Source organism: Arachis stenosperma, chromosome 5 (genome assembly GCF_014773155.1).
Source record: "Arachis stenosperma cultivar V10309 chromosome 5, arast.V10309.gnm1.PFL2, whole genome shotgun sequence".
Taxonomy (NCBI): Eukaryota; Viridiplantae; Streptophyta; class Magnoliopsida; order Fabales; family Fabaceae; genus Arachis; species Arachis stenosperma.
Window position 1 is genome coordinate 119804755 of NC_080381.1, and position 72089 is coordinate 119876843.

The 72089-nt window shown below is 32.6% G+C and overlaps 5 protein-coding genes and 1 non-coding gene across 9 annotated transcripts in view; 2 read left to right on the plus strand and 4 right to left on the minus strand.

Annotated features, from left to right (window-relative positions):
- Nucleotides 1-5932: 5932 nt before the first annotated feature.
- Nucleotides 5933-8146, minus strand: LOC130981245 (uncharacterized). The gene is made up of 3 exons (XM_057904849.1): nt 8058-8146; nt 6620-7085; nt 5933-6367 (listed from the first exon to the last, which is right to left on the minus strand). The coding sequence occupies exons 1-3, from the start codon at nt 8144-8146 to the stop codon at nt 5933-5935; spliced, it is 990 nt and encodes a 329-aa protein (XP_057760832.1).
- A 5069-nt stretch (nt 8147-13215) lies between these two features.
- On the plus strand, nt 13216-26440 carry LOC130981983 (lupeol synthase-like). 2 transcript variants are annotated; one of them, XM_057905772.1, is made up of 18 exons: nt 13216-13421; nt 13566-13751; nt 17278-17367; nt 17530-17727; nt 18945-19029; nt 19157-19323; nt 21080-21268; nt 21393-21506; nt 22482-22601; nt 22714-22836; nt 23740-23838; nt 24320-24376; nt 24469-24515; nt 24902-25045; nt 25245-25422; nt 25526-25606; nt 26030-26113; nt 26213-26440. In XM_057905772.1, the coding sequence occupies exons 1-18, from the start codon at nt 13227-13229 to the stop codon at nt 26321-26323; spliced, it is 2268 nt and encodes a 755-aa protein (XP_057761755.1). In that variant the 5' UTR covers nt 13216-13226; the 3' UTR covers nt 26324-26440. The 2 variants fall into 2 exon arrangements, with proteins under 2 accessions (XP_057761755.1, XP_057761754.1); XM_057905771.1 differs by lacking the exons at nt 13216-13421; nt 13566-13751 and having other exon boundaries at nt 17139-17367; nt 25967-26113.
- Nucleotides 26441-26575: 135 nt separating this feature from the next.
- Nucleotides 26576-30523, minus strand: LOC130981246 (TORTIFOLIA1-like protein 2). Its single transcript, XM_057904850.1, has 6 exons — nt 29882-30523; nt 29313-29507; nt 29108-29210; nt 28072-28736; nt 27079-27789; nt 26576-26961 (listed from the first exon to the last, which is right to left on the minus strand). Exons 1-6 carry the CDS (start codon nt 30521-30523, stop codon nt 26773-26775), a joined length of 2505 nt encoding a protein of 834 aa, XP_057760833.1. The 3' UTR covers nt 26576-26772.
- Nucleotides 30524-39853: 9330 nt separating this feature from the next.
- Nucleotides 39854-39961, minus strand: LOC130983920 (small nucleolar RNA R71). The gene has a single exon (XR_009087888.1). It is a non-coding gene; the product is annotated as a small nucleolar RNA R71 (small nucleolar RNA).
- Nucleotides 39962-47241: 7280 nt separating this feature from the next.
- Nucleotides 47242-55077, minus strand: LOC130981918 (cycloartenol synthase). Of its 2 annotated transcripts, none has more exons than XM_057905679.1 (18): nt 54880-55077; nt 53482-53667; nt 53052-53141; nt 52777-52971; nt 52557-52641; nt 51683-51849; nt 50806-50994; nt 50304-50417; nt 49928-50050; nt 49728-49850; nt 49548-49646; nt 49166-49222; nt 48799-48845; nt 48551-48694; nt 48216-48393; nt 47813-47893; nt 47459-47542; nt 47242-47355 (listed from the first exon to the last, which is right to left on the minus strand). In XM_057905679.1, the coding sequence occupies exons 1-18, from the start codon at nt 55075-55077 to the stop codon at nt 47242-47244; spliced, it is 2274 nt and encodes a 757-aa protein (XP_057761662.1). The 2 variants fall into 2 exon arrangements, with proteins under 2 accessions (XP_057761662.1, XP_057761663.1); XM_057905680.1 differs by having other exon boundaries at nt 53482-53606; nt 54861-55077.
- A 12013-nt stretch (nt 55078-67090) lies between these two features.
- LOC130979844 (probable oxidosqualene cyclase) overlaps nt 67091-72089 on the plus strand; it is a 14872-nt gene continuing 9873 nt past the window's right edge. For both annotated transcript variants that reach the window (XM_057903390.1, XM_057903389.1), the window contains exons 1-4: nt 67091-67338; nt 68630-68827; nt 70886-70975; nt 71900-72089. The exon at nt 71900-72089 is cut by the window's right edge and continues 5 nt beyond it. In XM_057903390.1, coding sequence (XP_057759373.1) covers nt 67135-67338; nt 68630-68827; nt 70886-70975; nt 71900-72089 — 682 coding nt within the window. In that variant the 5' untranslated portion in view covers nt 67091-67134. The remainder of the gene's footprint in view (nt 67339-68629; nt 68828-70885; nt 70976-71899) is intronic.

A 72089-nucleotide genomic window follows, 5' to 3' on the forward strand; every position in this document is an offset into this window, starting at 1 on the left:
TGATCATTATAAGGCATGATTCAATGATGTACGCAAGAGTATGGTGTTGATTATGAAGAGACTTTTGCTCTTGTTGTTCGCCTCACATCTGTTCGTGCTCTTTTTGCCATTGTTGCCATAAAAAATTGTCTCTCAGTCAGATGGATGTGAAGAATGCATTTCTTAATGAGGATTTGAAAAAAAAAGGTCCTTGTCCACTTAGAAAAGTATGTCTCCTTCATAAGGCTCTTTATGGTCTTAAGAAAGCTCCTCGTGAATGATTTGAAAAGTTTAACACCACAATATGCAATCTCGGTTTTACTTGCAGCCCTCATGAGAATGCTCTCTTTATTCATAAAAGTGAGCATGGAGTTGTTCTTCTACTTTGGTATGTTGATGAGATGATCATTACTAGAGATGATGTTGATGAAATCTCTAATCTTAAAGCATCTCTTCACCACACTTTTGAGATGAAAAATCTTGGTTCTCTTAGTTATTTTCTTGACCTCGAAGTCATATCCACATATTATGTTATCTATTTGTCTCAAGCTAAAAATGATTCAGATCTTCTTCTTGAACCAAAATTACAGATAGTTTTTTGAGTTAAGAAATTAACTAACTTAATTGATGATGACAAACATTATTTTATTGGGTGATTAATTAATTTTGAATGTGTTTGTTTAAGTGTTGCAGGTCATAAATCAAAGAATCAATAGCCCAATTGGAAGGAAACAAAAACAAGTTTATTAGTGAATAATCTAACCAATAGAGTCCAAAGTCACTAAGCAAAGAAACCAAATGTGCTGAGAAGTAAAAGAAGAAAATCCAAGCCCAAGTTGATCCTACCAAACTTCTCATACAAGATTGATATCTTCACTCTCTCTTATTGCTCCAGTCAGTAACAAAACACAAGAAAGAGAGCTTCGTCCTTCCTACTCATTTCATCAAAGATCAAAGAAAGAGAAAGCTTAATCACAAAGGCCTAAAAATTTGATGAAGTAAGCCAATATTCATAAGCAATTCCTTTAGGTGATCCAAGTCTATTCCTTATCTAACTTAGTGGCTAACCAAGTAACTAAAGTTCATTTGCATCTGAACTAATCCATTCTCCACGGAACCAACTCTCTGTTCTCGTTCTTCTCTTCTCTCACCCACGCATGACAAGATGGCTATGCTAAGGTTCACATCCTAGAAGAAACGGAGAGTTCTTGGTCGCAAGCTTGGTCTTTCAGACAATACACAAAGAAGAAAAGAAGAAGAAGCTTCTTGAAGAAAAGGTCAAATCAATGAAGCCAAAAACAAAGGGCTCCTCTAGCTTAATCAGAAGATAAAGGTAGATTGTTTCCACTTATATGCATGTTGATAGCTTGATTGAAACCTACCTTCTTCTACACATACCATTTCGGGAAAAAAAATGAAGAAAGTGGTGTCTATTTTTTTCCTGCTGTGAATCAATGAATGAGATTGTTTCTTGGAGCCAAAGCACAAGATTAATAGCTTAGATTTTGATAAACTGATGGAGAGAGAAAAAGGTTGTTGCTGTTGTGTCTGCTACGGGGCTTAGTTCTAAGTCAAAATCCCTAATTTTTTGGGTAGATGAATGAAAGAGAAAAAGGCTAATTTCCAACTAGTTCAAAAATCAAGGAGCTAAAACCCTAACCGTGGCTCAAGCAAGATACAAATAGGAAAATTACTTCAAAGTGAAGGCAAGAAGAGATAATCCAGTGTATTGAGGTTTTGTTCTGGAAAGAAATTCTCTGAAGTGGTTCATCTACTTGGACAGTGCTTTCTTTCAAAGGAGTATTCCGCCAAATATGAAGAGCTGAATCAGAGATATGCAAATCTAGTTTATCACATAGCAAAGAGGCTGTTGAAGAGTCTATCTCCTTCATGTTTTTACAGATTGTATTTTATTTTCAATGTTTATCTTTCTGTAATTTCTTGAGTGAAAAGGCATCTTGAGAAAGCTCAAGTAAAAACCAATGAGTGGAAGAGGCTGAGTGATACACTTGAGAGAAAAGTCTAGAGTTATTTCAGATTTTTTTAGGTTGATTAAGTGTCTTGTATCTTGTACCTGTTAGGTATCCCTTTCTTAGTTGGGTTAGCACTAAGAGTGAAGAGTTAGGTATTAGCATAGCCAATGTCAAGTTAGGTTAGAACTTGAGTGTGAAAGAATTGTGTCAATCATGTGGAATTGGTGTATGTAATACTTTAACTTTAGTAGAAATTCCACCACTATTGTGGTGGAGACTGGACGTAGGTTGCATAGCACAAGACAACCGAACTAGGATACATGATGGTATTAGCTTTTCTCTTCTCTGCTATGTCCTATTTTCTGATATTCATGAGACAAAATAAAATTGTTGGTGCGAGATTTATAACCCACAAACTAACCGGCAAGTGCACCGGGTCGTACCAAATAATATCTCAGGTGAGTGAAGGTCGATCCCACGAGGATTGATGGATCAAGCAATAATGGTTGGTTAAACCAATTAGTTATGCAAACAGAAAAGAGTGTTGGGTGTTCAAAGAGCATTAAACAGTAAATTAAGAGTTTGAAGACAGCATGTGAATAAGTTGGGAATAAAATATGGGAGAAAATAGTTAAGGCTTCAAAGTTGTCTATTTTTCAGATTGACTTTTCTTATTAACTATATTTTAATCATACAAGATTTAATTCATGACAAACTATATGTGACTAGACCCTAATTCCTTAGACCTTCCTAGTCTCCTCTATAATTCATTAACTGCCAATTCCTTGATCAATTAATTCCAATTAGAGGGTGATGATCAAATTCCAGTTTGTATGCCACAAAAATTCTAATTATCCAAAAATAAGAGGATTATATGTCACGTATCCCGTTAAATCCAAATAATTAAAATTTAGGAGAAATTGTTTTCAAGCTATTGTTCAAGTAAAGAGCTTTTCCAAGTTATACAAGAACTCAATTAGAAGATGGGTCATACTCCCGTTCCCCCCAAATTCATAAAATAAAGAACGAAAAAAATTCTTGAAATATAAATCAAAACATGAATTAAAATAGAAAATAATAGTATCAATCCATACAATAGATAGAGCTCCTAACCTTAAGAATGGAGGTTTAGTTGCTCATGACTCAGAGAAGAAAACTAGGATTCAGGTAAACTCTGAAGTACGAAATGTTAATTGCTATAGAATGGAATTGTCTTTTATATCTAATCCTAATTAATTTAAAATCTAATTTCTAACTAAAAATATCTTTTCCTATAATATTTAAATTTAAATCAGAATTAATTATGGCAATCAGCAAGTCTTCAAGTGATGGATGGGGACCACTTGCTTCGTAGGACCCACGCCTGACTTGGGAAGTAACAGAAAGTGTTCCCTTGAGTCCTCCATTCTGCAGCCTCTAATTTGTGTTTTCTGGGCTGAAAACTGGGTCAAAAACAGCCCAGAAATTGCCCATAGTGTTTTCTGCGTTTTCTACACGTGGCGCATGTCACGCGTACGCGTCGATGGTCTTATTCGCATGTCACGCGTACGCGTCAGGTACGCGCACGCGTCGCCGTGCAAATCTTCAAATCATGCGTACGCATCATCTACGCGCCTGCGTCACCATGGAAAGCTCCAAATCAGGCGCACGCGTCCGATGCACACACACGTCGCTCCTCGTTGATCATCTTCTTTAATTATTGAGATCCTTCTATTTGTGCAAGCTTCTTCTCTATCAAATTCAGTCAAATGCTACCTAAAATACACAAAATTACACGAAACTCAAAGTAGCATCCATAGTGGCTAAAAGATAATTAATTCTTGATTAAACTCAATAATTTAAATGCAAATTCACTAGGAAAAGAAAGGAAAGATGCTCACGCATCACAACACCAAACTTAAATTATTGCTTGTCCTCAAGCAACCAAACTAATATAGGTTAAGGATGTGAATTTGCATGAGAATGAGGGTTTGATTAAGCTCAAGTCTATTCTTAAAATGGGGTTTATTCATTGTAATTTTGAACAGTTTTGGCATCTCACTTTCCTTTGAATCAGAGGAATGTCAGTGTCATTCGGAATTAGAATTCAGATCATATTATGAATTCTCTGATCTTTATACTCCAGTTTAATCCTTGAACACAACATGATTTTCTTTTAATTTATTTTTCTTTGGTACTTTGCACCTTGAGCCTAGCCGTGACTTTAAATATTTTGTCTCAAGGGTTACTTGACACAAAAACACCACAAGCACTTAACTAGGGAACTTCCTTTAAGTTCTGATTTTCCTTTTAGTTACTCCCAAACAGTGGTGCTCAAAGCCTTTGGCATACTCTGTTAAACGCACTTGGTCTCGACTCTAAGTGTTCTGTCTCAAGGATTACTTGACACAATCACACCACAAGCATATGACTAGGGAAACAACTCTTTGAGCTTTTAATCATGTCTGACCTCCTTAGTCATTGATGCTCAGAGCCTTGGACTTTGCTTTTATTATTATATATTTTTTCTTTTGCTGTTTCTTTTACTTCAAGGATTAAACTTTTGGTTATTTCAGAGAATTCATAAAAACTTTCTAGATTCCTGTTCCTTGTACATCAACATCCTTTAATTCAAATTCAACTATGCACTGTTCATATCATGCATTCAAAATCACAAATAATACCACCACATTTAAGTAAATAAGGCTACTCTTAAATATAACTCAATTTCTCATGCAATACATCACTTCTTTTTCTTTTGAATTCAAGATTTAGTGAGCAATACATGAGACAAATTTTTTTTTTACTAAAAGTACTAAAGATCATGCAAGCAATCAAAGCAACAGAAAACAAAAGACAACACAATAAGAATGGAAGAGAAATAGAATGAAAGGAACTCAACCACCTCAGTTATGCTGGTGGTCATCTCATTCCTTCATGAAGCACATTCATCTCTCTTTGGTGCTAGACAGAAAAGCCATAAGTGAAGCGTCAACACTAAACTTAAAGGTTTGCTTGTCCTCAAGAAAAGAAGAACTGAAATTAGAGAGGGAAAGAAAATTAATTAGTATGATACAAGAAGAATAAAAGGATAAAAGAACAAGAGAGAATTAGGATTTGGGAGGTGGATGATTTGAAATCAGGTGCTGAGGTAGTTTAATTAGGCGTCGCATGCGACGCATACGCGTCAGGGACGCGTAAGCGTGGAAGGCCAAGATGGGAAAACGACGCGAACGCGTCAGGGATGCGTCTGTATAGTGGGGCTTGTGCACCCAGCATAGTTCCAGCCCCACACCAGCATAACTTTCTGGCCAAATACCTTTTACGCTGATTTCACTCATCCACGTGTGCGCGTACTTGATGCATACGCATGGAGTACCAAAATCGCAATGGACGCAAACACGTGAGCCAATTTGTGCGCAAAGCACACTTCCTGCTCCAGGCCAGCACAACTCTCTGCCTAAACACTGGTTGACGCCGATTTCCAAGATCACGCGTACACGTTAGGGACGCGCACGCGTGGATGGCTAAAAGCACAAACGACGCTCACGCGTAGTATACGCGTATGCGTGGTCTTGTTTGTGCGCAGAGCATAGTTCCAGCGCCACTCTTGCTCATCTCTCGGGCATGTTTCTTCTTCGTCTCTCTCTTTTTTTTTGAAGTGTTCAGTTCCTGTTCTCAAATAGATAAAAAAAACTACTACTACGAGAATAACTAAGGATACGAAATTATCGGGTTGCCTCCTGACAAGCGCTTCTTTAACGTCACTAGCATGACGATTAGTTCTGCTAATTCAGCAGATGAGCAGACCTCTAGCGATCAATCTCGCCTCCAAGATAGTACTTCAATCTCTGGCCATTCACTGTAAATTTTCTGTCAGAATTCTCTTCCTGTATTTCCACATGACCATATGGTGAAGCTCTGGTAACCACAAACGGACCTGACCACCGGGATTTCAGCTTCTATGGAAAGAATTTGAGCCTTGAATTATACAGAAGCACTCACTGTCCTGGCTCAAAGACTCTGATGGCAATCTTCTTGTCATGTAATAACTTGGTTCTCCCTTTATAGAGCTTGGCATTCTCATAGGCTGAGTATCTGAATTCATCAAGCTCATTTAACTGGAGTATTCGCTTAATTCCTGCAGCTTCTGAATCAAGGTTTAGATACCTGATTGCCCAGTAAGCTTTATGCTCCAGCTCAACTGGCAAGTGATAGGCTTTACTGTAGACCAACTGATAAGGAGACATGCCAATGGGAGTCTTGTACGCTGTCCGGTATGCCCAGAGAGCATCATCAAGCTTCTTAGACCAGTCCTTTCTTGAAACACTGACGGTCTTCTCTAGAATCCTCTTAAGTTCCCTGTTGGAAACTTCAACCTGTCCACTTGTCTGAGGGTGATAGGGAGTTTCCACTTTATGATGGACTCCATATCTCTGCAGAAGAGAGTCCAGCTGTCTGTTGCAGAAATGGCTTCTTCTATCACTAATGAGTGTCCTCGGGACACCAAACCGGCTAAAGATATATCTCTAAAGAAAGCTCATGACCACCTTGGCATCATTGGTGGGTAGAGCCACAGCTTCCACCCACTTGGACACATAATCAACTGCCACTAGAATATAGTTGTTTGAATGTGAGGGTGAAAAGGGTCCCATGAAGTCAATACTCCACACATCAAATAACTCAACCTCAAGAATCCCTTGCTGTGGCATTTCATGGTTGGTAGGAAGATTCGTGGCTTTTTCACATCTGTCACAGTACTTTACAAATGCTCTTGTGTCCCTAAAGAGAGTCAGCCAGTAGAATCTGCTCTGAAGGACCTTTGTAGCTGTCCTTTCACCACCAAAGTGGCCTTCATAATCTGAACCATGACAGTGCCAGAGAATCTGCTGTGTTTCTTCATCTGGGACACATCTCCGGATGATACCATCTGAACACCTCTTAAAAAGATATGGTTCCTCCCAAATGTAGTACTTTGCATCCGTTAATAGCTTCTTTACTTGTTGCCTGTTGTACTCCTTTGGAATGAAATTCATGGCTTTATAATTTGTAATGTCTGCAAACCATGGAGCCTGCTGAATGAGAAACAACTGCTCGTCCGGAACTGTCTCAGTCACATCTGTGGGTGGTTGTACTCCTGCTTCAGGCTCAATTCTGGAGAGATAGTCATCTACTTAATTTTTTGACCATTTCCTGTCTTTTATCTCAGTATCAAACTCCTGAAGGAGCAACACCCATCTGATTAATCTTGGTTTAGAATCCTGTTTGGTTAGAAGGTACTTCAAAGCAGCATGATCAGTATAAATAATAACCTTAGAACCAATTAAATAGGACCTAAACTTATCAACAGCATACACAACAGCTAATAATTCCTTTTTTGTAGTTGTGTAATTTTTTTGTGCATCATTTAACACACGACTAGCATAGTAAATGACATGTACAAGCTTACCATGCCCCTGTCCTAAAACAGCTCCTATAGCAAAATCACTGGCATTACACATCAATTCAAATGGTAAATTCCAGTCAGGGGGAGCTATGATGGGAGCAGAGGTAAGGTTTGCTTTCAGAGTTTCAAAAGCATGCAGACAATCAGAATCAAAGACAAAAGTAACATCAACAACCAACAGGTTGCTCAATGGTTTAGCAATTTTAGAAAAGTCCTTTATAAATCTCCTATAAAATCCTGCATGATCCAAGAAACTCCTGACTGCCTTAACATTTGCTGGTGGTGGTAATTTTTCAATCCCCTTTGCTTGAAATCCGGTGTCCAAGAATAATACCTTCTGTGACCATAAAATGACATTTTTTCCAATTCAAAACAAGGTTTGATTCTTGACACCGTTTCAAAACAAGAGATAAATGCTTAAGGCAGGATTCAAAAGAATTACAAAAAAAAAGTCATCCATAAATACCTCAATGAACTTTTCAACCATGTCAGAAAAAATTGAAAGCACACACCTCTGAAAAGTTGCTGGAGCATTACAAAGTCCAAATGGCATTCTCCTATAGGCAAATACTCCAAAAGGGCATGTGAATGCTGTCTTCTCTTGATCTTGAGGGTCCACTGAAATTTGATTATATTCAGAATATCCATCTAGAAAATAATAAAAAGCATGACCAACTAACCTCTCAAGCATTTGATCATTGAAAGGTAGGGGAAATGATCCTTCCTTGTAGCAGTGTTGAGCCTCCTGTAGTCTATACACATTCTCCATCCTGTGATTGTTCTTGTAGGAATAAGCTCATTCTTTTCATTCTGGATCACTGTCATCCCTCCTTTCTTGGGAACTACATGCACAGAACTTACCCAAGGACTGTAAAAAATAGGGTAAATAATACCTGCTTCCCATAATTTCATTATCTCTTTTTGGACCACCTCTTTCATGGTTGGATTGAGTCTCCTTTGTGGTTGCACAACTGGTTTAGCATCATCTTCAAGAAGGATCTTGTGCATACACTTGGTTGGACTAATCCCCTTCAAGTCACTAATGGTCCACCCAAGAGCTGTTTTATGGCTCTTGAGCACTGAAACAAGCACCTCTTCCTCTTCAGGCTTCAGGGAAGAGCTAATAATTACCGGATATGAATCATTTCACCCAAGACACATATTTCAGAGAAGGAGGTAAAGGTTTGAGCTCAAGCTTGGGGGCCTCCTCCTCTACTTTAGGCGTGTAAACCATAGCCTTCTGGGGTGGTGAATCATCAACTTCAACTAATTCATACTCAGAAACAGGATCCAGAATGTCATCAAGCACTTCAGCTTTCAGTACGTCTTGAATAAGTGGTTCAATAACATATATTTTCATGCACCCTTCAGAATCATTAGGGTGTTTGAGAGCCTAAAAAACATTTAGGACCGCCTGTTCTTTATTGACCCTCAGGGTTAATTCACCCTTTTGCACATCAATCAAAGCTCTACCTGTAGCTAAAAAGGGTCTACCAAGTATAATAGAGGATTTTACCTCCTCTTCCATGTCTAATATAACAAAATCAACATGAAAAATAAATGGTCCTACTTTAACAAGTAAATCCTCAACAACACCCACATGTAATTTAACAGAAAGATCAACAAGTTGAAGAGAAATACGAGTGGATTTTACCTCCTCAATTTGAAGCTTTTTCATCACTGAAAGTGGCATTAGATTGATGCTAGCTCCAAGATCACATAAAGCTCTCTGAATGGTGACATCTCTAATGGTGCAAGGAATAACAAAGCTCCCTGGGTCTGGCATTTTCTTAGGGAGATTGTGTTGAATAATTGCACTACATTCCTTGGTTAACACCACTGTTTCTTGTTCCTTCCAATTCCTCTTATGGGTCAACAACTCTTTCATAAATTTAGCATAAAGAGGCATTTGCTCAAGAGCCTCTGCAAAAGGAATGTTGATCTACAGCTTCTTGAAGACATCTAAAAATTTGGAAAACTGCTTTTCTTCGAAAGCCTTCTGAAGCCTTTGAGGATATGGCATTTTTGGCTTGTATTCAGGAGCCCTTGGCAAGGTAGGATAAGTGTCAAGAGAATCAGGGAATGGGTTATCTGCACGCTTAGGAGGGGCGCGCTCTACTTCTTCCTTCTTCTCTTCTGGAGCTTCTTTTTCAACTAATTCTTCATTGACCTTGGTCTCAGAGCCAGCTACTTTACTATTTCTCAACTGAATAACCTTGCAATCTTCTCTTGGGTTCACCACTGTATCGCTTGGTAATGTACTTGCAGACCTCTCAGGTATTTGCTTGCTCAGCTGACCCATTTGCACTTCCAAGTTTCTAATGGAGGCTCTGGTTTCCTGCATAAAACTCCTCATCATCTCCCAATTAGAATCTTCTTGGGATTTAGAGTTAGCCTGCTGAGGTGGTTGTTACTGCTGAGACTGAAATTGGTGGTTATTATAATTGTTCTGTTGGAAGCCGCCCTGAGAATTATTGTTGAAATTCTAAGGTCTCTGAGGTTGGTCTCTCCACCCAAAATTTGGGTGATTTTTGCATCCTTGATTGTATGTCTGAGAATAGGGGTCATTATTGGAATTTCTAGAACCACTCTCCATGTAATTGACCTGTTCGGAAGAGGATTGAGCATAATCATAATTATCATTTTGCACTAAATTTCCTGCCATGTCATAGGAAACCTCTTGAGGTGGATTTTGGGTGTTGATAGCTGAGACTTGCATGCCACCCATGTGTTGAGTAAGTAGACTTATTTGCTGAGACATAAGCTTGTTCTGAGCAAGAATAGCATTAAGAGCTTCTACTTCTATGACACCTTTCTTCTGAGGAGCCTCAGAGTTCACATGATTCCTGTTAGATGAGTATAAATATTGGTTGCTAGCAACCAATTCAATAAGCTCAATAGTCTTCTTCGGTGTCTTCTTCTTGTACAATGAACCTCCTACAGAATTATCTAAGCACATCTTGGACATTTCACCCAAACCTTCATAAAAGATATCTAGTTGGGTCCATTTGGAAAACATGTCCGGAGGGCATTGCCTAGTCAGTAGCTTGTATCTCTCCCAAACTTCATAAAGAGTTTCACAATCCTTCTGCCTGAAGGTTTGAACTTTCACCTTAGTCAACTTCTTTGGTGGAAAAAATTTAGTAAGAATCTCAATAACAACCTTGTTCCAAGTATCCAGACTCTCCTTGGGTTGGGAATCTAGTCATAACTTTGCTCTATCCCTCAGAGCAAACAGGAAGAGCATGAGTTTGTACACCTCTGGGTTCACTCCATTTGTCTTCACAGTATCACAAATCTACAGAAAACTAGAGATAAATTGATTTGGGTCTTCGTGGGGAAGACCATGATACTGGCAGTTTTGTTGCACCAGGGTGACCAGATGAGGCTTCAACTCAAAGTTGTTCGTATCTATAGGAGGCACCACAATACTTTTTCCATAAAGATCTGCAGTAGGAGCAGAGTAAGAGCCAAGTACTCTCCTTTGTTGCTCATTCCCATTCGGGTTTGCCACATTGGCATTATCAGCATTGTTAGGAACCATAGTGGATTCTGCAGCCTTGTAAAGTCTTGCTTGTTGTAAACGCCGCCTGAAAGTTCTTTCAGGTTCAAGATCAAAGTCTAAGAGATGTTCTTTGTCTCTGTTCCTGCGCATAAATAAACAGAAGACAAGAAAAAAAATGGAACTCTCTACGTCAAAGTGCAGAGAATTCCCAGTGAGGTAACCTGAACTAGAAAACACCAAACTTAATTTCAGAAATTACTAAAAATATTAGTGCTATTAAAATATATTTTTTTCGAAAATTTTAAAGCAAAATTTAAATAAAATTAAAACTAAAATGCCTAATCTAAGTAATCAAATAACTAATAGTTGTTAATCACTATTAATCCCCGGCAACGGCATCAAAAACTTGGTGCAGGATTTATAACCCACAAACTAACCAGCAAGTACACCGGGTTGTACCAAGTAATACCTCAGGTGAGTGAGGGTCGATCCCACGAGGATTGATGGATCAAGCAACAATGGTTGGTTAAACCACTTAGTTAGGCAAACAGAAAAGAGTGTTGGATGTTCAACGAGCATTAATTAGTAAATTAAGAGTTTGAAGACAGCAGGTGAATAAGTTGGGAATAAAATATGGGAGAAAATAGTTAAGGCTTCAGAGTTGTCTATTTTTCGGATTGACTTTTCTTATTAACTATATTTTAATCATGCAAGATTTAATTCATGGCAAACTATATGCGACTAGACCCTAATTCCTGCTTAGACCTTCCTAGTCTCCTCTAAAATTCATTAACTGCCACTTCCTTAGTCAATTAATTCCAATTAGAGGGTGATGATCAAATTCCAGTTTGTATGCCACAAAAATTCTAATTTTCCAAAAATAAGAGGATTATATGTCACGTATCTCGCTAAATCCAAATAATTAAAATTTAGGAGAAATTGTTTTCAAGCTGTTGTTCAAGTAAAGAGCTTTTTCAAGTTATACAAGAACTCAATTAGAACATGGGTCATACTTCCGTTCCACCCAAATTCATAAAATAAAAAACGAAAACAATTCTTGAAATATAAATCAAAACATGAATTAAAATAGAAAATAATAGTATCAATCCATACAATAGACAGAGCTCCTAACCTTAACAATGGAGGTTTAGTTGCTCATGACTCAGAGAAGAAAACTAGGATTCAGGTAAACTCTGAAGTACGGAATGTTAATTGGTATAGAATGGAATTGTCTTTTATATCTAATACTAATTAATTTAAAATCTAATTTCTAACTAAGAATATCTTTTCCTATAATATTTAAATTTAAATCAGAATTAATTATGGCAATCAGCAAGTCTTCAAGTGATGGATGGGGACCACTTGCTTCGTAGGACCCACGCCTGACTTGGGAAGTAACATGAAGTGTTCCCTTGAGTCCTCCATTTTGCATCCTCTAATCTGTGTTTTCTGGGCTGAAAACTGGGTCAAAAACAGCCCAGAAATCGCCCCCAGCATTTTCTGCGTTTTCTGCACGTGGCGCATGTCACGCGTACACGTCAGTCACGCGTACGCGTCGATGGTCTTCTTCTCGTGTCACGCGTATGCGTCAGGTACGCGCACACGTCGCCGTGCAAATATTCAAATCACGCGTACGCGTAATCCACGCGCCCGCGTCACCATGGAAAGCTCCAAATCACGTGCACGCGTTAGGTACGCGCACGCGTCGCTTCTCGCTGATCATCTTCTTTAATTATTGAGCTCCTTCCATTTGTGAAAGCTTCCTCTCCATCAAATCCAGTCAAATACTACCTAAAATATACAAAATTGCACGAAACTCAAAGTAGCATCCATAGTGGCTAAAAGATAATTAATTCTTGATTAAACTCAATAATTTAAATGCAAATTCACTAGGAAAAGACAAGAAAGATGCTCACGCATCAATTGTCTCATAAATTCTCCGCTGTTAAGTTCAAACAGATTCAGACAGCAAGTTTGTTTTAATAGGTTAAGTTTCGTAACTTAAAAGAGAGGCATAGATTCAACCCCCCTTCTCTAAGCCTCTACAACCTTCATAGTTGTACTGGGTCTACTCCTCTTGAGCCAAATGTTCGGTTTACTCTTATGGATGACATTATTTTGCATAATCCTACTCTTTATTGACAGTTGGTTTGAGCTATTATCTATGATCAATATTAGTGACTAAGATAAGGGGGTTGAATCTTGGCCTCCTTTTTACTGACTTTTAACTCAACATTTGAGATATATATATATATATATATATATATATATATATATATATATATATATCTTAAGCTTTACTTTTTATGCATACAAAAACCTTGTGTGTGTGTGGATAGTTAAGATGTGGAAGTTGAAGATAGCAGAAGGAGGAAAGAAGTTGGTTTCAGGGAACAATTTCATAGGAAGACAACATTGGGAGTTTGATCCAAATGCAGGAACACCACAAGAGCGTGCCGAGGTTGAAAGGCTGCGCCAAGAATTCACTAAAAATAGATTTTCCATCAAACAAAGCTCTGACCTCTTAATGAGAATGCAGGTATATAAAAGTTGATGCTCTTATTTCTAATTTTTTTTTGTTTCGTTCTTCGAATCAAATTCATGGCCCAGTTACGTACTTTTAGTTATTTGATATTTGGTCTCACTATTAAATTATTGAAGTATTAAATTAATTAACTGGCAGCTCACAAAGGAGAACCAATGTGGAGCAATACCAGAAGCAGTGAAAGTGGGAGAAGAAGAGAAGATAACAAAAGAAGCATTGATTACAACAATGAGAAGATCTCTCACTTTCTTTTCTTCTATTCAAGCACATGATGGTCACTGGCCTGCGGACTTTTCTGGCCCTTTGTTTTTCATTCAACCTTTGGTTAGCTACGATCAAATTGTCCATTTTTTTTTTTAAATTACTCATAAAGTTACAATTATTTTTAAGAGTAATATCTCAAATGAATCTCTAAGTATAAAGAGTAGTGATAGGACTGAGTCAAAGTCAGTTAACAAGAGTAAAACTAATACATCATAACTGATGCATCACAATTAGATCATTGTTTTCCTTTTGTTCTCTATCGAAATTTCACATTCTTGTCCTTGCACATTACTCCACATCAACTTCTCTTTTATGGTATCAAAGCTTATAAAAAATTGGGCTAAGAAGAATTTTGGAGTTTGCAGAAAAGATAGTAACTAGGACTATAAATTCAGAATCTCAACAAATTTGTAGTTGGACACTTTAATTTTGGAGTTTTTTAAGAAATCTTTAGTCGAATATTTTAGTTTTCATCAAATTTTAATTACTAAATCAATTTTTAAACTTTTATTTTATTAGACAAATAAGTTCGTATATCATATCGTTTATTTTTTTGGAAAGAATAATTTAAAATTTTCACAATTTTTAAAATTTGTTATGTCTTTATTAAATAACAATAGAAAAGTTTTTTGTCTGCTAACTTTTTAACAAAATTTAGTGTAACGACTGATTTATCCGACAAAATACAAGGATAAAAACTGATTTGGTCATTAAAAATTTGTTGAGAATTAAATTGTCTGACTAAAAATTTTTTAGATACCAGTTTATAGGATATTACTCTATTTTGATAAAGGATAAAACCAAAAATATTTGAAACCGAAAGCATGATTTTATAATTATTTTATTAGAGACAATTTAGTCTTAAAATTAAAATTGAAGTAGGAAAAATGATTTAGTCCCAAGGAAAAACAGTTTGAAAATGAAAGGTTGATTTTATAAATAATTTTAAAGTTGAGACAGATTTTAAAAATAAAAATGTTAAAAACAATTAAAATTTTCACCAATAACCTTAAGAATCAAAATAACACTTAACCTTTTTACTATGGAATTGACTTCGTTTTCTACAAGTTGAATATTTTCACTACATTATAATCGAATATGTTTTTAAATATAAAACTGGTTGAATTTAAATATAACTGAGGTCAAAATATTTATTATTTATAATTCATAAAAATTGATATATGTTAACATGCGTAAGAATTAAATTCAAAATCTTTTAGTTAAAATATAATTAGCATATTGAATAATTTTATATTTATATTTATTATTATTATATATTTACTTTATAAAAAGATGTATTAATAATTAAACACATTAGTATAAATAAAATAATTATAATTATAATTTGAAAGTAGTTACAAATTTACAATAACTGACTATATAATAAAATGATAAATACAGAACTTGAAAGATTAATTCTAAAATTAAAAAATAAAAAGTCCAAACAACCTAAATTTAAATAATAACACATTTAATTTATTTATTCATTATCAGTGATAATATAATGTCCTCTAATATGTCTGCACTATTAATTTATTATTCACTACTCGTTATTTGTTATTTAGATTTATTTTTTATTATAACTCCTAATATTATTTAAAATATTAAAATTTACTCTATTATCAATCTTAGTTCTTAATGTTATTATAATTTGCAAATACGGTAAAAAATATATTTATATAATATATTTGCTTAAAAAGTATTTTGAACAAAATATTAACAAATTAAAAAATGTATCATGGTGTACAAGAAAATTGGAAAATTATAAAAAGAATTTATTATATCTATTAAAGAAATTCAAATGTTTAAAGATACCAAACAAAATGACTAATGAAAAGGTAGGCCAAGCGAAAAAATGTAGCAAGCCAGAAATGATAATATGCGTTACAAGATTATTAAGTAATATTGTTTTCATTTCAATTTTCAAAATGTTAACGAGAAATCTATTAAATTTTATATTCATGTTTTTTAAATTATATATTTCAACATAAAAAAGTAGGTGAAGAAAATTTGATTTTCCCCCCAAATATTCTTATTTGTTTTCTTATGCATAAAATCATAAAGTAATATATTTTATAATAAATTATAAAATAAAAAATTTGCATTAACTATAAAATATAATAAATAAGGGATATTTTAGAGAAGTAAATAAAGAGATTCACTGAAAAGGAGTGTGATTAGTCAAATTAAAAGCGTCATTTAATTGTATTGGAATAATGATCTTGTTTTGCAAATCGGATGTTAATAACTGTCTTTTTTTTTAATTTATAATTTTATTTCTCTCAAAAATTTAAATTAATTAAAAAAATACATAAATAATTATATTTTTAATACACTTTTTTACATTTGTTTAAATGAATTTTTTATATAAGTTTTTTTATTAGTTTTATGTTAAATTTCTTTTTTTTGAAATTAATAAAATTTAAATTTTAAATTTTTAAGTTATAAAAATTTTGATACCATATTATGATATTTTTTTTTAAGTATAAAGTAATATATAGGCAAAAAAATTTTGATATGGGAGTAAAATAAGTGATATACTTTAACATGGTAATTTTTGGTGTTTTGGGTCCGATTTGTGTTAAAAAATTGAAAAAATTCAGAGTACACAACTCGGACCATGCGAGTTCTTTGGTCATGAAATTTTGCTTCACAAATCGCATGGTCCCATTTGCAGCTGATAGAATTTGAAATTTGAAACATGGAATTCGGACCCTCCGTTTTGTTTGTTCTGGGTAATTTTTTTTTTACATCCGAAGGGACACAACTCGCATGCACCCCTCTTCCCCATACTCGAGTCTAACACTTCCTTTGGTTCCATATTCAAATTAAAAACTCTAATATATATATATATATATATATATATATATATATATATAGATATAGTTGTAGGAATCAAGTGAGAGAATATAAGATGAGAAGACACCACTTGTTGGGGCTCGACAACCGGGGAGACTTCGGGGACACCACATTCAACTCAAAACCTTAAGGTGTCAAGTTAATGGGTCTCTTGAGAGAACATAAGATGAGAAGACACCACATCCAACTCAAAACCTTAAGATGTCAAGTTAATGGGTCTCTTATCTTATAAACTCCTCACTCTTCCATGCTTTCTTAGATGTGGGACTAACTTCAACATTCTTCCATACTTTCTTAGATGTGGGACTAACTTCAACATTCCTCACACTTGCAACACTAACAATCTCCCCCTCAAGTGTGAGCCTCATATGAGTAGCCGCCGCAAAACACCGCCAAACTTTTGATACTTCACCTTGAATATCTCTTAAAACCACCAGACCGATTAAACCATCGGCTCTGATACCACTTTGTTGGACCGACCGTGGGGAGCTCTCGACAACCGGGAAGATTTCGGAGAGAAATCAAGTGAGAGAACATAAAATGAAAAGACACTACATCCAACTCAAAACCTTAAGGTGTCAAGTTAACGGGTCTCTTATCTTATAAACTCCTCACTCTTCCATGCTTTCTTAGATGTGGGACTAATTTCAACACTCCTCACACTTGCAACACTAACAGTCTCCCCCTTTTTTAAAACACTGTTAAACATTGTTGTTAATTACTGCAGATAATGGCATTATATATTACAGGATCCCTTAAAGAAGTTATAGGAGCAGAACACAAGAAAGAAATAATTCGATATTTGTATAATCACCAGGTAGGTACACTTATTAACTTCACAGAGAATCTATGCATGGGTCAGAGATGATTTTTTTTTCTAATAAATAAATATATCTGTCCACTTAATTTGGTTATAAGTGAAAAGGCCAACCAATATATAATTTGTTGGCTGCCACATTTTCTCACAATCATGAAATAGAATGAAGATGGAGGATGGGGGTTCCATATAGAAGGCCACAGCACAATGTTTGGATCAGGATTGAGTTACATTGCATTGAGAATTCTTGGAGAAGAACTTGAAGATCATGAAGACATGCCAATGGCCAGAGCCAGAAAGTGGATCCTTGATCATGGTGGTTTAGTGACTATTCCATCCTGGGGAAAGTTCTGGGTTTCGGTAAATACATTATACTTGTTATTATTTATTTATTTATTGTTATTTGGATTACACTTGATTGATTTTTAACTTTTGTTGTGGTTCCGAGAGAATAAAATTTTAGAAACATCCTACAAATAATAATTCATGAGTAAATGTTTATACTTTTTTTAGTCTTAACATTTTAAAATTGGCACCATTCTATTCTTGAAAGAAATTATTGATAGCAATTTAACTCAATGGCTTTGTCATAATTTCAAGTTGATGATAGTACAGTGTAAAATTATTTTACTTTAACTAGTTAAGAAGATAACTAAAAAAAGATAAGTATTATTATGACCTTTAAAATTTGGAGTTTTTTATTGGGATACCGTAAGGAGCTTTCCACTTCGAAAAGATTTCGACAAAAAAAAAACATAAGATAAAAATACACCACATTTTACTCAAAATCTTAAGATTTTAAGTTAATAAGTCTTTCATTTTATAAACTTCTTACTCTTTTTTTGTTTTTTTCAATGTAAAATTAATTTATTACACTCTTCACGAGGCTTGTCACTAAACATTTTTTTCTTCTCCCTCCGTCACTTCATCTCTCTTGTCTCTCTCTTTTTGTCCTAATTTTTTTCTTTTTTTAAAAAAAATGTTGTTGTTAAATTTGAAAAAATAAATTGTAATGAACAATGTTGTTGTTCTTTAATTTAAATGTTATATTGTTGTTGTTGAATGTTGTATTCTTGAATTTAAATACTAATATTTGGTGGAAATAAAAAAGTTGCGGTGGATGATGAGATTGGAGTTAGAACAAAAAGCAACATTTTTGTCTAAAAAATTTAAAAAAGATGATTTTAATTTGAAATAAAATGTCGAGAACCGTTTTAAATTAAAAAAAAAAGTTAAAGATGATTTTAATTTTAACTTCAAATTTTAAAAATCAAAACCATACTTATCCCAAAAAAACGATATATAACCAATATGTCAGCTAATCAATAAGATGCGAAATAAAATACAATTAATTTTGACAGAAAATTAAATATAAGTGATGTCAAAATTAGTATTACGATTAAACTGGTGTCAATGATTTTAAGACTCTAGATTATTTCATCCTTAAATGTTAGGGCTAAGAAAGATAAATAGTACATATTTGCTCAAAATAGTTTTGTTATATCTCAGCTATATAGGCAAATGCATATGAAAATCAGTACACATGTATAACATAGTACTTAATTAATCTGTTGAAGGTGCTTGGAGTTTATGAGTGGTCAGGTTGCAATCCATTTCCACCAGAGTTATGGCTTCAACCCAAATTCAGTCCTTTTCATCCAGGTCATTATTTTTTCCCTAATCAACAATTTCTTTGTTCAACCAAATTTTTTCTTTTTTTTTTTTTTGTTATTTTTGCTCTAATTATTGTTTGTCCATTATCCAATTAATTGATTATATGCTAAAACAGGAAAAATCATGTCCTATTGTCGGATGCTTTACATGTCCATATCATACGTATATGGGAAGAGATTTATAGGTTCTATTACTGGCTTAATCAAGTCTCTTAGAAAAGAAATGTACAACCAACCTTATGATCAAATTAACTGGAACAAAGCCAGAAATACTATTGCTAAGGTAAGCACAAATTTGTTGTTATTTTCTTATGGAATTTTCATATCTTTACATAATTAAAGGCGTATTTGATTTGTTTTGTTTTTTTGTTATGCTACCTGATAATATAGTTTTAAGGGAAAATGATACTTTTCTTTTTATAAAACTATTAAAATAGTCTATTTTTTAGTATGTTAGTCTAATTTATGCGCATCATTTAATAATGTTAACTAAAAATGTTATTTAAAATAATCGGATTAGATCTAATATCCGCAGTTTTAAAGTTTGATTGAATCCGATTTGATTCGCACATTTACAGATCGGATCGGATCGGATCTCGGATATCGGATATATCTGTAAAATATAAAAAATTTTAAAAAGTTTATTTTTATTAAAAAATATCAATAAAATCCTTTTTTTACTTTTTTAAACATATTTATTTTTAAAATATTATTAAACATATTTTTTTAAATAATAAAAATAAAATAAAATAATATCATATATATGATAATTATTAGTTGAAATAAAATATAAAAAGAATATTTATTTATTTATTTATTTATTTATTTATTTATTTATTTATTTTTGTAAATCCGCGGATGTGTGGATCGGATATGCGGATACCTACCTAAATTTCGCAATTTGATTCTATTAGTGTGCAGGTAGGATCCGATCCGATCCAATAGCCTTGTAGATTGGATCAATATCCGCAATTTTCGAATTGAATTCGAATAAATACCGCGGATATGCGAATCGAATTTGATTCATGAATACCCCTACTTAAATAAGCCATCATGTATTTATGTACAAAATATATGTGTTGTTTAGCTCATTTTTAAATATATATTTTATATTTTAGTATGTATTTTAAATTAGTATATAATTTTAGGATCCATGTAATATGGTTGAATACTAGTCACCAAAAAAATATGGTTGAATATTAATAGTTATAATTATGTATATAAATCAATAATAATAGTAGTTATAAATTTTATTTATTTTTAATATTTTATCAAGTGATATAAAATATTTTAATTTATTATAAAAATACTTAATTTAATTTTTTATATATTTCATGATTAATATTAAAATATTAAAATAAACAAAATTTATTATATCAATAATAAATATATATTTTATATTATTATTATTATTATTATTATTATTATTATTATTATTATTATTATTATTATTATTTAAATCAATCAAACAATTATTATTCGTGTGTGTATATATATATATATATATATATATGTTGAAGGGTATTTTTTTTAAATAGACTAAAGAGTAAGTTATTTTAATCTTAAAGAAAAAAATATATAATTTAGACATTGTGTAAGAGTGAAAAATGTATTTTATCTAATTTTAAACATATGAGTTACTTCATATATACCTAAACATTCTTTTGGATAAATTTAGTGTGACATGCTGAATTAGATGAAAATCCGTAAATTAAATATTTTGTAAATTTAAATATATATGAGTGTCATTAAATTATTTTTTAAAAAAATTTAAACTAATAAAAAAAGACATATGAATGATTATAAGAATTTTTTTGGGTATGTATGGATTTTGGCATAAAAATTTTTTATTTGTCTTATGTTAAAATTCTTTTTTTTTAGAGTTCAATGAGAATCGAATTTTAAAATATAAAAATTCTGATATATATTGTATTATAAAATTATTTTTAAAAAAATTTAAATTGATTAAAGAGGTCCACAAATAATATATTTATATCTATATCGGTGAGATTCAATGTTATGCATGTAAATAATTTCAGGAAGATCTATATTACCCACATCCTTTAATACAAGATGTGTTATGGGGATTTCTCTATCACATTGGAGAGCCCTTGCTAAATCGGTGGCCCTTTTCAATGCTTAGACAGAAGGCACTTCAAATTACAATGAATCATATACGATATGAGGATGAGATTAGTAACTATCTTTGCATTGGAGTTGTAGAGAAGGTATACATCATCATAATTAAAAGTATATATTATTAGTTATCATTAAATTTCTGTGTTTATATATATTTATAGTTGCAACATCCATAACAAGCACAATTAATCACATACTTAACTGAAATGGAAGGTGTTATCTTTGATCGCATGTTGGATTGAAGATCGCAACTCAGAGGCATACAAACTTCATTTAGCTCGAATTCCTGATTATTTTTGGGTTGCTGAAGATGGTTTAAAAATTGTGGTTAGTATTATCTTTTTTATTATTCTTTGTAACTTCCAAAGTAAATTGAGTTCTATATATATATACACATACACTTTATAAATTTAAATATTTGTTATTAGAACTTAGAAGAGTGAGAAGATCATATATATGTTGTATAAGTACATAAATACTCAATATTAAAAAAGGTCACAACAAAGCAACTCTTCTTTTTAATAAATAATAGTTTGTTTCAAGACATAAGTACAGTTGAACACAGTAAAATAAAAACATAAAAAAATTGAATATTTTCTGCAACTACTAAAACTTTTTATTAAAGCTTTTTTTTGTTTGGAAAATTAAATAATAACTTCTTCTGTCGCAAATTGGCAAAAGGAGTGTTTCGAAACATTTTTAGATGTTAATAATTATGTCAATAATTATTAATTAATCGTCAAAAAGACTAGTAAAAGAATATTATTGATGGATAATTATTAATTAGGGTTTAGGGTATAGAAGTTAAAAGAGTAAAAGAATATTATTGATGGATAATATTAATTAATCATCAAAAACAAATTTTTGGAATATTATGTATTGTCCCTTATTTTTTTTTCCATTAATAACCATCGAGTATCAATAATAAAAAATATATTTCATTTTATCCAAGTATTGACCATCATCAGAACGCTATCGCATACATACACATACAAAATATATATATAATTTAATACACTGTCAGTGCATAGTTTTACATATGTATTTAATGATGTAATGTCATATTAGTAAAAATAGCTATTTTTTATATTGACTGAGTGAATAATTATCTAAAAAAACGAATATCATTGCATGACTTTATAAAATATTTTACGCTGTTAGTGGATCAAAATTATATATATATATATATATATATAATACTTTTTTACAAATAATGACCGTAAAAATTACTCACTTTTCTTATAGTCAATATAGAAAAATGTTTCTTAATGGTATTGATTGTAGCAATTGATTTTAATGTAGGGTATCGGTAGTCAAATGTGGGATGTAGCTTTTGGTATAGAAGCAATACTTGCTTGTGATCTTAATGAAGAATTTGAACCTACACTTAGGAAAGCATATGACTTCTTGAAGGCTTCACAGGTAACAACAAAGTAAATTATTACTTAACACTTAATATATGCCTTACATAGATGCTATAGTTACTAATGAAAGTAAGAGACTTAATTAATTATATGGTGATATCATATTAAAGGTTCTTGAAAATCCATATGGTGACTTCATGGCAATGCATAGACATATTTCAAAAGGGGCGTGGCCATTCTCAATACATGATCAGGCTTTACAAGTTTCTGATAGCACTGGAGAAGGGTTAAAGGTTCAATTCACCCAAATTTTACTAACTGAATATGGTGATACTGTTTAATTTTTTTTTTATCCTTTTTCAAATATCAAAACAATCATCCAATTATAATCATACATATGAATTAAGAATTCATTAATGTTAAAAAATCAATCGTAGTACGTGTATATTAAAAACCATATGTCGATCAACTATTGCATATTAAATTAGGTTTAATTATTCTACCATGATAGATTTGATTATTCTTATAGCCAATTATTTAGTTAGAAAAATATATGAAGTAATATATATAATTATACAAATATATATAGTAGCTAATTTAATAGTATATTTTTTATATGAACATAAAATTATTTAAGTTTGATTACTCCGTTAATTTTTATAATTTTATTAATTTTTTAATTAAGTATTATGCTTTAAAAATTTATAATTAAATCTTTATATTAGATAAAAATTTATAATTAAATCCTTAATAGTTATTACTTTTTATAAAAAAAACACACTAATCCAAAAATATTTTGCTTATAGAATTAATCATAATTCATCATATATCAAATGCCAAAGTAAATATTTTAAAAAATTATATTTTTTAACTAAAATTATGTAAAAAAGATCGAAAATTTTTATCTAATATAAGAACAGTTCAATTACAGACTATTAAAATACAAAAATTTGATTAAAAATTTGATGAAATTATAAGAACTAATAAAGTAATTAAACATATTTTTTATTAAAAGAAGATGATTAAAGATATACATCTTAATTTTGAGAAAGTTAACCGATGGTATATTATTATCTTTGTAATTTAATCTTTAATTTGGTGTAATCTTTTCTTGTACTCTTTATACCTAGCTACTCAATTATTCTCTCTTTTTTCAACACTAACTATATAATGGTTGCTACTAAATTTTTCCATAGCTGTCGATCCTGTTGTCAAGAATGCCAATTGAAATTGTTGGGGACAAAGTTGAAACACAAAGACTATACGATGCTGTGAATGTTATTCTCTCCATACAAGTATAGTATTCTATATATCCTTCATGCCGTTTTTTCATTGTAACTATACCTTGATTAAGACATCCTGTAATATTTTAAGAGTCTTGGTAAAATTTATTTTGATAAGCAAAAATATTTGAAAGACAGTAAAAAATTGATTAAGCAGTTTAAAACTTTTTATTTTATATTTTTTAAACATTATTATATTATTAAATAATATTAGATATAATAAATATGTAATTATAAATGTTATATACATAAAATTATAAATATTAAGTTAAATAAAGTAATTTGTGTTATTGTCTCTCTAAGTTTCTTAAGAGTATTTTTTAGCAAAGCTCTAGTTAAACAATAACAATAACAAAATCTTGTCCCACTAAGTAGGATCGACTACATGAATCAAACGATGTAATTGAACTCTATCATGTATCATGTTTATAAAAACATCGTCTATAGATGAAAAAAAATGTGATTCTCACATGTTCATTGATTTCAACTACAGAGTAGTAATGGCGGTTTCCCTGCTTGGGAGCCTCAAAGAGGCTATCAATGGTTAGAGGTAACAACATTCAATTAGAAGGCATTTTATTTGGAGGCAAGATTAATTATGCACTTTTTTTTAATTTAGTAACACCATTTTAATTAATGCAGAAATTCAATCCAACAGAATTCTTTGAAAGCGTTATCGTTGAGATGGAGTAAGATTTACATTAAAAATTAAATATATTTATGTATAATACACATTGAATTTGTTAGATACCTAATCATTTATATATATCTACTTAAAATTTTAAAATTTTGGTACAAGTAATTTTATAATATGACACAGTATTTCTATTATTAGAAAAAGTCTATAATTAGATTTTTGCTGTCCCAAAAATAAATTTATCTAAAATTCATATTTCAAACATAAAAAAAACTTTTGTACAAGAGAATAGATATATAATTATTTATATATTTTTATTTCACAACTAATTAAACTTTTAGCAGAAATAATTTGATGACATTATATAAGATGTTTTATATATATTATGGAATAGTTCATTAATGCAGCTAATAATTTGAGTTGCATGTTGTGAAATAGTTACGTAGAGTGCACATCATCGGCACTGCAGGGCTTGCTTATATTTAGAGAGCAATACCCAATGCATAGAAGACAAGAAATAGATCACTCTATTTCCAAGGCAATCCATTTCATTGAAAACTCACAAAATTCAGATGGCTCATGGTATTGTATTTTTTTTTTTTTTTCCCTTCCAATAATGACTTGGGATGCATAATTATCATTCTGATCAAAATAAACATGGCACGCTAAGGATCGGATTTAAATTGTTTGCTAGATCCAATATAATACAAAGGTTCATAGCACTTAACTATTATTATTATTATTATTATTATTATTATTATTGATGAGCACATTTACACAGGTATGGTTGTTGGAGTATTTGTTATACCTATGGCACATGGTTTGCTGTGGAAGGACTAAAAGCTTGTGGAAGGAATTACCATAATAGTCCTTCGTTGCGCAAAGCATGTGAATTTTTGTTGTCAAAACAACTTCCTAATGGTGGTTGGGGTGAAAGTTACTTGTCAAGTCAAAACAAGGTCAGCTCTATAATAAATTTCATTTTGCTCTGAATTGTGCACCATGCTAAGAAATTATTTTAGAATAACATGACATACATGCATGTTTAACTTCCTCATTCAGGTATATACAAATCTAGAAGGTAACCGTGCAAACTTAATTCAAACTTCATGGGCTTTATTGTCACTTATTGGAGCAGGACAGGTTAGAATTCTCAAATTTCATAATTTTTTATATAGGGATATATAATTAAAAGAAAGATTACTACTAACATATTAGCCCTTCAAAGATACATACAACTAAAAAGTTAATAAATTCCTACAAATTATTGGGAAATTTATAAAAGACCCTTGTCAAATTAGAAATTACTACTATTACCTAACATCTTACAATTTTCAGATAATTAATTGTTTCTCCAGGAAAAAAAATAATTGAAGAAAACAATATATAATATATGGTATACGGTGACATATATTTATAAATGATAAGTGTGGATGTATGTGATTGTGAGAGAATGAAGATCTTATTTTTTCTGTATTTATTTTTTTTTTTTTCTGAATGAAGTTTTTAGATGCAAAGAATGTAGATTGTGCTAATCATTGGAATTTTGCTGTAAAAACTAAAAAGGCTGAGATAGATGCTACACCCATACACAAAGGAATAAAGTTAATAATCAATTCACAAATGGAAGATGGAGATTTTCCACAGCCGGTAATTCGTCCATATTTAATCATATCTTAGCATTTAGCAAAAGTGGTTCTATAATCAACATATATATAACTTTTAATAATTTCTAATCCAATTTTCCAGGACTCAACAGGAGTGTTTTTCAGAAACTGTGTCATAAACTATGCATCACATCGTAACATATTTCCTATATGGGCTCTTGGAGAGTATCGGCGCAGAGTGTTGCATGCATGATAGTGTAAGCATAATTCATAAGAATATTTTCAACTTTCTATTATTGATTCCATAGTCAATTTACAAATGGTAATGTATCAGTTATAATGTAAACCTTGTATTTGATTATTTCCAATGTCCAATGTAATATTAGTTCTTAGTCATGCTTTACTTATCCTACATTACAGTGATGATAATACATTTATTGCTTTTTTTTTTTAAGATTGCTATGTTGATTTAAAAAGTGAAATGAAACATAATTCACAATCAATATCTTGACATAGGTAGCCAAAGATGCATATTGCTGAAACAAAGAAAACACAATCTTTGCAATATACATTGCTATCAAACATCATGAACAAACTTCCGAAGTTACTTAATTTCAGAATGACTAGCAACGAACCATTGACTAAACCCAACATTAGATAAAGAAAATGGCATGAACATTTTTCCCCTCAAATATACAAAGATTATGAAGTTTCATTAATCTTACCCCATATATGATGCAACTTCATTGCTAACTCAGTGGCACACCTTCTTTCTGCGTGACTGATAATATTCAAGTCCCCAGCTTCCTGAACTGCAGATAGAAGCTGTTCCTTGACTTCAATGGAGAGAGCAATGCAATTTGGTCCATGGATGGTGCTCATTTCAACAATCTAAAATAAGAAAATACCATAAATTGTTTGAAGTTAATACATGACACTCCATACTGTTAAAAACTACCAATTCAAGTGTAAAATTTTACTCTGAATAACAATAGTAAGCATACTCACCTGCTGCAACCAGGGGATTATCGTATTAAAGAATCTTCCTTCAAGAATATATGATGCTAAAGTACTAATAAGAACGTTGACTGTCTTCACTGATAAACTCTCTATGACCGGACCGGTTTTATTCAGAAGCTCAACAAGTATAAGTTCATCACCAGAGCATAGAGATTCCATGTATGCAGAGTTTAGATCCCCTTCACTCACAAGCCGTTTCACACATTTCCAGTAGTTGGTATTACTCACACGACAACCAATTCTGGGTTTGGCTCTGGTAGCACAGGAAAAGATATCATCATTCTTTCTCACTTGAGTAGAAATCATGCTGCGTGTATCATTCGCAGAACTGTTCAACATATCCTTCTCTGTAAAATTCCTTGCATTCTTTGGCTTGTAGCTTTTCCATGAATCTGCGGTATCTCCAGCAAAGTTCCTTGGTTGGCTCCTTGAAAATGTTTTCTTCTCCCAACTTTCGGATTTTTTATTTGATGACAAGCCAGACGGCTTACCATTAATATCTACAGATGGCCTTGGAGTGCATGTGGAGAACCTAGGAGAAGCTGTATTTTGACTCGGCCTAAAAAATTTGGAGTTTTCTGAATAAGAATGTCTTCCTCCTTGTACGGATTCTTGAGTTAATCTATCAATTACGTTTTCTAAGCCTACCATTTTTGATTGGATTGTAGAAAGGGCATCCATTATGCCAGTTGTAAACATCTGAAAAAGATTTAGAAGCATATTAAGTAAAAGGTATATCATATGGCATGTGATGCACAATGAGAAACACCCAAGTCCAGCATTGAAATTAAAAGTGTACCATAAGTTACAGAACTAACATTTTTCTATACTCCCTCATGATAAACACAAGGATATTTTCTACATTATGTTGTCGTTAGCCAAGTGAGAGAGTCATGAAAAGGCAACAACTCTTATTGATAATACTTAAGGACAAAACTTATATTCAAGAAATTGTGCATATAAGCACTGGTGTATGAATACCTGTAACTGATGCATCATGTTTGCCTGTTTGATTTCCATATCCGAAAGCTGATTCTGAATACAGATCATATCATTTGCAAGTTGAACACAGCAACATTCATGTGGAGCATGGGGATTTTGCTCTGTTATTGTAGAACCGGAACTTCTAGGATTCTGAGACTTCATGGAGTACATTTGTTCATTACAACTTCCTTCTTCACCAAACTGTTCACTTGCAAGTGGCTTCTGAAATCCATTCTTTATAAAGCATTCATGAGAAGCAGCTAAAAACTTGGTCTCAAAGTTATCATTGGTAAGATTAGAGACAGAGGAGCACTCCTGCTTGTCATCCATAGGAACATATTCATAACCAATGTCGCGCATGCTTGTAACTTCTACACTAATTGTTTCTAATGGCTTGGTGACAGAACTACTCTCAGAATCTTCATTCAGGCTATGGAATTCCACTATAGAATGAGTTCTAGGAACTGCAATTTCAACCTGCCAATCGTCTTTGAGATGCTGAGGATTTCCGGCATAACTTTGACCTCCCTTTCTAGCAGACAGAGGAACTCTTCCCATAGTTGATTTTGTGTAAACCTTTTGGGCCTTGAGATCTCTCTGTCCAGATTCGGTTGTACTACTAAGATCAGCCGAGTCACCTCTGCATGTGTTTTCTGTGGATGCTATAAGTGGCAGCAAGACACAAAAGCAAGAAATCGAAATCAAAAGCATGAAAAAATAAAAAAAAGCTGACAATCATAAGCGTGAAGCACATTTTCACATTACCAGAGGATGATGTGCTCAAGATTAGTTCAGTTTTTTATTTTTTTGGGGGAAATAAAAAAGAAAAAGATTCTTCCGAATAAACTCTGCCTATGTTTAAGTAATTTTCAAAGTTTTTTATAACTGATCCCAATGTCAGATAAAAGATGGTTGTATACTTGTATTAGGCCATCAACAGCGGATAGCCACCATTAAAACTTTGTTGAATCTTTCTGGCCTGGAGTGAATATTACTACCTGAGATAAAATTTCTAGTAAAAGTGAAAGAAGACCTTTTATGGAGGATCCTGTTTCAGAAGGCTCAGGAGTATTAGGGCCTGGAAGAATTCTCCAATACTTAAGTGCTTGCAAAACAGCATCCCTCACTGGTTTCACCTACAAACAATTACAACGAGTACTTAATCAGTTCACAAGAAACAAACATGTGGTTCATTACATTAATTTATGTGAATAATAATATATCAGATTGACAAAGACCTTGTCAAATCTACATGACTCAAGAGAACGAATACAGGAAGCCCTTAAACATGCCAAGAAAGAAGCACCATTCAAACCAATCTCTCCTAGTGCCACGGCAGCCGCTTTGCGTGTCGCCCAATCACTGTCCTTTAGGGCCTCTTGGATGCTAGCAATAGCAGTGGACAGCACATTCTCGGACGGAGCGCCCCCACCCTGAAATAAAAAATAAAATAAAATAAAAAACAACACACAGTTAGTCACACACTGCAACTAATATTAGCCAGATGAAAGCTCTTGAAACTTGCACTCAAATGTTTTGTTCAATAGATCACATAATTTCATAACTACAGCTCAAAATCCACCTCCACTACAACTGAATTCGAATTGCAAGACTTAAACCATCTCAGATATAAATCATTTTGGTCTAAGGAATTGAGTTTACTGTATATACATTGTCATCTAATTCAAGCGCAGATGCACCAGTAATAGGTTAATAGCATGGTATCTCATGAAACTTTCTATTACTATCAATTTGGAACATAAACCAAACGAGTAGAGCTTAATCAAATCAAATTACAAAACTGAACCTGGATAATGCTCTTGTTCAACTCAACAAGTGCCGGTTTCGCCATGAAGTGCGGATTCTTAAGCAACTTGAGAGTTCTTACAAGCATCTTCTGCAAAACCGCCACTGGAGGATCACTAGTATTATCCACAATCCTCGCCAGGCACATCGCCGACCCGCTCTGCACGTGCTTGTTTTGCTCCCCTAACGCCTCGAATATCGGCCTCACCACCGCCACAAACGCCCTGTCTCCGCCGCAGCCATTAACAATCTTGGACGCCAAAACCCCAACCGCGTCCACGCACGTGTCCCTAACCACCGAATCCGCATCCCTCAACCGCCTCACGATGCTGGACACCATCTTCGGAAGGTACGGGAGAACGAGGTCGCCGTGGACGGCGGCGACGGTGGCCATAAGGCGGACGCATTCTTTCCGTATGGAGGCCTTCTGGTCGGAATCGGTGTCGAGGAGGCAGGAGAGGAACGGCGAGACGGAATCGGCGGTTAGCGAGCGCGCAGTCCTCTCGAGCTCCTCGACGCCGATCTGGTGCGTGTCGCGGTCGGAAAGCTTGTTGAGAGCTGTAACTACCTTTTGCTTCAGCTCGAAGAGCGTTTTCGCTTGCGATTGGTGGTTGTTATGTTGCTGCGAGTGTGGCTTCTTCATCTTCGTTGAAAGCAACGAATGATAACTCATATGTGAAAATTTAACTTATATCCAAATCCGAATACATTAATATAATTACAAGAATAGACCAAGTTTTCAAAAGATAACAGAGGAATAGTTTACAGTATACTTGAAACTGAAATTTGAATGAAAGGAAACAAGAATGAGAATCTCGAAGCTATTACATATGTTACATTGGGGAGGGCAAAATGTGACTGAACCAACAGGGTACTGCACGCAAATTGAGGAATGAGAGAAAGTGTGAGACAGGTTCATGGGTTTGTTTTTTGTTTGCTATCTGGGAAACTATGTCTGACTCCGTTTGCTTTAAATTTTCGCGCCGTAAACTATAGAATTTGAATTTGGGGAGCGTGTCTCGGGCCCAGTTTGGATTTGGGCTTTGTTGGGCTTGGGAGTGAAATAAGGTTATGAAGATCAAACTGTTCTCTCAGACGAAAAGAGAAAATATGTTATCTCTTTCTAGTTTCTAGGACGAAAACAAGCGATCATTAAAAAAATAGGTATTATTATTGATTGACTATTGAGTCTATTGACCCAAGAATGAAAATTCAAAATATATGGGGCACAATTTTTTAATGTCCGATCCCCAAACAAAAAATTTTACTTTTTACTGAAAAAGTGAATGAAAAAGTGAAATTTCAATACCGAATCATTATAATATTGAAAACATTTGTTACAACTTACAAGTGGACTCAAACAAAAATGTACACATTGACGTAAAATTTTTAAAGGAAAACAGTTGTAAATATTAATCATGTTTTATTGGTAACATTGTTGTGAAATAAATAAATAAGGAAGATATAAAAATAAGATAGAAAAATATAAATATAAAATTCTTGTATTAATGTTCACTAATATAATTATTTTGATATAATAAAAGTAATTTATATATTACTAATATAAGTAGTATTGTATGTAGAGAGAGAAGAGTATAAGAGAGAGAGAGAGAGAAATATTGCTCCGTAAAAGAAAGATTATTATTGTTTGCTTGTGTTTTTTTCGGAGGTAATAGACCTCTATTTATACATGTACGGGGAGTCTAATTTCAACATACATTTAAGATTATTCTTCCTTGAAAAAGTAAGCTCCTCATAAGAATGGGCATCCACGTCCCATTCTTATCACAACACTGCCCATTTAGGATTATGCCTCATTAAAACCTTACTAAAGAAAAATTCAGTGGGAAAAAATCTTAGTGAAAGAAAAAGAGTACAAAATCCTTTGTGATGGGAACTGCCTCATTAAAAACCTTGTCAAGAAAAAAATCAATGGAAAAAAATCTTACCAAGGGAAAAAGAGTACAGTCTTCTCCTCTTGTCGACATCATTTAATGTTTCGAAATCGGCGCATCCCAATCTCATGTACCAATCTTTCAAAGGAGGATTTTGGGAGTGATTTTGTAAATAAATCTGCCAGATTGTCACTTGAATGGATCTGTTGGACATCAATTGTCCCTTGATTTTGAAGATCATGAGTGAAGAAGAATTTAGGAGAAATATGTTTTGTCCTATCACCTTTGATGTATCCACCCTTAAGTTGAGCAATACATGCTGTATTATCTTCAAACAGGATAGTTGGAGCTATCTTATGATCAATCAGTCCACATGATGACAGAATATATTGGATCAGACTCCTGAGCCAAAAACACTCGCGACTAGCTTCATGTATCGCTAGTATTTCAACATGATTAGAAGATGTTGCTACAATTGTCTGTTTCGTGGACCTCCATGATATAGCTATACCACCATATGTAAACAGGTATCCTGTTTGAGATCTCCCTTTGTGTGGATCAAACAAGTATCTAGCATTTGCATAGCCAACTAATTGTGACTTGGATCCATAGGGATAAAACAATCCCATATCAATCGTTCCATGAAGATATCGAAAGATTTGCTTGATTCCACTCCAATGTCTTTTGGTTGGAGAGGAACTATACCTTGCTAGTAAATTCACCGCGAATGATATGTCAGGTCGCGTATTATTAGCAAGATACATTAGCGCTCCAATGGCACTAAGATATGGTACTTCAGGACTAAGGATATCTTCATTTTCTTCTTTAGGACGGAATTGATCCTTTTTCACATCCAAAGATCTTACGATCATTGGAGTACTTAATGGATGTGACTGATCCATATAAAATCTCTTCAAGATCTTCTCTGTGTATGTCGCTTGATGAAGAAAGATCCCATTTTTAGTATGCTCGATCTGTAGGCCGAGACAAAATTTAGTCCATCCAAGATCTTGCATCTCAAACTCTTCTTTCAGAGTTTTTTATAATTGTTGGAATCTTTTTAGAAGTTCCAATGATATTTAAATCATCAACGTACACAGCAATTATAATGAACCCAGATGTAGATTTCTTTATGAAAACACATGGACAGATATCATCATTCTTGAATCCATTTTTGGCCAGATACTCAGTAAGACGATTATACCACATTCGTCCAGATTGCTTTAGACCGTATAAACTTCTTTGCAATTTGACTGAGTATAACCCTTGCGAATATTCATTGGATGGTTTAGATATCTTTAGTCTTTCAGAGACTTTCATATAGATATCCTGATCTAATGAGCCATATAAATAGGCTGTTACCACATCCATTAAATGCATATGTAGTTTATGATATGCAGATAAACTGACCAAATAACGTAATGTTATCGCATCCACTACAGGGGAATACGTTTCTTCATAATCTATACCAGGTCTTTGTGAAAAACCTTGTGCCACAAGTCGAGTTTTATAACGCACAACTTCATTTTTTTATTTTGTTTTCTCACAAATACCCACCTGTATTCAACAGGTTTTACATCTTCTGGTGTACGGACTACAGATCCGAAGACTTCACATTTTGCAAGTGAGTCTAATTCAGCCTCCATGGCTTTTTTCCATTTTGGCCAAGCATTTCTTTGTCGACATTCTTCGACTGATCTTGGCTCAAGATCATTACTTTCATGCATGATATTTAATGCCACATTATATGCAAATATTTCATTTACAATTGTCTTATTTCGGTCCCATTTCTCTCCTGTAAAGACATAATTTATCGAGATCTCATCATTTTCACAATTTTCAGGTTCCTGAACGTCTTTTGGCGTTAAAACTATATCAGAATTTTGGACAACTGCAGGTGTCTTTACTATGTCTTTTTCAACAGGAATAATATTTACCTCTTTTCTCTTTCGAAGATTTTTGTCTTTGGAACCGACAGGCCTGCCACGCTTCTGGCGTGAATTTGCTTCAGTGGCTACTTGTCCTACTGGGATATCAATTCAAATTGAGGCATTTTTCGCTGGTATATAAGATTTGGTTATCCTCTTTGTATCGGAAAATGCATCAGGCAATTCATTTGCTATTCTTTGTAAATGTATAATCTTTTGAACTTCCAGTTCACATTGCCCTGATCGAGGATCTAAATGCATCAACGACGATGCATTCCAATTAAGTTCCTTTTCAAGAAGCTTATTCTCTCCCCCTAATGTTGGAAATTTTGATTCATCAAAATGACAATCCGCAAACCGGGCTTTAAATACAACTCCAGTTTGTATTTCAAGATACCTCACTATAGAGGGAGAATCATATCCAACATATATCCCCAATTTTCTTTGGGGTCCCATTTTAGTGCGATTAGGTGGTGCAATGGGAACATATATCGCACACCCAAATATTTTTAAATGGGAAATATTTGGCTGCTGGCCAAATGCTAATTGCATAGGAGAGAACTGATGGTAACTCGTTGGCCTCAAACGAATAAGTGCTGCGGTATGTAAAATAGCATGCCCCCAAACCGAAGTTGGAAGATTTGTTCTCATAAGCAAGGGTCTAGCAATTAATTGGAGGCGTTTAATAAGTGATTCTGCTAACCCATTTTGTGTGTGAACATAAGCTACTAGATGTTCAACACTTATTCCATTAGCCATACAATAAGCATCAAAAGCTTGGGAAGTAAATTCACCAGCATTATCAAGACGAATTGCTTTGATTGGATTTTCTGGAAATTGTGCTTTTAATCGAATAATTTGAGCCAGTAATCTCGCAAACGCCAGGTTGCAAGAAGACAATAAGCACATATGTGACCATCTCGAAGATGCGTCTATCAGGACCATAAAATATCTAAAAAATCTACATGGTAGATGAAGAGGTCCACATATATCACCTTGAATCCTTTCTAGGAATTTAGGGGACTCAAATCCAATCTTTACTGGTGATGGCCTTAAAATTAACTTCCCTTGAGAACGTGCAGCACAACAAAATTCACTAGATTTAAGAATCTTCTGGTTTTTTAGTGAATGTCCATGAGAGTTTTCAATAATTCTTCTCATCATGGTTGTTCCTGGATGACCCAATCTATCATGCCAAGTTATGAATTTATTTGGGCTAGTAAACTTCTGGTTTACAGTGGCATGTGATTCAATTGCACTAATTTTGGTATAATATAATCCAGATGAAAGTGAGGGTAATTTTTCTAATATAACTTTCTTATTTGAATCCTGAGTTATGATACATAAATACTCATTATCTCCCTCATTCAGTGTCTCAACATGATATCCATTTCGGCGAATATCTTTAAAGCTCAACAAGTTTTTTCGAGACTTGGTAGACAATAGTGCATTATTTATTATGAATTTTGTTCCTCCAGAAAACAAAATTATAGCTCTTTCGGAGCCTTCAATCACATTGCCTGAGCCAATAATAGTATTAACACTTTCTTCTTTTGGCACCAGATGGGTAAAATATATATCACTTTTGAGAATAGTGTGCGAACTTGCACTATCCGCAAGGCATACATCTTCATTATATATCCTTTCCATTTTCTTCAAAGACAAATAATAATAAAATGAGTAGTATGCACAGTTAAATTGAATACTTGATCGGAATTATTTTTCTAAGAAATACTGTACATAAAAATAATGTCATATACTAAAATTTTATTTTAAAACACGACATATTTAATGATTTCAAAATTCATAAATATTAATATTTTATTATTTATATACATCATCTTTGAAACTTAAATACATAGAAAATAAAACTTAACAATAAGTTCTTTACATTATTTATTTACATCGATACTTAACAATCTCACATATTGAACTATTCTATCATTGATCAAATGACCAATATTCCCTTCAGGATCCTCAAAGAAATCAGATACATCATAATGAGTGGTGAAAATTTCAGCATCATTTGAAACAAAATTCGACTCTTTTCCCTTGTCGTCTTTTTTCAAAGATGCCTGGTGATGAGCGGATAATTTATACGCTTTTTGGCATTGTTTTTAGGTAGTTTTTAGTAGGATCTAGCTACTTTTGGGGATGTTTTCATTAGTTTTTATGCTAAATTCACATTTCTAGACTTCACTATAAGTTTGTGTATTTTTTCTGTGATTTCAGGTATTTTCTGGCTGAAATTGAGGGACCTGAGCAAAACTCTAATAAGGAGGCTGACAAAGGACTATTGATGCTATTGGATTCTGACCTCCATGCACTTGCAATAGATTTTCTGGAGCTACAGAACTCCAAATTGCGCGCTCTTAACGGCGTTGGAAAGTAGACATCCAGAGCTTTTCAGCAATATATAATAGTTCATACTTTGTTCAAGTTTAGACGACGCAAACTGGTGTTCAACGCCAGTTCTATGCTGCATTCTGGAGTCAAACGCCAGAAACACGTCACAAATCAGAGTTAAACGCCAAAAACACGTTACAACTTGGCGTTTAACTCCAAAAGAAGCCTCTGCACGTGTAAAGCTCAAGCTCAGCCCAAGCACACACCAAGTGGGCCCCGGAAGTGGATTTCTATATCAATTACTTATTTCTGTAAACCCTAGTAGCTAATCTAGTATAAATAGGACTTTTTACTATTGTATTAGACATCTAAGATTTTACATCTTTGATCACATTTGGAGGATGACCATTCGGCTATGCCTGGACCTTCATCACTTATGTATTTTCAATGGTGGAGTTTCTACATACCATAGATTAAGGGTGTGGAGCTCTGCTGTACCTCGAGTTTTAATGCAATTACTACTATTTTTTATTCAATTCAGCTTATTCTTATTCTAAGATATCCGTTGCACTTCAACCTGATGAATGTGATGATCCGTGACACACATCATCATCCATCCTTATGAACGCATGATTGACAACCACTTCCGTTCTACCTTAGAACGAGCGCATATCTCTTGGATTCCTTGATCAGAATTTTCGTGGTATAAGCTGGAATTATTGGTGGCCATTCCTGAGAATCCGGAAAGTCTAAACCTTGTCTATGGTATTCCGAGTAGGATTCAGGGATTGAATGGCTGTGACGAGCTTCAAACTCGCGATTGTTGGGCATGATGACAAACGCAAAAGAATCAATGGATTCTATTCCGACATGATCGAGAACCGACAGATGATTAGCCGTGCTGTGACAAGAGCATTTGAACCTTTTTCACTGAGAGGATGGGAAGTAGCCATTGACAACGGTGATGCCCTACATACAGCTTGCCATGAAAAGGAGTATGAAGGATTAAAAGTAAGAAAGCGGTATGTTGTAGAGATTCAACAGGGATGAAGTATCTCCATACACTTATCTGAAATTCCCACCAATGAATTACATAAGTGTTTCTATCTTTATTTTATGCTTTATTTATTATTATTTTTGAAAACTCCATAACCATTTGAATCCGCCTAACTGAGATCTACAAGATGACCATAGCTTGCTTCATACCAACAATCTCCGTGGGATCGACCCTTACTCACGAAAGGCTTATTACTTGGACAACCCAGTGCACTTGCTGGTTAGTTGTGCGGAGTTGTGACAAAGTGTGATTCACGTTTGAGAGCGCTACCAACTTTTTGGCGCCATTGTTGATTATCACAATTTCATGCACCAAGTTTTTGGCGCCGTTGCCGGGGATTGTTCGAGTTTGGACAACTGACGGTTCATCTTGTTGCTCAGATTAGGTAATTTTCTTTTTGTTTTATTTTCAAAAATCTTTCAAAAAAAAATTTTTACTTCTGTTTTCGAAAAATTATTCTAAATTTTTAAGAATGAATTCTAGTGTTTCATGAAGCATGTTGAAGCTTGGCTGGCTGTAAAGCCATGTCCAAATTCTTTTGGATTGAGACTTCCACTTGTCAGCATAAAAGGCATGTATATGGAGTTGGATGAAGTATCAACTGTTGCATGCCTAATTTATATCCTAAAGCTGGCTGGCTATTAAGCCATGTCCAACTCATGGATCGGAGCTTTAGGCTAACATTGAAAGATTCCTGGAATTCTTATTAAGAATTTTGAATTTCTTATTTTCTTTTTCCTATAAAATTTCGAAAAAAAATAAATAATACAAAAAAATTTTAATAAAATCATAAAAACCAAAAATATTTTGTGTTTCTTATTTGAGTTTAGAGTCAATTTTTTTAAGTTTGGTGTCAATTGCATGTTTTTAAAATTTGTGCATTTTTCGAAAACTCATGCATGGTGTTCTTCATGATCTTCAAGTTATTCTTAGTAAGTCTTCTTGTTTGATCTTGATATTTTCTTGTTTTGTGTCTTTTGTTATTTTTCATATGCATTTTTGCATTCATAATGTGTAAGCATGAAAAATGTCTAAGTTTGGTGTCTTGCATGTTTTTCTTTTCTTGAAAATTTTTCAAAAATAAGTCTTGATGTTCATCTTGATCTTCAAAGTGTTCTTGGTGTTCATCTTGACATTCATAGTGTTCTTGCATGCATTATGTGTTTTGATCTTAATTTTTCATGTCTTGTGTCAATCTTGCTGTTTATTCAAAAAAAAAAAAGAGAAAAACACAAATATGACATCTTTTCTTCTTTTTCTCTCTCTCATCATTAAAAATTCAAAAATAAAAAAATATATTTTTCTTTTTTTTCTCATAAATTTCGAAAATTTGAGTTGACTTAGTCAAAAACTTTTAAAACTTAGCTATTTCTTATAAGCCAAGTCAAATTTTCAATTTTAAAAATCCTATCTTTTCAAAATCTTTTTCAAAATTCAAATCTTTTTTATTTTTTTATTGTTTTCGAAAATTTTAAAATTATTTTCAAAATCTTTTTCTTATCTTTATTTCAAAATTTTGAAAACTTTACTAACAATTAATGTGATTGATTCAAAAATTTGAAGTTTGTTACTTTCTTGTTAAGAAAGGTTCAATCTTTAAATTATAGAGTCATATCTTTTAGTTTCTTGTTAGTCAAGTAATCAATTTTAATTTTAAAAATCAAATCTTTTCCAAAATATCTTTTTCAATCATATCTTTTCAAAATATCTTTTTCAAAACATATCTTTTTCAAAATTGATTTCAAAAATCCTTTCTAACTTCCTATCTTTTCAAAAATTGAATTTCAAATCTTTTTCAACTAACTAATTGATTTTTTTGTTTGTTTTACTATTTCTTATCTTTTTCAAAACCACCTAACTACTCTTCTCTCTCTAATTTTCGAAAATTACCCCCTCTTTTTCAAAATTCTTTTAATTAACTAATTGTTTCAAATTTTAATTTTAATTTTATTTCTTCTCTTAATTTTCGAAAATCACTAACCCTTTTTTCAAAATTTATTTTCGAATTTCTCCCTCTCTCATCTCTCTCTATTTATTTATTCATTTACTAACACTTCTCTTCCACTCATGAATTCGAACCCACTCTCTTCCCCCTTGTGTTTGGATTCTTACCTTTTCACTTCTTCTATTCTTTTCTTCTTCTACTAACATAAAGAAATCTTTTTACTGTGGTAAAGAGGATCCCTATTATTATTTTCTGTTCCCTTCTTTTTCATATGAGCATGAGCAAGGACAAGAATATTCTTGTTGAAGCAGATCCTGAACCTGAAAGGACTCTGAAGAGAAAACTAAGAGAAGCTAAATTACAACAATCCAGAGACAACCTTAGTAAAATTTTTGAAAAGGGAGAGGAGATGGTAGCCGAAAATAATAATGCAAGGAGGATGCTTGGTGATTATACTACACCTACTTCCAAATTTAATGGAAGAAGCATCTCAATCCCTGCCATTGGAGCAAACAATTTTGAGCTGAAACCTCAACTAGTTGCTCTACTGCAACAGAACTGCAAGTTCCATAGACTTCCATCAGAAGATCCCTACCAGTTTTTAACTGAGTTCTTGTAGATCTGTGAAACTGTTAAGACTAATGGAGTAGATCCTGAAGTCTACAGGCTCATGCTTTTCCCCTTTGCTGTAAGAGACAGAGCTAAAATATGGTTGGATTCACAACCTAAAGATAGCCTGGACTCTTGGGATAAGCTGGTCACGGCCTTCTTGGCTAAGTTCTTTCTTCCTCAAAAGCTGAGCAAGCTTAGAGTAGATGTTCAGACCTTCAAACAAAAAGATGGTGAATCCCTCTATGAAGCTTGGGAAAGATACAAACAGATGACCAAAAGGTGTCCTTCTGACATGCTTTCAGAGTGGACCATTTTGGATATATTCTATTATGGTCTATCTGAGTTCCCTAAGATGTCACTGGACCATTCTGCAGGTGGATCCATTCACTTAAAGAAAATGCCTGCAGAAGCTCAAGAACTTATTGACATGGATGCAAATAACCAATTCATGTACACTTCTGAGTGGAATTCTGTGAATAATGGGATGCCTCAGAGGAAGGGAGTTCTTGAAATTGATGCTCTGAATGCCATATTGGCTCAGAACAAAATGTTGACTCAGCAAGTCAACATGATTTCTCAAAGTCTGAATAGATGGCAAAATGCATCCAACAGTACTAAAGAGGCATCTTCTGAAGAAGAAGCCTATGATCCTGAGAACCCTGCAATGGTAGAGGTGAATTACATGGGTAAGCCCTATGGAAACACCTATAACTCCTCATGGAGAAATCACCCAAATTTCTCATGGAAGGATCAACAAAAAGCCCCAACAAGGCTTTAATAATGGTTGAAGAAACAGGCTCAGCAATAGCAAGCTTTTTCCATCATCTTCTCAGCAACAGACAGAGAATCCTGAGCAGAGCACCTCTAACTTAACAAACATAGTCTCTGATCTGTCTAAGGATACTTTAAGTTTTATGAGTGAAACAAGGTCCTCCATCAGAAATTTGGAGGCACAAGTGGGCCAGCTGAGTAAGAAAATCACTGAAACTCCTCCTAGTACTCTCCAAGCAATACAAAAGAGAATCCAAAAAGAGAGTGCAAGGCCATTGATATAATCAACATGGCCGAACCTAGAGAGGAAGGGGAGGACGTGAATCCCAATGAGGAAGACCTCATGGGACGTCTCCCAGACAAGAAGGAATTCCCTATTGAGGACCTGAAGGAATCTGAGACTCATATAGAGACCATAGAGATTCCATTAAACCTCCTTCTGCCATTCATGAGCTCTGAAAACTATTCCTCCTCTGAAGAGGATGAAGATGTAACTGGAGAGCAAGTTGCTCAATATCCATGAGCCATCATGAAGCTGAATGCCAAGTTGTTTGGTAATGAGACTTGGGAAGGTGAACCTCCCTTGCTCATTAATGAACTAGATACATGGGTTCAACAAACATTACCTCAAAAGAAACAAGATCCTGGTAAATTCCTAATACCTTGTACCATAGGCACCATGACCTTTGAGAAGGCTCTGTGTGACCTAGGGTCAGGCATCAATCTAATGTCTCTCTCCGTAATAGAGAATCTGGGGATCATTGAGGTACAGCCTGCCACATTCTCATTAGAGATGGCAGACGGATCACAAAGACAAGCTTATGGATTAGTAGAGGACGTGTTAGTGAAGGTTAAAGGCCTTTACATCCCTGCTGATTTCATAATCTTAGAGACTAGGAAGAATGAGGATGAATGCATCATACTTGGAAGACCCTTCCTAGCCACAGCAGGAGCTGTGATTGATGTTAACAGAGGAGAATTAGTCCTTCAATTGAATGGGGACTACCTTGTGTTTAAAGCTCAAGGACATTCCTCTGCAACCATGGAGAGGAAGCATGAAAAGCTTCTCTCAATACAGAGTCAAACAAAGCCCCCACAATCAAACTCTAAGTTTGGTGTTGGGAGGCCACAACCAAACTCTAAGTTTGGTATTGAACTCCCACATTCAAACTCTAAGTTTGGTGTTGGGAATCCACAACATTGACCTGATCACCTATGAGGCTCCATGAGAACCCACTGTCAAGCTAGTGACATTAAAGAAGCACTTATTGGGAGGCAACCCAATTTTTATTTATCTAATTCTATTTTTATATTTATTGTTCTTTTATGTTTTATTAGGTTCATGATCATGTGGAGTCACAAAACAAATACTTAAATTAAAAATAGAATCAAAAATAGCAGAAGAAACAGCACACCTTGGAGGAAGGGCTTACTGGCGTTTAAACGCCAGTAAGGAGCATCTTTCTAGCGTTCAACGCCAGAACAGAGCATCTTTCTGGCGTTGAATGCCAAAAACAAGTAGCATTCTGGCGTTTAAACGCCAGGATTGCACTCTGAGGAAAGCTGGCGTTAAACGCCAAAAGCAAGCATGGAACTGGCGTTCAACGCCAGAAACATGCTGCAAACTGGTGTTGAACACCCAAAACAAGCATAGAGCTGGCGTTTAATGCCAGAAACAAGCATCAATCTGGCGTTAAACGCCAGGATTGCATGCAGAGGGTGTTTTACACGCCTAATTGGTGCAGGGATGATAAATCCTTGACACCTCAGGATCTGTGGACCCCACAGGATCACCACCTACCTCAACTTGCCTTCTTTCTTCTTCACACAATCCAATAACACTCTTCCCCAAACACCCTTCACCAATCAACTCAATCTCTCTTCCCAATTACCCTTTCACCACTCACATCCATCCACTATTCCCCATAAACCCCACCTACATTCAAAATTCAAAATCTCTTTCCCACCCAAACCCACCCTAAATGGCCGAACCTACTCCCTCTCCATTCACTATATAAACCCCTCTATCCTTTTTCATTTTCACGCACCACAACCCTCTCTTCTTCACCTTAGCCGAAACCACACACCTCTCCCTTTCCTCCATATCCTCTTCTTCTTCTTCTCTTCTTTCTTCTTTTGCTCGAGGGCGAGCAATATTCTAAGTTTGGTGTGGCAAAAGCATAGCTTTTTTGTTTTTCCATAACCACTTGTGGCACCTAAGGCCGGAGAAACCTCTAGAAAATGGAAAGGGAAGACAAAAGCTTCCACCTCCGAGTCATGGGAGATGGAGAGATTCATCTCAAAGGTCCATCAAGACCACTTCTATGAAGTTGTGGCCAAGAAGAAGGTGATCCCTGAGGTCCCTTTCAAGCTGAAGAAAATGAGTATCCGGAGATCCGACATGAGATCCAAAGAAGAGGTTGGGAAGTTCTGACCAACCTCATTCAACAAGTCGGAATCCTAATGGTTCAAGAGTTCTATGCCAATGCATGGATCACTAAGAACCATGATCAAAGTATGAACTTGAATCCAAAAAATTATCTTACAATGGTTCGGGGAAAATACTTAGATTTCAGTTCGGAAAATGTGAGGTTGGCGTTCAATTTGTCTATGATGCAAGAAAACGCACGCCCCTACACTAGAAGGGTCAACTTTGATCAAAGGTTGGACCAAGTCCTTATTGACATATGTGTGGAAGGAGCTCAATGGAAAAGAGACTCAAGAGGCAAGCCGGTTCAATTGAGAAGACTGGACCTTAAGCATGTGGCTAGAGGATGGTTGGAGTTCATCCAATGCTCCATCATCCCCACTAGCAACCGATCTGAAGTTACTGTGGATCAGGTCATCATGATCCATAGCATCATGATTGGAGAGGAAGTAGAAGTTCATGAAGTCATCTCTCTTGAATTCTACAAAATAGCCGAAAAGTCATCCACCATGGCAAGGCTAGCTTTTCTTCATTGATATTTTGAGATTTATAGTATATTCTCTTCTTTTTATCCTATTTGATTTTCATTTGCTTGGGGACAAGCAACAATTTAAGTTTGGTGTTGTGATGAGCGGATAATTATACGCTTTTTGGCATTATTTTTAGGTAGTTTTTAGTAGGATATAGCTACTTTTGGGGATGTTTTCATTAGTTTTTATGCTAAATTCACATTTCTGAACTTTACTATGAGTTTGTGTGTTTTTCTGTGATTTCAGGTATTTTCTGGCTGAAATTGAGGGACCTGAGCAAAACTCTGATAAGGAGGTTGACAAAGGACTGCTGATGCTGTTGGATTCTGACCTCCCTGCACTCAAAATATATTTTTTGGAGCTACAGAACTCTAAATGGCGCGCTCTCAACGGCGTTGAAAAGTAGATATCTAGAGCTTTCCAGAAATATATAATAGTCCATACTTTGTTCAAGTTTAGACGACGCAAACTGGCATTTGACTCCAGAAAACCAGAGTTAAATGCCAAAAATATGTTACAACTTGGCGTTTAACTCTAAAAGAAGCCTCTGCACGTGTAAAGCTCAAGCTCAACCCAAGCACACACCAAGTGGGCCCCGGAAGTGGATTTCTGCATCAATTACTTATTTCTGTAAACCCTAGTAGCTAATCTAGTATAAATAGGACTTTTTACTATTGTATTAGACATCTGAGATTTTACATCTTTGATCACATTTGGGGGCTGGCCATTCGGCCATGCCTGGACCTTCATCACTTATGTATTTTCAACGGTGGAGTTTCTACACACCATAGATTAAGGGTGTGGAGCTCTGCTGTACCTCGTGTTTTAATGCAATTACTACTATTTTCTATTCAATTCAGCTTATTCTTGTTATAAGATATCCGTTGCACATTAACCTGATGGATGTGATGATCCGTGACACTTATCATCATCCATCCTTATGAACGCGTGATTGACAACCACTTCTGTTCTACCTTAGAACGAGCGCATATCTCTTGGATTCCTTGATCAGAATCTTCATGGTATAAGCTAGAATTATTGGCGGCCATTCCTGAGAATCTGGAAAGTCTAAACCTTGTCTGTGGTATTCCGAGTAGGATTCAGGGATTGAATGGCTGTGACGAGCTTCAAACTCGCGATTGTTGGGCGTGATGACAAACGCAAAAGAATCAATGGATTCTATTCCGACATGATCGAGAACCGACAAATGATTAGCCGTGCTGTGACAAGAGCATTTGGACCTTTTTTACTGAGAGGATGGGAAGTAGCCATTGACAACGGTGATGCCCTACATACAGCTTGCCATGGAAAGGAGTATGAAGAATTGAAAGTAAGAAAGCAGTATGTTGCAGAGATTCAACAGGGACGAAGTATCTCCATACACTTATCTGAAATTCCCACCAATGAATTACATAAGTATTTCTATCTTTATTTTATGATTTATTTATTATTATTTTCAAAAACTCCATAGTCATTTGAATCCGCCTAACTGAGATCTACAAGATGACCATAGCTTGCTTCATACCAACAATCTCCGTGGCATCGACCCTTACTCACGTAAGGTTTATTACTTGGATGACCCAGTGCACTTGCTGGTTAGTTGTGCGGAGTTGTGACAAAGTATGATTCACGTTTGAGAGCACTACCAACTTTTTGGTGCCATTGTTGATGATCACAATTTCGTGCACCACCTGGTAAAGATCGACTAGGTGCCTTGGGGGATAGCAGGTACGTGACCAATGGTCCTTTCCACCACAACGGAAATACTTATCCTCTATTAATTTATTCTGCCCGATATTTCTTTCTTTATCCCACTTCTAGTGAGATCCTCTCTTTTGAATATAATTCCTTTTCCTTCCATAATTTTTCTTGCTACCAGAACCTTGCCATTTACCTCTTCTGGGGTAATGATTGAACGCATTTACTTCAGGAAATGGGGCGGCGCCAGCTGGACGCATTTCATGATTCTTTAAAAGCAACTCATTGTTGCGTTCAACAACAAGAAGGCAAGAAATTAACTCAGAATATTTTTTAAACCCTTTTTCTCGATACTACTGCTGTAGGAGCACATTCGAGGCATGGAAGGTTGAGAAAGTTTTCTCCAACATATCATGATCAGTTATCTTTTCCCCACATAATTTCATTCGTGAGGTGATTCAAAACATTGCAGAATTATATTCATTAATGGATTTAAAATCTTGTAAATACAAGTGCGTCCATTCATATCGGGCTTGAGGAAGTATCACCGTTTTCTAATGATTATACCTTTCTTCAAAGTCTTTCCAAAGATCTGCATGATCTTTTAATGTGAGATATTCATTTTTCAATCCTTCGTCAAGATGACGACGAAGAAAAATCATGGCTTTGGCTTTATCCTTCTGTGATGCATTATTTTCAGCCTTAATGGTATCTCCAAGATCCATTGAATCAAGATGAATTTCAGCATCTAGTGTCCATGATAAATAATTATTTCCAGATATATTAAGAGCATTAAATTCAAGATGAGAGAGCTTTGACATAATGAAAATTTGTTACCTGAGTTTTCCTAAAAATTTGATTAGAGTCTCGTGCTGATAACGTGTTGTGAAATAAATAAATAAGAAAGATATAAATATAAGATAGAGAAATATAAATATAAAACTCTTGTATTAATGTTCACTAATATAATTATTTTGATATAATAAAAGTAACTTATATATTACTAATATAAGTAGTATTGTATATAAAGAGAGAGAAGAGTATAAAAGAGAGAGAGAAATATTGCTCCGTAAAAGAAAGATTATTATTGTTTGCTTGTGTTTTTCTCAGAGGCAATAGACCTCTATTTATACATGTATAGGGGAGTCTAATTTTAACATACATTTAAGATTATTCTTCCTTGAAAAAGTAAGCTCCACATAGGAATGGGCATCCACGTCCCATTCTTATCACAACAAACATAACATTTTCAATACACTTTTGTAAATTTTATTATGCACTAGTGTGACACATGCATATTATAATTAAGCAACTTTTAACTTGTTATCAGGAGAGTAGTCAGAAGAGATGAATGTGTCTGGTTTAATGTTATCAAAGTATGACTTGATTCATCCAGAAAGTAGTTTTTTAGTTTTTTTGTATATTTTATTTGTCTGTTGATTTGAAAATAATAGCTGATTTGGCAAAAATTGAGTGGTTAATTCTAAAATCTTGCCAAATAAGTAATGTTGCTGACATGGTATTAGTAGGAGAAGAAAGATGTCTTAAAAGTAACAGTAAACTTATCCATTTATTTTTATATATTAAAAATAGATGTGAAATATAGCCAAGACCAAAAAAAAAAAGAAAAAGTCTTAGGAACCAAATATTTTTATTAAAATTTGACCAGCACTTAACCAGTAAAAGAAAAGTGAATAATCCCACACCATTGGATATAATCTTACACCATTAAAAATACTAGTGATGACTAATTGATGGCTACAAATCACAAAAACTGTTGTCCCTAGCACTCTTAAAAAAATGTCAAAATGTAGCTCTACATAATTTTATTCTACCAAACATGTTAAAAATGAGCTGAAGCGTAGTTTGCAAACAAAAACATCTTTCACGCTAACTGGTGGAAGAACCCACATTCAACCAAGATTTTAGTCAAATTTCCCATTGTATTATTATTGTTCTAACATCTGAACTCTGGCAAAATGTTCTAATCCTATATTTAGTTAACTCTATTTATTTAACATTGCAATACTCCACAAGTCAGCTCTTTGTTTAGCTCACTACCAAACTAATTTAGTCATGAAGTGTTCAAGGGAATCATGGAAACAAGATCTAAGACTGAAACAATTCAGACAGCTTCCGGATGTAGCAAGATTAACGAGACTGCAACACATTACATCTGTATTCGCCCAATGCCCAGATAGGGAATATGTTTCTGTATGCAGCATAAGTGATCATGCAATTTCTGTTGAACACCCCCATGATTTCCTAACAAGAGAGAAAAGAAACATTGATTTAGTTGATTTCTTTTGCTATTTTAACAATTTAAATTAAATATAGAATGCAAGATATGGGGTTTTGAAGTCAATACCTCTTGTGGAAAGTCACCATTGTCCATCTGGAAATTTATCAAATATGCGGCTGCACGGTGCAATGGTTTTGGATCTCTTTTGGCCTGTTCACACATTTACATTCCACGTGAAATATAAAACTATATGATAAGAAAAATGCAAGATAACGTGAATTTTCAAAGCATTGCCATGGGTTTTATATAATACATGCATCAACGCAGGTGGGATATATATAAGCTATTTAAGTTTTTTAAAAACTATCGAAATGATAAATTATCCTACTTTAATGAGGAATGGATTTGGTGCAATAATAAACTAATCAGTTCAAAACCATGGCAGCAGCACAAAAGTAGCAAATATTTTGCTGTATATACCTGTCCAGCAGCAATGAGAGCCAGCAAGGCCCACGATGTGTTTACGAGATGAGCCCTATTGTTTTCAAGATTTGAATACACCTGAAAGACAGACATTGGAAAAAAACTATAACTCTCAGCCTTTAGATTCTTGAAAGTAATAGAGTATTCTAACTGAATGTTACTTATAAACAAAATGCAATACGTTATATCAAAATTGTATCAGTTTCATAAAATTCATCGTCTTATACTCTCCTTTCCTTCCTACACACTTCCCAGAAAGTTATAATCTCGGCAACTTCTTTATCATGTTTATGCATGCACTACTCAGAAAAGACTCTCCCACAAGCAAATACTTAGTAGTTTTAGGGATTTTTAAGAAGAAAAATAAATGATATTAGCATTTAGAAGCAATAAAATTAACCTTATTTTGACAAGACAAATAACTCTCTCCCCAGCCACCATTTGAAAGTTGCTTAGACAGCAGAAATTCACAAGCTTTGCGGATGGCTGGGCAATCACTGTAACTCTTTCCAGTAGCAATCAACCCATTTATCCCAAACCATGTGGCATAGGTGAAGCAAACTCCCCATGAACCATACCTGTTAAGCAGATTTGAGTAGTTTAGAGGTCTACTAAACTAACAGTTCCATTCATGATAAAGCAAGAGGTCGAAACCACATGATGCATAAATCAACAATCAAATCAATAGAAAAAAAAAACTTGAAGATAGTGGTTTCTAAAATGGGAGTAGCAAACCATGAACCATCTGAAGCTTGAACGCTTTCAATATACGCAGTGGCTTTTTTAATACAGCGGCTTATTTCTTCTGGGCGATGCATGGGATATAATTTCCGAAATGATGCCAATGCTTGCAGAGAGGCTGATGTACATTCCACATAACTATAGCATATAGCAAATAGAAATATTAAAAGATTCAAATGATGGGTTAAGGAATAGGGAGAGGAATGCAAAAATTTATATTGAACAAGCATTTGATAGCTTACCAATAATCAATAACTATATCACCAAAAGTTTCCGCTGGATTTATTATCTGACAAGAGAAAGCATTCATCTAAGTGTGTATCTAATCTTAATCCAAAATCAACTTCCTAAATTTTCAGGATCAACTTGTCAGCTGTAATTCCAAAATCTAGAGGAAAGGCTAAAAAGTTTTGTTCACAAACAACAATTTCAAAGTTGTAGCTTTTGTGGCATAACTTCAAATACATGTTCTTGCCGAATTGAGAAATGAATTTTGAGCAAAGATGGCAGAGGGAGAATTGACTATATTGTAGCAGATTTTCATACTTTATTATTCACATGGTGTAATTCAAGTAGGCTAATTTCTAATTATTCATAAAAGAAAGTTACCTCCAGCCATCTATATGATCGTGTGAGTTCATATGTTGCAAAGCCACCATCTTTGTTCTGTAGCGTTGGGAAAATAAAATTAATAAATACATCTTTGGATAATAACATTGATTCTTCAAACAGATTCAATAAATTTTAAGGAAGCTATTTGCTCATGCACCATGGATCACAGTCAGACACACAAGATATTTAAAATAAATAAAAATTGATAGAAGAAATGAACAAATTAATGAGAAAGAAAAGGTTAAATAGAGAAAGGATACGGTATCTTTACAAGAAAGAAAAAGATAACATGAAGATCTTCTTCTTCCACCAATCTATGAATGATTTATTTTCTCAAACTATTCAAATAATCTAGCTTCAGCCAAGACGAGTCTATTACCTGCAATGAGAGCACGACATTAACAGCATCGTATAGCCTCTCTATTTCGATTGGCTCACCAGCAATCTTCGGTGAAATTTTGGAAAGTAATAGAGCAGCCTGAAAAGTAGCATATTTATCAATGTGGCAGAATAAATTAAACAAATACAATTTCTTCTACTTTTTTCAATCAATAATTACTTTTAGTCCTTCAGATGTGCAATCAGATATCGGCCATCCATGATCTCTAGTTGAAAAAGGCCAAGCACCTTTGGAAATGTGACGGTACCAATAATTAAGATCACCTGGACAATCTTCTAAAACCTTTTGCAAGAAAAAGAGAAATGTTGATCAACAAGGGTGAACTGATGCAACAATAGTAATAAAAGTGTAAAAGTTACCTGTGATTTCTTAATAAATGAATGAGCTTTTTTAATAGTTTGGCCATATTCTTCAATGAGGTTAGATGAAATAATTGCTTGGACCGCAAATGCAGCATCCCATAGTTGACTTCCATTGTATCCCTGCAACAAAAATTGGTTAAAAGTAAATTTTATGATGTAAGCTTTAACAAAAATTAGTTACAAGTAAATTATATGACCTTAAGAAAAGCCCAATAATGCTGCAACAATAGTTTCACATATTACTTATTTTGCACCATATAAATATCAATTTTACGTCCATATCATTCCTAATCATCTGTGAATATGTCCAATTACATCAAAAACATCTTCTGATCACTCTGATAAGAGAGAATAGGTTGACTAATATGTGGACCTGCATTTTCATGCCATCTTCAGCAATCCACAAATAATCATTAAGCCTTGGAAGATGCAACTTGAAGGCCTCTGAATTTGGATCTTCTATCCAACAGCAGAGCATATTCAACACCTGATTGAGAACCATGCAGAATAACATTAACAAGATATTTAGTATTTCATTTTTATCCCCAAAAATAAATGAATAAAAATTGTCAGTATTTTTGCTAATTAAGTCCCCATTTAGCTATATATATAATAGGAACAACGAAGAGGTGCTTAGACATCCACAAAAAATATAATCAACAGTTCAACACTAAATGAAAATAACACAGTAAAAGTAAATCAATATGTAACCAAAGCCTAACAATTATTTTGGTCATCAGAGAAGGAAGTTATCCAAAGATGAATAGGAGGAGATTTCTAATACCCTAATGCAAAGGGTGGGAAGTTAAGAAACAATGAATAGTTGAAGGGAAACCTTGTGACTCCTGTTCCCTAACTCCCCTCTCAATAATTACCTTGTTTACAGGACCTATGCAAATATATCGAGTATTCTCATCTTCATAGTGTATATGCTTCATTACAGTCGTTAGAGCCCTTTTTCTCAACTTTTTTCCAGGCCAATGCATCATAATGGGCTCAACGACCTTGTGTAGAGTGGCCCAAAGAACATCCTGAATGAATGGATGAGGATAGTACAAGTCTTCCTGCATGAAACAAAGATAATCCTCTTGTAACGTTATCTTTGCACAATTAAATTGGTAACAATTTTAGAGAAATCAAATGCTGATTTGCAATGCCGCATTGACGGAGTTCCCAACAATCTGACACTTTCCACCTATATTCTTTCACACAAGTTTAATTTCATCACAAAAGGAATGAGCCTCTGCATTACTCAAGCTTCAAGCAAAGGAGAATTTCAAAATTCAAACAATAGAGGACACTAAATATATAAAAACTATTATTGCATTATCACCTATCAGGTAAAGCTTTTTTTGGGAGAATCAGTGCTTTAAAATAGAAATAACATGCTATAATGGTGGTTTATAATGGCATTATTCTAAGGACAATGATAAACATATAAGAAGTATCCTAGTAATTGCTTGGTTGATAAGGGGGTGGCAAACAAAGTAGCCAGTAATAATAGTGACGTAATGGTTGCCACTGTAGTTTGTAGATGGGTATTATGTGGGCATAAACAATAGTAATTGGTTTTGCTTGGATATAAGTTCTGGTATCAATTCAACAAGATAATCAACATATGATTTTGATGAGAAAAAGAAGCCAATACGAGGAACAAAGTGCAGATTCTATTTCCATGCAATTGTTAACTACAAGAGAAAATTCTAAGTGTGGAAGCTCAAAAAATTTTCACAACTTACAAGCATCACTAACCTTAGCACACAAATTACGAGCTTTATCCCAGTCTATATCATGATATGGTATGTTATAGAGCTCTTTTCTCAAAGATAACACTGTTGGTGTGATTGGACCAACAAACCTCTTGCCATATAAGTAGGACATGGGCAAATAGACCATCCGGCAATGACACCACATCCTTCCTATATAGCACAAAAAATATAACTCAGTGAAAAATACATATAACATTAAACAGTATTTAAGATAATTCACCCAAAAAAAATTACAATAAACATAGAAAACTAATTTTAAAATGATTCTCTATATAAGTAATCAACAATAGAAGTTATTCTTAAGAAATAAGGATTGCATACACTGCATGAAGTTACACATACTACTATACCAGCCTTTTATTCAGCAACCAGGATATACAGTACTTAATCATGACACAAAAGTTTTCAGATTGAACAACAAATAAATTCCAGCACAAACGTTACATCGGAAGTCTTTTGTAAAACTTTATATTAAGTCATATTGTTCAACCCAAAATTATATATGTATCTCCCCAACAACAAGATCAGGTTTTATGTTTAAGTTGAAAGGAGTTCTCACTATCATCTTGCAATTTGCTCTACTCCTGGGGTAAAAAATCCAACTAATATACAAAAGCTAATCATATCAGAAACTTGATCCATTTGTAAACATCCTAACAAGAAACACTCAACTGCAAAGCGTGGAAGAAAAATGAACTCTTAGAGACAATCTATCATTTAAGTAACAGTTCATTAACATTGATAACCACTTAAGTGGCCAGTTGTTCCTAAATTGGAAATATTTTTACCTGTATGTTAGTTTATGTATTCTCTCTGAGCATATTGATGGATAAACAAATAGAATAAAGCATAATAACCTGGATGAAATGGGAGCAAGTATGGAAGTAGCCATATCTCAGGGGGCATGGGATTATTTCCTGACCATTCATGTGCCCCAAGCACCTATAATCAGGAAGTAGAAAATAAAAAAAGTACACCATATACATTAGTAAAATTATTAAAAATGTCTTAATATTCATATGATGAAAATTTAAAAATAAAAAATAAAAAGACTCAAAGGTAGGCTAAGATTTTAACTGAAAGCCACATCTTCCCCCATGATGTTATGTAAGTAGCACCACCATGTGATTGAATCCAGTTACGTGCCTTCTCCATGTCCCCTCCTCCATCATTTGGTCCCTCACCAAGTAATCTTAGAACAACATAATTCAAGACAGAGCCAAACATGGTGCTTGGACCTTCAATATGCAAACCCCATCCACCATCCTTGTTCTGTAGTTACAGTTAACTAATGAGAATAATTTCTAGGACAAACCCAAAGATTAGGGAGAAGGATGGCACAAAACTCTTACCTGTTGATTATATAGATATCGACATATTTCCTTTTTATGTTCTTCTGTTAAGACTGCATTCAGTGCCCCAGTGACAGAAAGTGTAATTATCTGTTTGATTGGATATCCCAAACAGTATTAGATATCCACAGTTATCAAGTCAGAAGAAAAACAATGTCAAACATAATTTTAAAGGCAAAAGTTGCAGGATTGTCAAAAACAATGTGTTTCAAGGCCAGAATATGCATAATATAGCAATTAACCCAAACATTATTTGAGTTCTACAGTTACAGTTGGGAGGGAAGACAATTTCAAACACAATTTTGAAGGTTGAAGTTTCAGTATTGTCAAAAAGCATGTGTTTCAAGGTCATAATATATGAAATATAGCAATTAACAGAGAAAAAAATTTCACACAGGAAAAAAGATTAAGTGTTCAAAACAAAACTTACCAAGCCAGGCATAAGAAACATGGGACCTCCATAATCTCCAGGCCAGTGTCCATCGTCACTCTGGAGGGTTGAATGGAAAGTAATGGCCCTTTTTAATGTTCTTGTCACAGTCTCTTCAGTAACATCTTCAATATCTTTCACTCTGACTTTAGGTAAGATTTCACTAATTGGGTTCTCTTTTGCAAACTACAATGTTTTGTAAGAAACATCATTGAACTTAAAAGGATTGAATTTCTGATATCAGAAACTTATAGCTTTGATACCATAACAAAGCACAAAATATAATGTACAACCTCCCAGTATAACAATATGATAAAATGATTATCTAAAATAAAATGCACTCACTTTAAAGATTTAAAAATCACTTCTGAATTGATTTCCACATTCAAAGAAGGAATAAATATCAAACAAGTACCCAGTATAGTAATAGCTGCTGCAATTTTCTAAGAAATTAATAAACTAGTTCAATATCTGACTACTTAACAGCGAATAAAACCACAACTAAAAACAGAATTTATATAAGAGGGGATTATTATGCCAATAGCAACCAACTTTGTACACAATGCTGAGAACTGCACAAGGATTAATTCCGCACCCAAATGTAGCAGAGAAAACAACTCATGATCTTACCGTCCTAGACCCACCTATTCAAACATATCATATGTTGTCTTCTCTATATAAAGTATGAATCATTAATAAGTCTAATCCTTAAATTTTATCAAACAGGGACCACTAATCTAATCAAATGCTCTTGCAATTTTTGATACTTTATTTAAAAATAAAAAGAAATAAAAAATTATAAAGTATAAATTATAAATAAATAAAACAAATTTACTTCAATATGATCATTCCAAAAGAATTGAGTGATACATAAAACATGAAAGAGACAAACAATACAAAGTCACTAGCAGTGTATTCATCGAAAAAGCATAAAAATACATTACTCGACAATCACCACATTTAATATAAAAATAAAATTTAACAAATGGCCAGTGACCAGCGGAATCATATTTGTCATGAAACCTCGAAGTAAAACAAAGATGCACAATTTCATACAAAAACCAACTCAACTTAAAAATTAAATTAAAATATCGATAAAATGCCGCCTAAACAACGCCAAATAGAAAAATGTGACAAAAATGCATGTACCATTGTAATTATGACTATAAGCACAATTATAATCACTATTATAAGTTCTACCAAGAATTATCATCATTATTATAATTACTAATTCTTTCGTCTTTACTATCTTTGGCAATGACATTAGAAAATGAGGAAAGCAAAAACTCAAACACGCAACGATTAACTCCAAAACCAAAAATACAAAGAAACTAATCGCAAAAGAAAAAAAAATAATCAAAACTCGAATGGAAATTAACATAAAAGAGAAACGAGTACCTGAATGCGCATGAGGAGATCAGCGCTATGCTTGTGTTCGAAGCGATTCTCGCGGAAACTCTTGCGAGCGGCTTCAATCTGAGCGAGCTCTTCTGGAGATCCGAGATTAGGATCGAACTCCCAAATCTGGCGGCCAACATGATCGTTAAGTGTCCGAAGCCATGGGCTTCCGCCGTCGGAAACCTTGAACCTCCACATTCTCTTCGGTCTAAACGAAACGAGAATGGAAAAAAGTTTGAAAGTGACAGAGATTAAATGCAAATGCAAATGCAATTGCAAATACGAAAGTGAAAATGGAAATGGATGTGAAGGAAAGTATGTAGGAATGAGAGTAAGTACAGGCCACAGGGTTAAGAAGAAGCCACACGACGTTGTAGAAGCTGACCTGGCTCTAATGGTTGTTTGCTGTTGATACCTTTTATGCAATAATTATAGTTTTTAATGTATTTATTATATATTTAATAAAAAATTAAAAACTCTTAATAATACTAAGGGACATTCTACTATACAGATCTATTACACAGATTTAAGTTGTATAGAAAAAGAGTATAAATTTTTTATATTTATTTTTTATTATTTTATTGTTGTTTAAAATATAGGTCCTAAATTTTTTAATTTCTCTTTCATTCCATAAAAAGAAATCTCTACATCTTTACCATATAATTCACATAATACTAATATTTAGCTAAACCTTTAAATATTTATGAATAAATACATAAATTGGCCTAATAAACTTTGGATTACGTATTTTAATCTTCAATATATTTTTATTATTTTAAAAACGTTAAAATTATTTTTATACATATATCAATAAATAAATTACTAACAAATTTTATTAAAAAATAATAAATTTTAAAATTTATTATTATAAGATAAATTAATTTTCTTATAAATGAACTAATATGTCTCGAATATCTTTAAAATAACAAAAATATTTTAAGATTATTGGATCAATTTATTTGTATATTTATTCAATATTTGTTATAATCCGAATTAGGTTATATATGAAAAAAAATAGTTATTAGATAAACTACTTATATAAAATATATAATTTATTTGACAGTTGATTTTTTTGATATATAATATTTTTAATGTGGATATATGAAAAAGATTTTTACTATTTTAGGGACCATGTAATATAGGGGTGGGGGATTGGATGGACAGATGGAGCGTGCAAAGATAAATCGCCGCCATGAATGATGGGCCAGTCAGTGTGTGTCTTGGAGCAAAACGTGGTTTTGGGTTTGGGTACATTTATTGCTGACTCCACCATTAACCGGGAGGCTTTCACCTTAAGAAATAGCAAATTGTTATCACTTATTAGTATGGGTTTTGATAACCTCAGATCATCTTCAACTGTAGTTTTTATTTTAATTTTATAAGATAATATATAAATATTTCCGAGATTATTTGTTATAAATAATAATTTAAAATTAAAAGTATAATTTGTACATAGTTGTCAGAATCGAACCGATCAGGTTACTAGATCATTGGGTCACTGATTCAACCGGTGGGTCACTGGTTGAACCAATAAAACTGGTCGTACGTAAATAAAAAATATAAAATAGTAAAAAATTGAATAAAGTGACAATTAGGTCCATCCTTACAATTTTTTACTTCAGATTAGTTAGCCCTTGAAAAAAAATATCAATTTGGTCCTTTAAGATAGTAAACGATGAACACATTACATCCCTCCATTAATTTATCATGTGAAATTTAGTGGTGATGCTTATATGTCCCTACTAATTAGTCCTAAGTCGAAATCTTCGAAGACCTACTAACTCAATACTCTAAAAAATTTAAAATAAATATCTTTACTAACATTTTAATATGTAAATGTAAATATTAAAATATTTTATACTTATTTTAATAATTCTATAAATTCTAAAGAATTAAAAAATTGAGGATAAAATTAAAATTAAATTAAATAAATATAAAATAATTCAGTTGTGTATGTATATAATATATAGAATAATTAGCATATAAATTAACAAATGAACACACTAGCCTGGTGGCATTTTTTATGCTTGCCTTGTAAGGAGACATGGGTTTGATACCCATTGCTCCAGACCTGCATTTGTTGGGAGCACCATAGGATCGGTCGGTTCACAGATTGTATTGAATCCGTCGGTTTGTGACGAACTATCCGGTTTTAAACGGTTTACATTTTTCTTCGGTCCAAAGCTAAAATCGAACTAGTAAGACTATCGGTTCATTGGTTTTTCGGTCAAATCGACCGGTCCAGTCCGATTCTTATAACTATGGTATAACTAATATTTAGTCTTAATTCAATTAAAATTTTATATTATTTTTAATTATTTTGTTAATATGATTATATAAATAGAAAAATTTTATTAGTTCTCTATTAAAATGATACCGGTTTCATTTTATCAATTAACTCGAATACAGATTTTAATTTTAGATTAATGTCTTTCTTAAAAGTATCAAAAGTGATATTCTAAAAATACTTTATATTATTACATGCTTACCTTGCCACTAAACTATGTTATTCCCTGTTACTTTATATGCTAATTATTAATTATATAGTAAAAACATACAATAGTTTTATTAATATTATTTTAATTTTATAATCACTTATATTTAAATTAATTATATTTTTTATTATTCATAATTATTAATATAAATAATATTAAACATATATAAATAAAATATCAAATATTTTTATTAATTACAATATCATTATTCTTTTTATGATTATCTAATCTTTATTAAATATTATTTTTTAATAAAAATAATATAATAAATATAAACTAATTAGTTAGTTATTGAAATAAAAAATAGTTACTTTAATATGAAAATAAAATTAAAAAATGTTTATTATGAAAAAATACTAGAATTTTATATACTTATTTAATGATAACTGGATTATAACTTGTTGATTATAATTTGTTGAAGTTTGATTGTTTTTAAAATATTAGTGAAGATATCTATTTTAAATTTTAATTTTAGACTTTTAACTATTTTATATTTTTTATTTACGTATGACCGGTTTTATCAGTTTAACTAATAACTTATCAGTTAACCCAATAAAACAATAAACTAATAGTTTGACCAGTTCGATCACCAGTTCAGTTCTTACAACTATGACTAGAATAAAATTAATGCTACCATATTCATTGGCAACCCTTCCTAGCTACCAGTGTTGTAATAATCGGATCGGATCGACCAGTTTGATTGAAAAACTGAACTCTCAACTGGTCTGGTCCAATGATATGATGGTTTAAGGGTTAGAATCGATGAGAACTGCTCAAAACCGATGAGAATAGGTCAAAATTGTTAAAAACTGATAAAAAGCCGGTCTAATTGAACCGTTCTAGAAAAAATTTTAAAATTGTTGAATATGTGGCTTAAATATGGGTCCTCCATGTTATTGCATGCTTCCCTTGCCATTAATTTATGTTATTCCTTGTTACTTTATATGCTAATTATTAATTATATAATAAAAATATACAATAATTTTGTTAATATATTATTTTAATTTTATACTCACTTATATTTAACTTAATTATATTTTTTATTATTCATAATTATTAATATAAATGTTATTAAATATATAAATAAAAATATCAAATATTTATATTAATTACAATATCATTATTCTTCTTATGATTATATGATATTTATTAAATATTATTTATGAATAAAAAAATATAATAAATATAAATTAATTAGTTATTTATTGAAATAAATAGTTACTTTAGTATGAAAATAAAATTAAAAAATATTTGTTATGAAAAAATACTAGAATTTTATATACTTATTCAATGATAATGAATTATAACTTGTTAATTATAATTTGTTGAAGTTTAATTGTTTTTAAAATATTAGTGAAGATATTTATTTTAAATTTTAATTTAGACTTTTGACTATTTTATATTTTTTATTTATGTAGGACCGGTTCTATCAGTTTAACCAGTAACTTATCAGTTGAACCAATAAAATAGTAAACCAATAGCCTGATCGGTTCGATCACCTGTTCAGTTCTTACAACTACGATTAGAATGGAATTAACCCAACCATATTCATTGGCAACCCTTCTTACCAATGTTGTAAGAATCGGATCGGACTGGCCGGTTCGACTGAAAATCAAACCCTCAACTGGTCCGATCCAGTCTGCTCTAAAGAAAATTTTAAAATTATTAAAAGATGTGGCTTGAACCTAGGTCCTCCATGTTATTACATGTTTTCCTTGTCACTAAATTATGTTATTCCTTATTACTTTATATGCTAATTATTAATTATATAGTGAAAACATACAATAATTTTGTTAATATTATTTTAATTTTATTCTCACTTATATTTAAATTAATTATATTTTTATTATTCATAATTATTAATATAAATATTATTAAACATATATAAATAAAAAAATCAAATATTTTATTAATTACAATATCATTATTCTTTTTAGGATTATATGATATTTATTAAATATTATTTTTTAATAAAAATAATATAATAAATATAAACTAATTAGTTAGTTATTGAAATAAAAAAATAGTTAATTTAGTATAAAAATAAAATTAAAAAATATTTATTATGAAAAATACTAGAATTTTATATACTTATTTAATGATAACTAAATTATATAACTTGTTGATTATAATTTGTTGAAACTTGATTGTTTTTAAAATATTAGCAAAGATATCTATTTTAAATTTTAATTTTAGACTTTTGACTATTTTATATTTTTATTTACGTATGACCAATTCTATCGGTTTAACTAGTAATTTATCAGTTAAGACAATAAATCAATAACTAACAGTCTGACTGGTTCGATTACCGGTTCGATTCTTACAACTATATTTCCTACCTAACGAATGTGTTTCTACCGTAACCTAGTAGGTTTCTACTTGGATAATTCGATTTTTTAAACTTGGGGCAAGGTAGTATCAAAACTGGGTCTCTTTATCTCACATTTAGAGATTCTTTGGAAATCTATGAATTAAAAGTCACTCAAAAATTATAATTCTTTTCCTTATTTTGGAACAAGTAAAAAAAAAATGATTTAAACTCCTTTAAAAATTTTAATTCTCATTTTTTTCTCATTTACAAATCAAACTAAAAGAGGTTTGTTTTTGAAATCAATTCTCACACCAATTTAATTTAATATATCAAATGTCAAAAATATTTCTATTTAAATAAGTGGATGTTTAATAAAATATTTTTGTTAGAGACAAAATTGTAAAAGAAGAAAATTTAACTCATGTAAGAGTTATTCTAAACCAAAAAATTGAATTCTATTCTATTAATATATTAAAGTCATTTCAAATCATAGAATTAAATTTCAAATAGAAATTAATTTTTTAAAAAAAAATAAAATTCTTTTTTACACTCAAATACTTTTTAAACAAGCTCTTATTTTTAAGAATTAAAAAAGAAAATATTACATAAATTATGCTACAAATACATACTTTCCCTAAACTTCTATTAGGTCAGATTATACATGTATTAAGATGTTAATCTTTTATAAGAAAAAATAATTATTGTTAGGTTTTGTTGACAAAAGATTTTAAAAGTAGTTCTTAAGATATTATAAAGGTAAGAGGAATTTATTGAAATTGTAATGTTCATTTAGTAATATTAAAAGTAGGCTAGAAAAAGAATTTTAAAAAGTTCACTATTATTATATATTCTTAGGTAGCACTTGATAGTAAAAAATAAAATAAAATAAAGGTATAAATGAGATAATAAAAAATAGGGTAATTAAGTGATTTATTTATTATAATATACTATTAAGGGTAGTAATAATGTCAATGGATAATAAGTGTAGTTAGAGTTTATTATAGAATCTGTTATATTTGTTGATTCATTGCTACGCATTCTCTGTTTCATACTTTTCCATATATATACATAAGTGCACTTAGAGAGATTAGATTTTGCATGTATAAACTCTTCTTTTGCGAGTAATTCAGTTTTCTCTTCTCTGCCTTATGTGTTTCTCTGCCTTATGTGTTGTTCTTGCACATATGGTTGGAAGTAAGTTAAAGTTAATCCGTGAGTTAGTTCGATCTCAACTTATTAACCGTAGTTTCTTTTTTTTTTTTTGCTCTAATAATGTAATGCACGGATAAAGAATAATTGACTATTTGTATTCATGAGAGTTCAGAACGCTGACATTTATACCCATCGTAGATGGAAACTGACTTTGTAACCATGAAAGATGGCTCCGTGTGACAAAAGTAGCCTGGTTTGGATTGGCACCTACTTCGGGGTTGAAGGATCCTAGGTGACTCTCCGAACCTCCCAAAACCCTGTCTACGTAGATCTGAATGTTTCTATATGAAGGTAATGCTTGAAATGAAAATCCTAGCAACTTGTCTTTCCCAATTCGAACCATACCCCCAAAATGAAATATTAGTGAAATTCAAGCGCACCCACAGTTATTTCATAACCCCAGCAATGTCACCACGTAGATTTAACTCTGATGCAAATTTTAGAATTCGCAGCAGTTCTTCAAGTTCGAAGAAGATGAAGGAGAAGAAGCTCGACGACAAATATTTCTGTGGGAGGGATGTTGTGTTGATGGAGTCTGGAATGATTACGAACCCTGATAGATGGTTCATTAGATGTCCTCTATGAGCGCTAAGGGCCAGATGCTGTTGTTGTTGAGGTGAGACAATTATTTCTGAGTTTTAGTTGACAATGTGGGGCTTTTTTTTGTTTTCTCAGACAAGAGATTGCAGATACTTTGTTTGGGTGGATGAATTCGAACAAGGATGGAAGGGCCTGACAAGATGTTTAGCCAAGAGAAAGTTCAACCATTGTTATGCAACGCCTGATGATGGATTGACTCTCACTGCAGGGGAAAAATTAGCAAGCATCCTCAATGATGGCTAGGAAGATAGACAAATTTAGAGTTGAAATTTGGGGTAAAATTAGAGAAATTAGAGTGTTGATTACAACCGTTGCACTGGGGGTAGCGTTTTGTTTGTTTTGTGAGTTGTATTTGGTGATGAAATCATAAGACTTGTAAAATTGGAGATCTTTGTTCGTGATAGTTAAATTTTCGAATGATATTGGCATGATATGGATTGTTTCTAATCTATACTAGTTTGCTTTACATGTGATACATTGATGTAGATACACAGGGTTTGAACTTGTTGCTGCAATCTGAAATGATTCTGAAAACGTTTAAAAGTAGACATTGCTGTTGAAAATGGACATTAACCTCACAGTTGTTGTTGGTGTAGTTGTCCAACTTAGGGTATTCACTAAAATGAGTTTTGCTCCATTGTTTAGGGCTTATCTTATCCAGGTACTCCCAAGCCCCAGTATTGATCCTTTTTAGACTCTCCATGGCAGCATTGAAGTCTTGTGTTGTGGTTGCCTTGGCACAAGACCACATGCACATTTTCAGCTGCAAGTCACTCCATTTCTTGTGAAAGTTTTGCCATATATGCATTGCACAGAATCTGTGGTTGGCATTTGGGTAAATTTCTTGTACGACCGGTATTAGCCCCTATAGGCATGCATGTAAGTAAACAGCTATCAGAAATCCAACAATCCAGAAACAGAATTGAATATTTAGCTAAACCAGATTCCAACATTCCAATATCAGTCCCATTACAAAATAGAATTGACTATTTAGCTAAACTAGATACCAAATTTTCAGTAACAGTCTCATTCCAAAACATAATTAACTATAGTTAAACCAGATTCCAAAACATAATTAACTCTGAGAAAAAACTGGCGTCTGGTCAATATTCTCGTCACTTGCTATGCTATGCAATTCCTCTGATTCATAGCAATGATGTCCAGGATTTTCATCAGAGAAATCATCCACATCAACGGGGACGTAGAAGGTTGGAGGCTTGTCCGGATCGGGGTTTGGGATGAAAGACTGGCCTGTAGGGGGCCCTCTTTGTTGATCTCCTATTGTTCACCTTTGGCCTTCCCTCAACCTCATCTGAAGGATTGCTCTTATCATTCTGAGGAGTCCTATTGGTCTCAGAGGGTGGGACTGTTTGAGGGATTGATTGTGAAAGTGGATTCCTATACGGATGTAGGGTGTATTGGGTTAGTTGTTTTGGTTGCAGAGACATTGGGTTCAAAAGAAGGTACCGAGTCTGAACAAGCAGTGTGTGCTGGTTGCTGATCTTCTTGAATAGGTGGCTGGGAAGGTTGGGACTGAGTTGATGGTGGTTTATCTGGTATGACAGGTGTTGGGGGAGGCTGAGAAACCTGTCCTGCCTCATCAGATCCTGAAAGTAGTGGGTCTGCTGTCTCTTGGGCCATACTGATATTGTCATTTTTTGGGCCTCAAAACCAGCCTGTTTATGTGCTTCATAGGCCTCTTTCCTACTCTGGGCCTCACTCCTTTTTTGTTCCTCCATCCCAACTTGCACGTTACGTACAATTTTAGCATCATCCTCATCTTCCACTACTATCAATCTTCTTTTTGGACTCTTTTTTGGAGTTGGAATCCTTTTAGCACAACGCTTTACTCTCATCTTTGATGGAGTCATGTTGTTCTCCTCAACTAACACGGGCTCATCCACCGGATGCTCTGTATATACATTTATTCTGTTACTGTTCTTCACAGCTGCCTCATACATTCTAACTATATACATGTCAACCCTTAGGTCCCTCAACCCATCATCAAGCTAGCTCGGATGTACGACCTATTGACAAATGCCGAGTCCTAATAACCTAACCAAAAACAAGAAGATCAGAGCATACAAAGACCAGAAACAAAAAATCACCACAAAAACGTAAACTAACCTGCAGATAGCACGCCACACCTATCTTACCAGCCTCATGAATAGTCTTAACATCTGAATCAACTTGAGCAACCTCATCAACAACAGCCATAAAGGGATAGCCAGCCGACCATATTAAATTCCTAGGACCTTTCTTATAACCATGCAACACCACTTGGCTTTGGTAAGCGGCATCTATCTCCTCAGCAGTAAACAAACCGGCATTCTCCTTTAAGTCGGACAAATTAATAACTCAAGAAGATGCCTCACCCCTTTTTCTTTTCAAAGGAACCTCCTGATTAACAGTATAAAGAATACCTCTAGCCTCACTCTCCTTAGCTACATTAGTAGAAGAACCCTCTTTCTCCTTTTTCATAGCCTTAGAAAAAAAATTCTTAAGATTAGTCGTAGTTAAGGTTGGGGCTTTCTCACCTGTAAAGAAACAACAAAAACATTAGAACACAAAGTACATACCCCCCAAACTCAATCACACTGTATACAAAACCTATATTACCTAAATACTCCTCCATTGCCTCCCTATCTCCTTCAAGCTCCAATAACCTAGATATTGACAATAACTCTAACGAAGCCATAACAGAAACCAAAAAATCCAAAATATAGTCCTCACTCTTCATCCTATTTTCACAATCCAAAATTTGCTTTGGTTCAGCACACCAGAAGACAGGAAACCTTTCACTCATAAGAGAATCCAAGAAGAAGGGGTAAAACTCGTTCTCAATCTATACCTTCACAAATATTTCTTTAAAATCTTGAAACAACTGTTTGTACAAGCTAAAGACACTTCGACCCGAGTAGCTGCTCAAATTTACCCAACCCCGTTTCCAAATACCCTTCGCTTGGAATAAAGAAAAAAATAACCCCATCGACAGATAACACTCTAGATATTCCATTAAACATTTGAAAGCTCGGACGAAATCCCACGAATTGGGGTGCAACTGTGTTGGTGCACAGTTCAACTGAGCCAACACCCCACACTCAAAGTCAGTAAAAGAAAACCTCATACCCAGTTCCGTCAACATGTAGGTGTAAATATAGCAGTATGACCAGTCAAACCTCCGTTCAAACACCCTATCACCCTCTTCGCAAGGAAGAAACTTCACCCCAAAATGTTCGCCATTCCTTATCCACCTAGCCTCATTTAATTGAGACACTAACTTAACAGTACTAAAAATAGACACACGATTCTTTACGTCACTGTCAACCCAACCATAGAGGTCCATTTCATCAGTCACAACAATTGTCTTTTTTCCCATTACAAAACAAGAACAAGCAAAGACAGAAAGTACAAAAAGAAAACTACTAACCTTTCTTACTGATGATTCTCCTTTTTGTACAACTTTAAGAAGACAAACAGTTTCTTACAAACAAAAGGAAGTTACTAAGACACTAACACTTTTCAACCCCCCACTACCCGAACGGTCCTCCACAAACAAGACAGGGACCAACGAAAACAAATAAAGGATAAGCCTTTCAATAGTCCAATAGAAAAGCCCATAAAAAAACATGTTGAACTTGTGGGCTCATACGATATATCCTCTCAGCTCATAATCCTTTAACGCTAAGAATATCGAAACTCTACCTATTTCTTTTACAGGCTAAGCTTGGGGGATGTGGACCATACCTACAACCTCGGCTTTAGAGTAACCCACCAAGCATATATCGGGTTGACAAAGAAATCTCGTTAAAACTAAACGAGCCAAAAACCCCGCACCATTAAAGCTCGTATTTAAAATCATACTTAACTTTCCTAAAAATCCGAGCACTACCTCTACAAACCATTGCAGATACCAACTCCACTCATTTATATAATAAGGCGAGCTATCCTCACAACACGGATCGAAAAAAGATGCTACGAATGCTATCTAATCTAGAGAACAGCTACAATCTCACCACAATAACATATTTTTTTATTTTTTCTCCTTCTAAAGGAAATTACTGACTCGAGTATTGGAGTCTTTCTTGCAGGTTCTACGCCGCAGTCTAAGTTCCGGGGATAACTCTTCACTGATCATAACAGCTCGTGGAGTCGCGCACCGCCACTCAGAAGAATATCCTTTGATAGAACAAATACTATTTAGCAAAAAAAATTTAGAAACTACGATTTTAGGATGAGTTAATAGTCAAATTCGTTCTTGAAAGATCACCCATTCTTCAAATTAGGCCTCAAATAATTTTTTTTAGTCATATTAGTCATTAAAAGATAAAATGTAAGTCAAATTGGTCCTTCCGTTAGTTAGATGTTGATGTGTCATGTCAAGTGCCATGTGGCATGAAGACGTGGTAGGTTAATGCCACGTGTCACAAGATGATTGGTTAACATGTCAGGTAAGTTACACCTAACACGCCATGTGTTATTTGACATGTAAAAAAAATTATTTATAATAAAAATAGTCCCTAGAAGTGCAGATGTAAGTCATTTTCATTCCTAAATTTTTTTTATATAGTAGTTATGAAGAAAAAATAAAAAAATTATATAAGGACTAATTTGATTAATTTTTAAAATTTTAAGAATGAAAATGACTTAGGTCTGAACTTTCAGAGACTATTTTGATTATAAATAACTTTGTTACATATCAAGTAACACGTGGCGTGCTATGTGTTATTGACCTGACACATCAACCAATCATCTTATAACACGTGGTATTAACCTACCACGTCATCATACCACGTGGCACTTAACTTGACATGTCATTATCTAACTAACGGAATGACCAATTTGACATATGTTTTATCTTTTAAAAACTAATATGACTAAAAAAATCATTTGAGTACAAATTTAAAAAATGAGTAATTTTTTAGGAACGAATTTAACTATTAACCCGTTTTAGGATAAATTACTCAAAGCATCTCTTATTTTTTTAACACGTTTAATTTTATTAACGACAAAAAATTTTCAAAATATTTTAAATATCATAAAAATATCTAACATTATATATCCTCAAAAATATTTTTTTTTCAATTTTAATATAATTTTTTATAAATATAATAAAAAAATAAAATATTTTTATTTTTAAAATTTGATAATTTTATACTAAATAATTTTTTTATTTTACTATAACAATAATATTTTTTATTTTATTTTTTATAATATTTTAAGAATATTCTTTTCGTTATCAAATTTAAAGGATATTTTTATCCGTGTTTTCAGAAAATTGAGAACAATTTTACTAGTTTAACACGGTTTTATTTATAAAAATACTCTTAAGCTTAAAATCCTTATTAAAAAAATTAAAATATCATATATTTAACAAAATATATTTATTACCTTGACTATTTTACATTTGTTATCAATAATCACACACTAATTACCATAATTATAATGATCCGTTGGATAGGTATGTTAACTATTTATGGATGGTTGCATGACCTTCTTTAGAGCTCATGAGAAGCATCGTGAAGGTGCCTGCATGGTATAATTACACCCTGAGTGTGTAGTTACGTATACGTATGACCTAATTACTATATAATAATATTGGAGGTAGCAATAATTAAGAGATCAAAGAAGATAATAATGTGGAAGCTGAAGGTTTCAGAGAGGAAAGAGGAGAAGGAGTGGGTTAGAAGCATGAACAAGCATCTTGGAAGACAGTTTTGGGAGTTTGATCCACACCTTGGAACCCACCAACACCATCTTCAACTTCAACAACTTCGCCAACACTTCACCGATAACCGCTTCCAATCTAACCATTCCTCTGATCTCTTAATGAGATTTCAGGTCCATAATTACATAATTCTTTTTCTCTTTCATTTTTATTGTGATTTCTTTCTTAATTAAGTTTATATCTACCTATCTCATAATAAATTAATAATTATATTATATATACACTAAAATTAATTACTAAAATTATTCATAGTATATTTATGCATAAATATATTTATTTTTAATAAATATATATATATATATATATATATATTATAACATATACCTTATACTAGTAATAAATTTTAATAATTAATTTTAGTGTATAAATAATATTTTTATAAATTAATTAGTTCTGTGAAGTAACTAATAATAATTAAATATGTGATTGATTAAGACCTAAATAAATAATTTTGGCTTATTAATTATTAGTTTTCAATGTAAATTTTAAGAATGAAAAAGTATTTTATGATATTTTTTAAAAAGATATTCTTTTAGTCAAAATCGAATTAACAAAATGACATGTATACATAAAAAATTAATTATTATATATTTTGTTTATATATATATATATATTATTAAATTTATTATTAGTGTGTATTTTATATTTTAATATATATTTTATATGAATAATTAATTTGGTGTTAATTTCTATATGTACATAATATTGTTATATAATTAATAACTGTATTTTCACTCTTTCTCCTTTTCATAAAAAAAATAAAAAAGATGCTTATTAATTAATTATTTGATTTCCTTTTTCTTAATATGGTAAATACATCATGTTGATTACAAAATTTGCTAGTCATGCATTTTTTAATATATAAATACATCATGTTGATTACATATGTAACATTGTATTTTTTTTTAATATATAAATAATAAAAGTAAAAACTCAAGTGCACTCGACTTCACGTGAAGTTGATATTGAAAAGTTGTTAGATAATTTGACTAATTTGACTAAATTTTAATCTAACGTTCTCAGATATCAACTCCACGTGAAGTCGACTTCACATAAGTTTTCACCATAAATAAATGTATTTCTGGCGGAACGTATTATATTAGATCTTAATCACGAAAAAATCTTATTATATATGCGATAAATGGTAAAATTTGCAGGTTACATATTAAATTCATATTTATCATCAAATTTCACTACTAATTTTAATTTTTGTCTCAAATATACAAGTAAAATCTAAAATATCATTAAAGAAGCTATCAGCTATGTAAGTTCTTTTAACACCCTAAGCGAATAATCTTTTTGAGTTATATACTTATATATATTGTTCTTCAATTTAATCATTTTTAACAAAATTGCTGAAGCTGATGATTTAATTTTATCTATGTTTAATTTGCATATATATAGTTCGCGAGGGAAAAAGGGTTAAAGATGAATAACAACAACGTGAATAAGATTGAGAAGGTTGAAAGTGAAGAAGAAATAAAAGAGGAAGTAGTGAGAAAGACACTAAAAAGTGCATTGAGATCTTTATCGACTCTGCAAACTGAGGATGGTTTCTGGCCTGGTGACTATGGTGGTCCTTTGTTCCTTTTACCCGGTTTGGTATGTAATTATTATCATTAATTAACTAATTAACATCTAATTAATTATAAATAATCTCTTCTTTTTTAGTAAAATTATATAAAAACCTAATTACAAATTTAGTAAAATTATAAAGATTAAAAGAGTAATTACATCTATATAATATTAACCTGTATAATATTTTCTTATTTTTTGCTGGAAGTGTTTTTGTTTTATTTCTTGGTTGATGTTGGTGAGTTTTTGGAATCTAATTGGGTAGATTCTTGGTTGATTGGAGATGAATAAGACATTTTTTTTCCGAGGTAAGAACCTCTATTAACAAATTCATCACTTTAATTTCTAAAACCATCAATTTAATGTCTCCGAAATTATATAATTTGTAGTTTATTTTGGGAGTTAACAAAGATCAAATTATATATCTTTTGATTTTAAAAATATTTTTAAAAAAATTAAATTAATATAAAAAATATGAATGATTTTATTTTTAACAATCAGTTTAGAATGTTAATGAATTATTATTGTTTTGTTAATTTCTCGTGTTAAATAGTACTTTAGTATAGTACGTATAATATCCTGTTTGTTTACTGTGTATGTGTTACTATGACATGTCACATCATATTATTAATCATTACATGACATATCAAGAAAAATGTTCAACGAAAATGATACAATAAATTAACAAACAACACTTAATCTGTTCCTTCTCTATATTGTTTGTGTATAAAAATATAAGACAATAAATATACATTCTTTTTAAATTAGTTAATGGTCCCCCTCTTATCTTATCATTCGTACATGAATTATATGAATTCTTAATTTATTATAAACTGAGTTGTTAATGAAGATGTATACGAGTGATTTTATAGTTTAATATATGTTCTTTAGACTATAAATCGTGCTTTTTTACAAGTTTAATCTGATTTGTTATTAACGAGTAAGGACAGACGACAAATAGTTTTACGATTTGCTATAATTAAAAGAATTATGTATATTTGTGTTTTTAGCCTTCAAAAATTAGTTAGGGAAAAAGAATTTATGAAGATACTCTGTAAATTTAATCATATTTTTAAAGTTAAAATTATAATATAAATTTGTATATTAATAAATATTATATTTATTTATTTTTATTATATTTATATATTAAAATTAATTTCATCAAAAAAGAATAATTTTTGAAGCATGTAATTGTTGAAAATTATTTTTATTTTAATTTACTAAACATAATTATCGAAACTTTTGAAAAATTATACCAAATCGAAATGCACTTGGTAAGAGTAATACAAATAATTTCATTTTTAATATGAGTAAATAGTCAATTTAATCTACTTTAAAAAATTATCTATTTTTTAAATTGGTTTTAAATTTTTTTTAATTAAATTCATTTTTCAAAAATTTTAAGTTAGTCGTATTAGTTTTTCTGTCATTTTCGTTGCTAATAGTGTTAGAGTTTGCAGATATGACATGTTAAGTAATATCATAATACACACCTAATAGTTTTAATTGGCGAATAACATGATAATCTTATAAAATTAGATAAAATCAATATTAAATTAAGGGATTTTAATGTCTCAAGGTCTCTTTAATTAGATTTTGATTTAATATAATTTTATGAACTTATTATGTTAATAATCAATTAAAATTCCTAAGCGTGGTATCATTTAATGTGTCATATTAGTAAATTTTGATGCTATCAACAAAAGAAATGACAGAAAAACTAACTTGATTTACTTAAAATTTTTAAGGTAGCATTTGTTTTGAGCTAATGAAACAGGAACTGGAAGATTAAGATTCAGTATCATATTTGTTGGTTCAGAGACTGGTATTAAAATTTCTGTCTCTGTCCCAAAATTTCAATATTGCAGGACCTCCAAAAAGTAAGAACACAGGAGGCTAAAATTTTTAGAGATAAAAACTAAAATTTTAATAACATTTTATATTTAAGATACCTTCATTTCAATTTAAAAAATAAGTAATTTTTTAGAGACTCGATCATTTATTTTTTTTAAATATATTTAGATATTTAATACATTGATAGTATATTTAAAGTATAAAAAATTTAATTTTTGAATGATGTGGTAGGTGATTGGATTATGGGTAACTGGAGCTATCAATGCTATCTTGTCGCCTGAGCATAAGCAAGAGATCCGGCGTTATTTGTTCAATCACCAGGTATTTCTATATATTACTGCTTTTCTTCTGATCTATATATCTAATTATCTATATCGTTTAAAAATTTTGATATATTTAAAATTAACTGCATATAAATACATTGAATTTTGATTATATACAAATTTAAGGAATATATGTCTACTATTCTGAAAATTGGAAGTGATTTAATTTGAAATCAAATTATTTTGTTGGAAATTAAACAAAAAATAAAAAATTGTTTCACCTAGAAATACTATAGAAGCCATTATTTGTTATTTCATTTTTTTCATTTTAATTCTAAAGTTTTTGTGTTCTGAACCTTTAAGATCACAGATATTTTAAAAGAAAAAATATTATATATATTTTTTCAAATATTAATATATATTTTGTGGACCGACATACCCAAACATTATTACGATGTATTATTGTTATTAAATTTTTTGGATACATTCTGTACAATAAATAAGTAGGACCATATAGAGGTGCTTCATTTTAGTTAGTTGGGACATTGGTGACAAATAAACACGAGCAAGGACAGTTACATTATTCAATAATTCTAATAAGAAGCTCTTTATTTCATTTGTTGGAATATAATTTTTTGTACACATGCACCAGTCTTTGTGATTAGTATGAATCTGGACATACTGACACAAGAATTCGGTTAATTTAATTTGCTTAGATGAGAAATTGGAATTATTATTCTTAGCAAACATTACTTTATGCATATAAAATTTTAAATTCAAAATTGTTAAAATAAAATACAAATTCGACTGTCACTAAAACATTAGCTAGCTAGAGGCATTTTTTTCTTTTTATTTTATGTTTAGCGACCACTAATTTAATTGCCAAATCATCTGCGTGACGATTTTTTTGTAGTGACGGGAAACAATGCATAATTATTAATTAATTAGTTTGGTTAATTTGTTATTATGGATCGGAGCATAGAACAAAGATGGAGGTTGGGGATTGCATATAGATGGGGAGAGCACAATGCTAAGCACAGGTTTGAATTATGTGACACTGAGATTGATCGGAGAAGACGTCGACGGCGGAGATGGCGCCATGCTCAAAGCAAGATCCTGGATCCTCCATCGTGATGGTCTCACTTCTATTCCTTCATGGGGCAAACTCTGGC

Excerpts from the sequence above, each read along its gene's own strand:
- LOC130981245 (XM_057904849.1), bottom strand. The coding sequence starts at position 8,146 with ATGGAGAATGTGTATAGACTACAGGAGGCTCAACACTGCTACAAGGAA. Across the intron at positions 7,086-8,057 it reads AATGATCAAATGCTTGAGAG|AATTGAGCCTGAAGCAGGAG; the intron begins GTTAGTTGGTCA and ends CTATCTCTCCAG. Across the intron at positions 6,368-6,619 it reads CACAGCAAGGGATTCTTGAG|AGATATGGAGTCCATCATAA; the intron begins GTTGAGTTATTT and ends TCTCTTCTGCAG.
- LOC130981983 (XM_057905772.1), top strand. The coding sequence starts at position 13,227 with ATGTGGAAGTTGAAGATAGCAGAAGGAGGAAAGAAGTTGGTTTCAGGG. Across the intron at positions 24,516-24,901 it reads AGCGTTATCGTTGAGATGGA|TTACGTAGAGTGCACATCAT; the intron begins GTAAGATTTACA and ends GTTGTGAAATAG. Across the intron at positions 25,607-26,029 it reads CACTTATTGGAGCAGGACAG|GCTGAGATAGATGCTACACC; the intron begins GTTAGAATTCTC and ends AAAACTAAAAAG.
- LOC130981246 (XM_057904850.1), bottom strand. The coding sequence starts at position 30,523 with ATGAAGAAGCCACACTCGCAGCAACATAACAACCACCAATCGCAAGCG. Across the intron at positions 29,508-29,881 it reads TGAACAAGAGCATTATCCAG|GGTGGGGGCGCTCCGTCCGA; the intron begins GTTCAGTTTTGT and ends TTTTTATTTCAG. Across the intron at positions 26,962-27,078 it reads TAATCCCCTGGTTGCAGCAG|ATTGTTGAAATGAGCACCAT; the intron begins GTGAGTATGCTT and ends TTCTTATTTTAG.
- LOC130981918 (XM_057905679.1), bottom strand. The coding sequence starts at position 55,077 with ATGTGGAGGTTCAAGGTTTCCGACGGCGGAAGCCCATGGCTTCGGACA. Across the intron at positions 48,695-48,798 it reads GATATAGTTATTGATTATTG|TTATGTGGAATGTACATCAG; the intron begins GTAAGCTATCAA and ends TATATGCTATAG. Across the intron at positions 48,394-48,550 it reads CAAGCTTCAGATGGTTCATG|GTATGGTTCATGGGGAGTTT; the intron begins GTTTGCTACTCC and ends TCTGCTTAACAG.